Genomic DNA, 72,089 nt, shown 5'->3' with positions numbered 1-72,089 from the left:
ACCCTTCCTATAGCATGAGATGTGATATCCAACTCCTTCCCATTCCAATCCTGAGACCCTTCCTATAGCATGAGATATGATATCTCAATGCTTCTAATATCAAACTTGAGACCCTCCCTATAGCATGAGATGTGCTATCCAAGTCCTTCCCATTCCAATCCTGAGACCCTTCCGATAGTAGAGATGTGATATCTCAATGCTTATACCAAACCTGATATCCTTCCTATAACATGAGATGTGATATCCAACTCCTTCCCATTCCAATCCTGAGACACTTCCTATAGCATGAGATGTGATATCTCACTGCTTATACCAAACCTGAGACCCTTCCTATAGCATGAGATGTGATATCCAACTCCTTCCCATTCCAATCCTGAGACCCTTCCTATAGCATGAGATATGATATCTCAATGCTTCTAATATCAAACTTGAGACCCTCCCTATAGCATGAGATGTGATATCCAAGTCCTTCCCATTCCAATCCTGAGACCCTTCCGATAGCATGAGATGTGATGTCTCAATGCTTCTAATACCAAACCTGAGATCCTTCCTATAACATGAGATGTGATATCCAACTCCTTCTCATTCCAATCCTGAGACCCTTCCTATAGCATGAGATGTGATATCTAAATGCTTCTAATACCAAACTTGAGACTCTTCCTATAACATGAGATGGGATATCCAACTCCTTCCCATTCCAATCCTTAGACCCTTCCTACAGCATGCAATATGATATCTCAATGATTCTAATAACAAACCTGAGACCCGTCCTATAACATGAGATGGGATATCCAACTCCTTCCCGTTCAAAACCTGAGACCCTTCCTATAGCATATGTGATATCCAACACATTCCCATTCCAAACATGAGACCCTTCCTATAGCAGGAATGTAATATCCAACTCCTTCCCATTCCAATCCTGAGACCATTCCTATAGCATGAGATGTGATATCTCAATGCTTCTAATACCAAACCTGAGATCCTTCCTATGACATGAGATGTGATATCCAATTCCTCCCCATTCCAAACCTGAGAACCTTCCTACAGCATGCGATGTGATATCTCAATGCTTCTAATACCAAACCTGAGACCAGTCCTATAACATGAGATTGGATATACAATTCTTTCCCCTTGCAAACCTGAGACCCTTCCAATAGCATGAGATGTGATATCCAACTTCTTCCCATTCCAATCCTGAGACCCTTCCTATAACATGAGATGTGATGTCTCAATGCTTCTAATCCCAAACCTGAGATCTTTCCTATAACATGAGATGTGATATCCAACTCCTTCCCATTCCAATCCTGAGACCCTTCCTATAGCATGAGATGTGCTATCTCAATGCTTATACCAAACCTGAGACCCACCTAAAGCTTGAGATGTGATATCCAACTCCTTCCCATTCCAATCCTGAGACCCTTCCTATAACATGAAATGTGATATCCAACTCCTTCCCATTCCAACCTGAGACCCTTCCTATAGCATGAGATGTGATATCTCAAGGCCTCTAATACCAAACCTGAGATCCTTCCTCTAACATGAAATGTGATATCCAACTCCTTCTCCTTCCAAACCTGAGAGCCTTCCTATAGCATGAGATATGATATCCAAGTCCTTCCCATTCCAATCCTGAGACCCTTCCTATAACATGAAATGTGATATCCAACTCCTTCCCATTCCAACCTGAGACCCTTCCTATAGCATGAGATGGGATATCCAACTCCTTCCAAATCCAATACTGATACCCTTCCAATAGCATGAGATGTGATATCCCAATGCTTCTATCAAACCTGAGAACCATACTATGGCATGAGATGTGATATCAAACTCCTTCCCATTCCAATCCTGAGACTCTTCCTATAGCTTGAGATGTGATATCCAACTCCTTCCCATTCCAATTCTGAGACCCTTCCTATACCATGAGACTTGATATCTCAATGCTTCTAATACCAAACCTGAGACCCGTCCTATAACATGAGATGTGATATCCAAATCTTTCCCCTTCCAAACCTTAGACCCTTCCTTTATCATGAGATGTGATATCCAACTCCTTCCCATTCCAATCCTGAGACCCTTCCGATATCATGAGATTTGTTATCTCAATGCTTCTAATATCAAAATTGAGACCCTCCCTATAGCATGAGATGGGATATCCAACTCCTTCCCATTCCAATCCTGAGACCCTTCCGATAGCAGAGATGTGATATCTCAATGCTTATACCAAATCTGAGACCCTTCCTATAGCATGAGATGTGATATCCAACTCCTTCCCATTCCAATCCTGAGACCCTCCCTATAGCATGAGATGTGATGTCTCAATGCTTCTAATACCAAACCTGAGATCCTTCCTATAACATGAGATGTGATATCCAACTCCTTCCCATTCCAATCCTGAGACCCTTCCTATAGCATGAGATGTGCTATCTCAATGCTTATACCAAACCTGAGACCCTTCCTAAAGCTTGAGATGTGATATCCAACTCCTTCCCATTCCAATCCTGAGACCCTTCCTATAGCATGAGATGTGATATCTCAAGGCCTCTAATACCAAACCTGAGATCCTTCCTCTAACATGAAATGTGATATCCAACTCCTTCCCCTTCCAAACCTGAGAGCCTTCCTATAGCATGAGATATGATATCCAAGTCCTTCCCATTCCAATCCTGAGACCCTTCGTATAACATGAAATGTGATATCCAACTCCTTCCCATTCCAACCTGAGACCCTTCCTATAGCATGAGATGGGATATCCAACTCCTTCGAAATCCAATACTGATACCCTTCCAATAGCATGAATTGTGATATCCCAATGCTTCTACCAAACCTGAGACCCATACTATGGCATGAGATGTGATATCAAACTCATTCCCATTCCAATCCTGAGACTCTTCCTATAGCTTGAGATGTGATATCCAACTCCTTCCCATTCCAATTCTGAGACCCTTCCTATGCCATGAGACTTGATATCTCAATGCTTCTAATACCAAACCTGAGACCCGTCCTATAACATGAGATGTGATATCCAAATCTTTCCCCTTCCAAACCTTAGACCCTTCCTTTATCATGAGATGTGATATCCAACTCCTTCCCATTCCAATCCTGAGACCCTTCCGATATCATGAGATTTGTTATCTCAATGCTTCTAATATCAAACTTGAGACCCTCCCTATAGCATGAGATGTGACATCCAAGTCCTCCCCATTCCAATCCTGAGACCCTTCCTATAGCATGAGATGTGATATCTCAATGCTTCTAATACCAAACCTGCGATCCTTCCAATAACATGAGATGTGATATCCAACTCCTTCCCATTCCAATCCTGAGACCCTTATGATAGCATGAGATGTGATATCTCAATGCCTCTAATACCAAACCTGAGATACTTCCGATAGCATGAGATGTGATATCTCAATGCTTCTAATACCAAACCTGAGATCCTTCCTATAACATGAGATGTGATTTCCAAATCCTTCCCCTTCCAAACCTGAGACCCTCCATTTAGCATGAGATGTGATATACAACTCCTTCCCATTCCAATCCTGAGACCCTTCTGATAGCATGAGATGTGATATCTCAATGCCTCTAATACCAAACCTGAGATCCTATCTCTAACATGAAATGTGATATCCATCTCCTTCCCTTTCCAAACCTGAGGCCCTGCCTATAGCATGAGATGTGATATCCAAGTCCTTCCCATTCCAATCCTGAGACCCTTCCTATAGCATGTGATGTGATATCTCAATGCTTATACCAAACCTGAGACCCTTCCTATGGCATGAGATGTCATATACAACTCCTTCCCATTCCAATCCTGAGACCCTTCCTATAGCATGAGATGTGATATCTCAATGCTTATACCAAACCTGAGACCCTTCCTATAGCATGAGATGTGATATCCAACTTCTTCCCATTCCAATCCTGAGACCCTTCCTATAACATGAGATGTGATGTCTCAATGCTTCTAATACCAAACCTGAGATATTTCCTATAACATGAGATGTGATATCCAACTCCTTCCCATTCCAATCCTGAGACCCTTCCTATAGCATGAGATGTGATATCTCAATGCTTATACCAAACCTGAGATCCTTCCTCTAACATGAAATGTGATATCCAACTCCTTCCCCTTCCAAACCTGAGAGCCTTCCTATAGCATGAGATATGATATCCAAGTCCTTCCCATTCCAATCCTGAGACCCTTCCTATAACATGAAATGTGATATCCAACTCCTTCCCATTCCAACCTGAGACCCTTCCTATAGCATGAGATGGGATATCCAACTTCTTCCAAATCCAATACTGATACCCTTCCGATAGCATGAGATGTGATATCCCAATGCTTCTACCAAACCTGAGACCCATACTATGGCATGAGATGTGATATCAAACTCCTTCCCATTCCAATCCTGAGACCCTTCCTATAGCTTGAGGTGTGATATCCAACTCCTTCCCATTCCAATTCTGAGACCCTTCTTATACCATGAGACTTGATATCTCAATGCTTCTAATACCAAACCTGAGACCCGTCCTATAACATGAGATGTGATATCCAAATCCTTCCCCTTCCAAACCTTAGACCCTTCCTTTATCATGAGATGTGATATCCAACTCCTTCCCATTCCAATCCTGAGACCCTTCCGATATCATGAGATTTGTTATCTCAATGCTTCTAATATCAAACTTGAGACCCTCCCTACAGCATGAGATGTGACATCCAAGTCCTTCCCATTCCAATCCTGAGACCCTTCCTATAGCATGAGATGTGATATCTCTATGCTTCTAATACCAAACCTGAGACCATTCCTATAACATGAGATGGGATATCCAACTCCTTCCCATTCCAATCCTGAGACCCTTCCGATAGCAGAGATGTGATATCTCAATGCTTATACCAAACCTGAGACCCTTCCTATGGCCTGAGATGTCATATACAACTCCTTCCCATTCCAATCCTGAGACCCTTCCTTTAGCATGAGATGTGATATCTCAATGCTTATACCAAATCTGAGACCCTTCCTACAGCATGAGATGTGATATCCAATTCCTTCCCATTCCAATCCTGAGACCCTTCCTATAGCATGAGATGTGATATCTCAATGCTTATACCAAACCTGAGAGCCTACCTATAGCATGAGATGTGATATCCAAGTCCATCCCATTCCAATCCTTAGACCCTTCCTACAGCATGCAATGTGATATCTCAATGATTCTAATACCAAACCAGAGACTCTTCCTATAACATGAGATGGGATATCCAACTCCTTCCCATTCCAATCCTGAGCCGCTTCCGATAGCAGAGATGTGATATCTCAATGCTTATACCAAACCTGAGACCCTTCCTATAACATGAGATGTGATATCCAACTGCTTCCCATTCCAAACATGAGACCCTTCCTATAGCAAGAAAGTAATATCCACCTCCTACCCATTCCAATCCTGAGACCCTTCCTATAGCAAGAGATGTGATATCCAAATCCTTCCCATTCCAATCCTGAGACCCTTCCTATAACATGAGATGTGATATCGAACTCCTTCCCATTCAAATCCTGAGACCCTTCCTATAGCATGAGAAGGGATATCCAACGCCTTCCCAATCCAATCCTGAGGCCCTTCCGATAGCAGAGACGTGATATCTCAATGCTTCTACCATACCTGAGACCCTTCCTTTAGCATGAGATGTGATATCCAAATCCTTCACATTCCAATCCTGAGACCCTTCCTATAGCATGAGATGTGATATCTCAATGCTTCTCATACCAAACCTGAGATCCTTCCTATAACATGAGATGTGATATCCAATTCCTTCCCATTCCAAACCTGAGACCCTTCCTATTGGATGAGATGTGATATCCAACTTCTTCCCATTCCAACCCTGAGACCCTTCCTATAGCATGAGATGTGATGTCTCAATGCTTCTAATACCAAACCTGAGATCCTTCCTCTCAGGATTGGAATGGGAAGGACTTGGATATCACATCTCATGCTATAGGCAGGGCCTCCGGTTTGGAAAGGGAAGGAGATGGATTTCACATTTCATGTTAGAGATAGGATCTCAGGTTTGGTATTAGAGGCATTGAGATATCACATCTCATGCTATCAGAAGGGTCTCAGGATTGGAATGGGAAGGAGTTGTATATCACATCTCATGCTAAATGGAGGGTCTCAGGTTTGGAAGGGGAAGGATTTGGAAATCACATCTCATGTTATAGGAAGGATCTCAGGTTTGGTATTAGAAGCATTGAGATATCACATCTCATGCTATCGGAAGTATCTCAGGTTTGGTATTAGAGGCATTGAGATATCACATCTCATGCTATCATAAGGGTCTCAGGATTGGAATGGGAAGGAGTTGGATATCACATCTCATGTTATTGGAAGGATCGCAGGTTTGGTATTAGAAGCATTGAGACATCACATCTCATGCTATAGGAAGGGTCTCAGGATTGGAATGGGAAGGAGTTGGATATCACATCTCATGCTATAGGAAGGGTCTCAGATTTGGTATAAGCATTGAGATATCACATCTCATGCTATAGGAAGGGTCTCAGGATTGGATTGGGAAGGAGTTGTATATGACATCTCATGTTATAGGAAGGGTCTCAGGTTTGGTATTAGAAGCATTGAGATATCACATCTCATGCTATAGGAAGGGTCTCAGGATTGGAATGGGGAGGACTTGGATGTCACATCTCATGCTATAGGGAGGGTCTCAAGTTTGATATTAGAAGCATTGAGATAACAAATCTCATGATATCGGAAGGGTCTCAGGATTGGAATGGGAAGGAGTTGGATATCACATCTCATGATAAAGGAAGGGTCTAAGGTTTGGAAGGGGAAAGATTTGGATATCACATCTCATGTTATAGGACGGGTCTCAGGTTTGGTATTAGAAGCATTGAGATATCAAGTCTCATGGCATAGGAAGGGTCTCAGAATTGGAATGGGAAGGAGTTGGATATCACATCTCAAGCTATAGGAAGAGTCTCAGGATTGGAATGGGAATGAGTTTGATATCACATCTCATGCCATAGTATGGGTCTCAGGTTTGGTAGAAGCATTGGGATATCACAATTCATGCTATTGGAAGGGTATCAGTATTGGATTTCGAAGGAGTTGGATATCCCATCTCATGCTATAGGAAGGCTCTCAGGTTGGAATGGGAAGGAGTTGGATATCACATTTCATGTTATAGGAAGGGTCTCAGGATTGGAATGGGAAGGACTTGGATATCATATCTCATGCTATAGGAAGGCTCTCAGGTTTGGAAGGGGAAGGAGTTGGATATCACATTTCATGTTAGAGGAAGGATCTCAGGTTTGGTATTAGAGGCCTTGAGATATCACATCTCATGCTATAGGAAGGGTGTCAGGATTGGAATGGGAAGGAGTTGGATATCACATCTCAAGCTTTAGGAAGGGTCTCAGGTTTGGTATAAGCATTGCGATAGCACATCTCATGCTATAGGAAGGGTCTCAGGATTCGAATGGGAAGGAGTTGGATATCACATCTCATGTTATAGGAAAGATCTCAGGTTTGGTATTAGAAGCATTGAGACATCACATCTCATGTTATAGGAAGGGTCTCAGGATTGGAATGGGAAGAAGTTGGATATCACATCTCATGCTATAGGAAGGGTCTCAGGTTTGGAAGGGGAAGGAGTTGGATATCCAATCTCATGTTATAGGACTGGTCTCAGGTTTGGTATTAGAAGCATTGAGATATCACATCGCATGCTGTAGGAAGGTTCTCAGGTTTGGTATTAGAAGCATTGAGACATCACATCTCATGCTATAGGAAGGGTCTCAGGATTGGAATGGGAAGGAGTTGGATATCACATCTCATGTTATAGGAAGGATCTCAGGTTTGGTATTAGAAGCATTGAGACATCACATCTCATGCTATAGGAAGGGTCTCAGGATTGGAATGGGAAGGAGTTGGATATCACATCTCATGCTATAGGAAGGGTCTCACATTTGGTATAAGCATTGAGATATCACATCTCATGCTATAGGAAGGGTCTCAGGATTGGATTGGGAAGGAGTTGTATATGACATCTCAGGCCATAGGAAGGGTCTCAGGATTGGTATAAGCATTGAGATATCACATCTCTGCTATCGGAAGGGTCTCAGGATTGGAATGGGAAGGAGTTGGATATCCCATCTCATGTTGTAGGAAGGGTCTCAGGTTTGGTATTAGAAGCATTGAGATATCACATCTCATGCTATAGGAAGGGTCTCAGGATTGGAATGGTGAGGACTTGGATGTCACATCTCATGCTATAGGGAGTGTCTCAAGTTTGATATTAGAAGCATTGAGATAACAAATCTCATGATATCGGAAGGGTCTCAGGATTGGAATGGGAAGGAGTTGGATATCACATCTCATGATAAAGGAAGGGTCTAAGGTTTGGAAGGGGAAAGATTTGGATATCACATCTCATGTTATAGGACGGGTCTCAGGTTTGGTATTAGAAGCATTGAGATATCAAGTCTCATGGCATAGGAAGGGTCTCAGAATTGGAATGTGAAGGAGTTGGATATCACATCTCAAGCTATAGGAAGAGTCTCAGGATTGGAATGGGAAGGAGTTTGATATCACATCTCATGCCATAGTATGGGTCTCAGGTTTGGTAGAAGCATTGGGATATCACATCTCATGCTATTGGAAGGGTATCAGTATTGGATTTGGAAGGAGTTGGATATCACATTTCATGTTATAGGAAGGGTCTCAGGTTGGAATGGGAAGGAGTTGGATATCACATTTCATGTTATAGGAAGGGTCTCAGGATTGGAATGGGAAGGACTTGGATATCATATCTCATGCTATAGGAAGGCTCTCAGGTTTGGAAGGGGAAGGAGTTGGATATCACATTTCATGTTAGAGGAAGGATCTCAGGTTTGGTATTAGAGGCCTTGAGATATCACATCTCATGCTATAGGAAGGGTCTCAGGATTGGAATGGGAAGGAGTTGGATATCACATCTCAAGCTTTAGGAAGGGTCTCAGGTTTGGTATAAGCATTGAGATAGCACATCTCATGCTATAGGAAGGGTCTCAGGATTGGAATGGGAAGGAGTTGGATATCACATCTCATGTTATAGGAAGGATCTCAGGTTTGGTATTAGAAGCATTGAGACATCACATCTCATGCTATAGGAAGGGTCTCAGGATTGGAATGGGAAGGAGTTGGATATCACATCTCATGCTATAGGAAGGGTCTCAGATTTGGTATAAGCATTGAGATATCACATCTCTGCTATCGGAAGGGTCTCAGGATTGGAATGGGAAGGAGTTGGATATCCCATCTCATGCTATAGGGAGGGTCTCAATTTTGATATTAGAAGCATTGAGATAACAAATCTCATGATATCGGAAGGGTCTCAGGATTGGAATGGGAAGGAGTTGGATATCACATCTCATGATAAAGGAAGGGTCTAAGGTTTGGAAGGGGAAAGATTTGGATATCACATCTCATGTTATAGGACGGGTCTCAGGTTTGGTATTAGAAGCATTGAGATATCAAGTCTCATGGCATAGGAAGGGTCTCAGAATTGGAATGTGAAGGAGTTGGATATCACATCTCAAGCTATAGGAAGAGTCTCAGGATTGGAATGGGAAGGAGTTTGATATCACATCTCATGCCATAGTATGGGTCTCAGGTTTGGTAGAAGCATTGGGATATCACATCTCATGCTATTGGAAGGGTATCAGTATTGGATTTGGAAGGAGTTGGATATCACATTTCATGTTATAGGAAGGGTCTCAGGTTGGAATGGGAAGGAGTTGGATATCACATTTCATGTTATAGGAAGGGTCTCAGGATTGGAATGGGAAGGACTTGGATATCATATCTCATGCTATAGGAAGGCTCTCAGGTTTGGAAGGGGAAGGAGTTGGATATCACATCTCATGTTATAGGAAGGATCTCAGGTTTGGTATTAGAAGCATTGAGACATCACATCTCATGCTATAGGAAGGGTCTCAGGATTGGAATGGGAAGGAGTTGGATATCACATCTCATGCTATAGGAAGGGTCTCAGATTTGGTATAAGCATTGAGATATCACATCTCTGCTATCGGAAGGGTCTCAGGATTGGAATGGGAAGGAGTTGGATATCACATCTCAAGCTTTAGGAAGGGTCTCAGGTTTGGTATAAGCATTGAGATAGCACATCTCATGCTATAGGAAGGGTCTCAGGATTGGAATGGGAAGGAGTTGGATATCACATCTCATGTTATAGGAAGGATCTCAGGATTGGAATGGGAAGGAGTTGGATATCACATCTCAAGCTTTAGGAAGGGTCTCAGGTTTGGTATAAGCATTGAGATAGCACATCTCGTGCTATAGGAAGGGTCTCAGGATTGGAATGGGAAGGAGTTGGATATCACATCTCATGTTATAGGAAGGATCTCAGGTTTGGTATTAGAAGCATTGAGACATCACATCTCATGCTATAGGAAGGGTCTCAGGATTGGAATGGGAAGGAGTTGGATATCACATCTCATGCTATAGGAAGGGTCTCAGATTTGGTATAAGCATTGAGATATCACATCTCTGCTATCGGAAGGGTCTCAGGATTGGAATGGGAAGGAGTTGGATATCCCATCTCATGCTATAGGGAGGGTCTCAATTTTGATATTAGAAGCATTGAGATAACAAATCTCATGATATCGGAAGGGTCTCAGGATTGGAATGGGAGGGAGTTGGATATCACATCTCATGATAAAGGAAGGGTCTAAGATTCGGAAGGGGAAAGATTTGGATATCACATCTCATGTTATAGGACGGGTCTCAGGTTTGGTATTAGAAGCATTGAGATATCAAGTCTCATGGTATAGGAAGGGTCTCAGAATTGGAATGGGAAGGAGTTGGATATCACATCTCAAGCTATAGGAAGAGTCTCAGGATTGGAATGGGAAGGAGTTTGATATCACATCTCATGCCATAGTATGGTTCTCAGGTTTGATAGAAGCATTGGGATATCACATCTCATGCTATTGGAAGGGTATCAGTATTGGATTTGGAAGGAGTTGGATATCACATTTCATGTTATAGGAAGGGTCTCAGGATTGGAATGGGAAGGACTTGGATATCATATCTCATGCTATAGGAAGGCTCTCAGGTTTGGATGGAGAAGGAGTTGGATATCACATTTCATGTTAGAGGAAGGATCTCAGGTTTGGTATTAGAGGCCTTGAGATATCACATCTCATGCTATAGGAAGGGTCTCAGGTTGGAATGGGAAGGAGTTGGATATCACATTTCATGTTATAGGAAGGGTCTCAGGATTGGAATGGGAAGGAGTTGGATATCACATCTCAAGCTTTAGGAAGGGTCTCAGGTTTGGTATAAGCATTGAGATAGCACATCTCATGCTATAGGAAGGGTCTCAGGATTGGAATGGGAAGGAGTTGGATATCACATCTCATGTTATAGGAAAGATCTTAGGTTTGGTATTAGAAGCATTGAGACATCACATCTCATGTTATAGGAAGGGTCTCAGGATTGGAATGGGAAGAAGTTGGATATCACATCTCATGCTATAGGAAGGGTCTCAGGTTTGGAAGGGGAAGGAGTTGGATATCCAATCTCATGTTATAGGACTGGTCTCAGGTTTGGTATTAGAAGCATTGAGATATCACATCGCATGCTGTAGGAAGGTTCTCAGGTTTGGAATGGGGAGGAATTGGATATCACATCTCATGTCATAGGAAGGATCTCAGGTTTGGTATTAGAAGCATTGAGATATCACATCTCATGCTATAGGAATGGTCTCAGGATTGGAATGGGAAGGAGTTGGATATTACATTCCTGCTATAGGAAGGGTCTCATGTTTGGAATGGGAATGTGTTGGATATCACATATGCTATAGGAAGGGTCTCAGGTTTGGAACGGGAAGGAGTTGGATATCACATCTCATGTTATAGGAAGGGTCTCAGGTTTGGTATAAGCATTGAGATATCACATCTCTGCTATCGGAAGTGTCTCAGGATTGGAATGGGAAGGTGTTGGATATCCCATCTCATGTTATAGGACGGGTCTCAGGTTTGTTATTAGAATCATTGAGATATCATATTGCATGCTGTAGGAAGGGTCTAAGGATTGGAATGGGAAGGAGTTGGATATCCCATCTCATGTTATAGGAAGAGTCTCAAGTTTGGTATTAGAAGCATTTAGATATCACATCTCATGCTATAGGAAGTGTCTCAGGATTGGAATGGGAAGGAGTTGGATATCACATTTCATGTTAGAGGAAGGATCTCAGGTTTGGTATTAGAGGCATTGAGATATCACATCTCATGCTATAGGAAGGGTTTCAGGATTGGAATGGGAAGGAGTTGGATATCACATCTCATGCTATAGGAAGGGTCTCAGGTTTGGTATAAGCATTGAGATATCACATCGCATGCTGTAGGAAGGTTCTCAGGTTTGGAATGGGGAGGAATTGGATATCACATCTCATGTCATAGGAAGGATCTCAGGTTTGGTATTAGAAGCATTGAGATATCACATCTCATGCTATAGGAATGGTCTCAGGATTGGAATGGGAAGGAGTTGGATATTACATTCCTGCTATAGGAAGGGTCTCATGTTTGGAATGGGAATGTGTTGGATATCACATATGCTATAGGAAGGGTCTCAGGTTTGGAACGGGAAGGAGTTGGATATCACATCTCATGTTATAGGAAGGGTCTCAGGTTTGGTATAAGCATTGAGATATCACATCTCTGCTATCGGAAGTGTCTCAGGATTGGAATGGGAAGGTGTTGGATATCCCATCTCATGTTATAGGACGGGTCTCAGGTTTGTTATTAGAATCATTGAGATATCATATTGCATGCTGTAGGAAGGGTCTAAGGATTGGAATGGGAAGGAGTTGGATATCCCATCTCATGTTATAGGAAGAGTCTCAAGTTTGGTATTAGAAGCATTTAGATATCACATCTCATGCTATAGGAAGTGTCTCAGGATTGGAATGGGAAGGAGTTGGATATCACATTTCATGTTAGAGGAAGGATCTCAGGTTTGGTATTAGAGGCATTGAGATATCACATCTCATGCTATAGGAAGGGTCTCAGGATTGGAATGGGAAGGAGTTGGATATCACATCTCATGCTATAGGAAGGGTCTCAGGTTTGGTATAAGCATTGAGATATCACATCTCATGCTATAGGAAGGGTCTCAGGATTGGAATGGGAAGGAGTTGGATATCACATCTCATGTTATAGGAAGGATCTCAGGTTTGGTATTAGAAGCATTGAGACATCACATCTCATGCTATCGGAAGGGTCTCAGGATTGGAATGGGAAGGACTTGGATATCACATCTCATGCTATAGGGAGGGTCTCAAGTTTGATATTAGAAGCATTGAGATATCATATCTCATGCTATAGGAAGGGTCTCAGGATTGGAATGGGAAGGAGTTGGATATCACATCTCATGCTATAGGAAGGGTCTCAGGTTTGGTATAAGCAGTGAGATATCACATCTCATGCTATAGGAAGTGTCTCAGGATTGGAATGGGAAGGAGTTGGATATCACATCTCATGTTATAGGAAGGATCTCAGGTTTGGTATAAGCATTGAGATATCACATCTCTACTATCGGAAGGGTCTCAGGATTGGAATGGGAAGGAGTTGGATATTCCCATCTCATGTTATAGGAAGGGTCTCAGGTTTGGTATTAGAAGCATTGAGATATCACATCTCATGCTATAGGAAGGGTCTCAGGATTGGAATGGGAAGGACTTGGATATCACATCTCATGCTATAAGGAGGGTCTCAAGTTTGATATTAGAAGCATTGAGATATCACATCTCATGATATCGGAAGGGTCTCATGGATGGAATGGGAAGGAGTTGGATATCACATCTCATGATAAAGGAAGTGTCTAAGGTTTGGAAGGGGAAGGAGTTTGATATCACATCTCATGCCATAGTATTGGTCTCAGGTTTGGTAGAAGCATTGGGATATCACATCTCATGCTATCGGAAGGGTATCAGGATTGGATTTGGAAGGAGTTGGATATCCCATCTCATGCTATAGGAAGGGTCTCAGGTTGGAATGGGAAGGAGTTGGATATCACATCTCATGTTATAGGAAGGGTCTCAGGATTGGAATTAGAAGGACTTGGATATCACATCTCATGCTATAGGAAGGCTCTCAGGTTTGGAAGGGGAAAGAGTTGGATATCACATTTCATGTTAGAGGTAGGATCTCAGGTTTGGTATTAGAGGCATTGAGATATCACATCTCATGCTATCAGAAGAGTCTCAGGATTGGAATGGGAAGGAGTTGGATATCACATCTCATGCTAAAGGGAGGGTCTCAGGTTTGGAAGGGGAAGGATTTGGATATCACATCTCATGTTATAGGAAGGATCTCAGGTTTGGTATTAGAAGCATTGAGATATCACATCTCATGCTATCGGAAGGATCTCAGGTTTGGTATAGAAGCATTGAGATATCACATCTCATGCTATCAGAAGGTTCTCAGGATTGGAATGGGAAGGAGTTGGATATCACATCTCATGCTAAAGGGAGGGTCTCAGGTTTGGAATGGGAAGGATTTGGATATCATATCTCATGTTATCAGAAGGATCTCAGGTTTGGTATTAGAAGTATTGAGATATCACATCTCATGCTATAGGAAGGGTCTCAGGATTGGAATGGGAAGGAGTTGGTTATCACATCTCATGCTAAAGGAAGGGTCTCAGGTTTGGTAGAAGCATTGAGATATCACATCTCATGCTATAGGAAGGGTCTCAGGATTGGAATGGGAAGGACTTAGATATCACATATCATGCTATAGGGAGGGTCTCAGTTTTGCTATTAGAAGCATTGAGATATCACATCTCATGCTATCAGAAGGGTCTCAGGATTGGAATGGGAAGGAGCTGGATATCACATCTCATGCTAAAGGAAGGATCTCAGGTTTGGAACGGGAAGGAGTTGGATATCACATCTCATGTTATAGGAAGGGTCTCAGGTTTGGTATAAGCATTGAGATATCACATCTCTGCTATCGGAAGTGTCTCAGGATTGGAATGGGAAGGACTTGGATATCACATCTCATGCTATAGATAGGCTCTCAGGTTTGGAAAGGGAAGGAGTTGGATATCACATTTCATGTTAGAGGAAGGATCTCAGGTTTGGTATTAGAGGCATTGAGATATCAGATCTCAGGCTATAGGAAGGGTCTCAGGATTGGAATGGGAAGGAGTTGGATATCACATCTCATGCTAGAGGAAGGGTCTCAGGTTTGGTATAAGCATTGAGATATCACATCTCGTGCTATAGGAAGGGTCTCAGGATTGGAATGGGAAGGAGTTGTATATGACATCTCATGCCGTAGGAAGGGTCTCAGGTTTGGTATAAGCATTGAGATATCACATTACTGCTATCGAAAGGGTCTTAGGATTGGAATGGGAAGGAGTTGGATATCCCATCTCATGTTATAGGAAGAGTCTCAGGTTTGGTATTAGAAGCATTGAGATATCCCATCTCATGATATAGGAAGGGTCTCAGTTTGGAATGGGAAGGAGTTGGATATCACATTTCATGTTATAGGAAGGGTCTCAGGATTGGAATGGGAAGGACTTGGATATCATATCCCATGCTATAGGAAGGCTCTCAGGTTTGGAAGGGGAAGGAGTTGGATATCACATTTCATGTTAGAGGAAGGATCTCAGGTTTGGTATTAGAGGCCTTGAGATATCACATCTCATGCTATAGGAAGGGTCTCAGGATTGGAATGGGAAGGAGTTGGATATCACATCTCAAGCTATAGGAACGGTCTCAGGTTTGGTATAAGCATTGTGATATCACATCTCATGCTATAGGAAGGGTCTCAGGATTGGAATGGGAAGGAGTTGGATATCACATCTCATGTTATAGGAAAGATCTCAGGTTTGGTATTAGAAGCATTGAGACATCACATCTCATGTTATAGGAAGGGTCTCAGGATTGGAATGGGAAGAAGTTGGATATCACATCTCATGCTATAGGAAGGGTCTCAGGTTTGGTATAAGCATTGAGATATTACATCTCATGCTATAGGAAGGGTCTCAGGATTGGAATGGGAAGGAGTTGTATATGACATCTCATGCCATAGGAAGGGTCTCAGGTTTGGTATAAACATTGAGATATCACATCACATGCTATAGGAAGGGTCTCAGGATTGGAATGGGAAGGACTTGGATATCACATCTCATGCTATAGGCAGGGTCTCAGGTTTGGAAAGGGAATGAGATGGATATCACATTTCATGTTAGAGGTAGGATCTCAGGTTTGGTATTAGAGGCATTGAGATATCACATCTCATGCTATCAGAAGGGTCTCAGGATTGGAATGGGAAGGAGTTGGATATCACATCTCATGCTAAAGGGAGGGTCTCAGGTTTGGAAGGGGAAGGATTTGGAAATCACATCTCATGTTATAGGAAGGATCTCAGGTTTGATATTAGAAGCATTGAGATATCACATCTCATGCTTTCATAAGGGTCTCAGGATTGGAATGGGAAGGAGTTGGATATCACATCTGATGTTATAGGAAGGATCTCAGGTTTGGTATTAGAAGCATTGAGACATCACATCTCATGCTATAGGAAGGGTCTCAGGATTGGAATGGGAAGGAGTTGGATATCACATCTCATGCTATATGAAGGGTCTCAGATTTGGTATAAGCATTGAGATATCACATCTCATGCTATAGGAAGGGTCTCAGGATTGGAATGGGAAGGAGTTGTATATGACATCTCAGGCCATAGGAAGGGTCTCAGGTTTGGTATAAGCATTGAGATATCACATCTCTGCTATCGGAAGGGTCTCAGGATTGGAATGGGAAGGAATTGGATATCACATCTCATGTTATAGGAAGGATCTCAGGTTTGGTATTAGAAGCATTGAGATATCCCTTCTCATGCTATAGGAAGGGTCTCAGGATTGGAATGTGAAGGACTTGGATATCACATCTCATGCTATAGGTAGGCTCTCAGGTTTGGTATAAGCATTGAGATATCACATCTCATGCTATAGGAAGGGTCTCAGGATTGGAATGGGAAGGAATTGGATATCACATCTCATGCTATAGGAAGGGTCTCAGATTTGGTATAAGCATTGAGATATCACATCTCATGCTAAAGAAAGGGTCTCAGGATTGGAATGGGAAGGAGTTGTATATGACATCTCAGGCCATAGGAAGGGTCTCAGGTTTGGTATAAGCATTGAGATATCACATCTCTGCTATCGGAAGGGTCTCAGGATTGGAATTGGAAGGACTTGGCTATCATATTATAGGATGTCCCGGGAGGATAGCACAGCGGCAGCGTGCGGGTCTTGGAAGCAAGACGACACAAAGCAACAACAGGTTCGATCCCCGGGTCCGCACTTAGAAACCTCCGAGTGTTTAAGCGCGTTATAAATACGTAACTAAGACAAAAAAAATCTGTGTTTCCTCTGTAACAGCGCCTCGATGCCTCATGGGCTGCAAGTGCGCTTAACAAATGCAAATAAAATAAATAAATAAAATATCTCATGCTATAGGAAGGCTCTCAGGTTTGGAAGGGGAAAGAGTTGGATATCACATTTCATGTTAGAGGAAGGATCTCAGGTTTGGTATTAGAGGCCTTGAGATATCACATCTCATGCTATAGGAAGGGTCTCAGGATTGGAATGGGAAGGAGTTGGATATCACATCTCATGCTATAGGAAGGATCTCAGGTTTGGTATAAGCATTGAGATATCACATCTCTGCTATCGGAAGGGTCTCAGGATTGGAATGGGAAGGAGTTGGATATTCCCATCTCATGTTATAGGAAGGGTCTCAGGTTTGGTATTAGAAGCATTGAGATATCCCATCTCATGATATGGGAAGGGTCCCAGGATGGAATGGGAAGGCTAGGATTTCACATTTCATGTTATAGGAAGGGTCTCAGGATTGGAATGGGAAGGATTTGGATATCATATCTCATGCTATAGGAAGGCTCTCAGGTTTGGAAGGGGAAAGAGTTGGATAGAGGAAGGATCTCAGGTTTGGTATTAGAGGCCTTGAGATATCACATCTCATGCTATAGGAAGGGTCTCAGGATTGGAATGGGAAGGAGTTGGATATCACATCTCATGTTATAGGAAAGATCTCAGGTTTGGTATTAGAAGCATTGAGACATCACATCTCATGTTATAGGAAGGGTCTCAGGATTGGAATGGGAAGAAGTTGGATATCACATCTCATGCTATAGGAAGGGTCTCAGGTTTGGTATAAGCATTGAGATATCACATCTCATGCTATAGGAAGGGTCTCAGGATTGGAATGGGACGGAGTTGTATATGACATCTCATGCCATAGGAAGGGTCTCAGGTTTGGTATAAGCATTGAGATATCACATCACATGCTATAGGAAGGGTCTCAGGATTGGAATGGGAAGGACTTGGATATCACATCTCATGCTATAGGCAGGGTATCAGGTTTGGAAAGGGAAGGAGATGGATATCACATTTCATGTTAGAGGTAGGATCTCAGGTTTGGAATTAGAGGCATTGAGATATCACATCTCATGCTATCAGAAGGGTCTCAGGATTGGAATGGGAAGGAGTTGGATATCACATCTCATGCTAAAGGGAGGGTCTCAGGTTTGGAAGGGGGAGGATTTGGAAATCACATCTCATGTTATAGGAAGGATCTCAGGTTTGGTATTAGAAGCATTGAGATATCACATCTCATGCTATCGGAAGTATCTCAGGTTTGGTATTAGAGGCATTGAGATATCACATCTCATGCTATCATAAGGGTCTCAGGATTGGAATGGGAAGGAGTTGGATATCACATCTCATGTTATAGGAAGGATCTCAGGTTTGGTATTAGAAGCATTGAGACATCACATCTCATGCTATAGGAAGGGTCTCAGGATTGGAATGGGAAGGAGTTGGATATCACATCTCATGCTATAGGAAGGGTCTCAGATTTGGTATAAGCATTGAGATATCACATCTCATGCTATAGGAAGGGTCTCAGGATTGGAATGGGAAGGAGTTGTATATGACATCTCAGGCCATAGGAAGGGTCTCAGGTTTGGTATAAGCATTGAGATATCACATCTCTGCTATCGGAAGGGTCTCAGGATTGGAATGGGAATGAGTTGGATATCCCATCTCATGTTATAGGAAGAGTCTCAGGTTTGGTATTAGAAGCATTGAGATATCCCATCTCATGCTATAGGAAGGGTCTCAGGTTGGAATGGGAAGGAGTTGGATATCACATTTCATGTTATAGGAAGGGTCTCAGGTTTGGAATTGGAAGGACTTGGCTATCATATCTCATGCTATAGGAAGGCTCTCAGGTTTGGAAGGGGAAGGAGTTGGATATCACATTTCATGTTAGAGGAACGATCTCAGGTTTGGTATTAGAGGCCTTGAGATATCACATCTCATGCTATAGGAAGGGTCTCAGGATTGGAATGGGAAGGAGTTGGATATCACATCTCATGTTATAGGAAAGATCTCAGGTTTGGTATTAGAAGCATTGCGACATCACATCTCATGTTATAGGAAGGGTCTCAGGATTGGAATGGGAAGAAGTTGGATATCACATCTCATGCTATAAGAAGGGTCTCAGGTTTGGTATAAGCATTGAGATATCACATCTCATGCTATAGGAAGGGTCTCAGGTTTGGAATGGGAAGGACTTAGATATCACATATCATGCTATAGGGAGGGTCTCAGTTTTGATATTAGAAGCATTGAGATATCACATCTCATGCTATCGGAAGTGTCTCAGGATTGGAATGGGAAGGAGCTGGATATCACATCTCATGCTAAAGGAAGGGTCTCAGGTTTGGAACGGGAAGGAGTTGGATATCACATCTCATGTTATAGGAAGGGTCTCAGGTTTGGTATAAGCATTGAGATATCACATCTCTGCTATCGGAAGTGTCTCAGGATTGGAATGGGAAGGACTTGGATATCACATCTCATGCTATAGATAGGCTCTCAGGTTTGGAAAGGGAAGGAGTTGGATATCACATTTCATGTTAGAGGAAGGATCTCAGGTTTGGTATTAGAGGCATTGAGATATCACATCTCAGGCTATAGGAAGGGTCTCAGGATTGGAATGGGAAGGAGTTGGATATCACATCTCATGCTAAAGGAAGGGTCTCAGGATTGGAATGGGAAGGAGTTGGATATCACATCTCATGCTATAGGAAGGGTCTCAGGTTTGGTATAAGCATTGAGATATCACATCTCATGTTATAGGAAGGGTCTCAGGTTTGGTATAAGCATTGAGATATCACATCTCTGCTATCGGAAGTGTCTCAGGATTGGAATGGGAAGGACTTGGATATCACATCTCATGCTATAGATAGGCTCTCAGGTTTGGAAAGGGAAGGAGTTGGATATCACATCTCATGTTAGAGGAAGGATCTCAGGTTTGGTATTAGAGGCATTGAGATATCACATCTCAGGCTATAGGAAGGGTCTCAGGATTGGAATGGGAAGGAGTTGGATATCACATCTCATGCTAAAGGAAGGGTCTCAGGATTGGAATGGGAAGGAGTTGGATATCACATCTCATGCTATAGGAAGGGTCTCAGGTTTGGTATAAGCATTGAGATATCACATCTCGTGCTATAGGAAGGGTCTCAGGATTGGAATGGGAAGGAGTTGTATATGACATCTCATGCTATAGACAGGGTCTCAGGTTTGGAAAGGGAAGGAGATGGATATCACATTTCATGTTAGAGGTAGGATCTCAGGTTTGGAATTAGAGGCATTGAGATATCACATCTCATGCTATCAGAAGGGTCTCAGGATTGGAATGGGAAGGAGTTGGATATCACATCTCATGCTAAAGGGAGGGTCTCAGGTTTGGAAGGGGAAGGATTTGGAAATCACATCTCATGTTATCGGAAGGATCTCACGTTTGGTATTAGAAGTATTGAGATATCACATCTCATGCTATCATAAGGGTCTCAGGATTGGAATCGGAAGGAGTTGGATATCACATCTCATGTTATAGGAAGGATCTCAGGTTTGGTATTAGAAGCATTGAGACATCACATCTCATGCTATAGGAAGGGTCTCAGGATTGGAATGGGAAGGAGTTGGATATCACATCTCATGCTATAGGAAGGGTCTCAGATTTGGTATAAGCATTGAGATATCACATCTCATGCTATAGGAAGGGTCTCAGGATTGGAATGGGAAGCAGTTGGATATCCCATCTCATGTTATAGGAAGAGTCTCAGGTTTGGTATTAGAAGCATTGAGATATCCCATCTCATGCTATAGGAAGGGTCTCAGGTTGGAATGGGAAGGAGTTGGATATCACATTTCATGTTATAGGAAGGGTCTCAGGATTGGAATTGGAAGGACTTGGCTATCATAGCTCATGCTATAGGAAGGCTCTCAGGTTTGGAAGGGGAAGGAGTTGGATATCACATTTCATATTAGAGGAACGATCTCAGGTTTGGTATTAGAGGCCTTGAGATATCACATCTCATGCTATAGGAAGGGTCTCAGGATTGGAATGGGAAGAAGTTGGATATCACATCTCATGCTATAGGAAGGGTCTCAGGTTTGGTATCAGCATTGAGATATCACATCTCATGCTATAGGAAGGGTCTCAGGATTGGAATGGGAAGGAGTTGTATATGACATCTCATGCCATAGGAAGGGTCTCAGGTTTGGTATAAGCATTGAGATATCACATCACATGCTATAGGAAGGGTCTCAGGATTGTAATGGGAAGGACTTGGATATCACATCTCATGCTATAGGCAGGGTCTCAGGTTTGGAAAGGGAAGGAGATGGATATCACATTTCATGTTAGAGGTAGGATCTCAGGTTTGGTATTAGAGGCATTGAAATATCACATCTCATGCTATCAGAAGGGTCTCAGGATTGGAATGGGAAGGAGTTGGATATCACATCTCATGCTAAAGGGAGGGTCTCAGGTTTGGAAGGGGAAGGATTTGGAAATCACATCTCATGTTATAGGAAGGATCTCAGGTTTGGTATTAGAATCATTGAGATATCACATCTCATGCTATCATAAGGGTCTCAGGATTGGAATCGGAAGGAGTTGGATATCACATCTCATGTTATAGGAAGGATCTCAGGTTTGGTATTAGAAGCATTGAGACATCACATCTCATGCTATAGGAAGGGTCTCAGGATTGGAATGGGAAGGAGTTGGATATCACATCTCATGCTATAGGAAGGGTCTCAGATTTAGTATAAGCATTGAGATATCACATCTCATGCTATAGGAAGGGTCTCAGGATTGGAATGGGAAGCAGTTGGATATCCCATCTCATGTTATAGGAAGAGTCTCAGGTTTGGTATTAGAAGCATTGAGATATCCCATCTCATGCTATAGGAAGGGTCTCAGGTTGGAATGGGAAGGAGTTGGATATCACATTTCATGTTATAGGAAGGGTCTCAGGATTGGAATTGGAAGGACTTGGCTATCATAGCTCATGCTATAGGAAGGCTCTCAGGTTTGGAAGGGGAAGGAGTTGGATATCACATTTCATGTTAGAGGAACGATCTCAGGTTTGGTATTAGAGGCCTTGAGATATCACATCTCATGCTATAGGAAGGGTCTCAGGATTGGAATGGGAAGGAGTTGGATATCACATCTCATGTTATAGGAAAGATCTCAGGTTTGGTATTAGAAGCATTGAGACATCACATCTCATGTTATAGCAATGGTCTCAGGATTGGAATGGGAAGAAGTTGGATATCACATCTCATGCTATAGGAAGGGTCTCAGGTTTGGTATAAGCATTGAGATATCACATCTCATGCTATAGGAAGGGTCTCAGGATTGGAATGGGAAGGAGTTGTATATGACATCTCATGCCATAGGAAGGGTCTCAGGTTTGGTATAAGCATTGAGATATCACATCACATGCTATAGGAAGGGTCTCAGGATTGTAATGGGAAGGACTTGGATATCACATCTCATGCTATAGGCAGGGTCTCAGGTTTGGAAAGGGAAGGAGATGGATATCACATTTCATGTTAGAGGTAGGATCTCAGGTTTGGTATTAGAGGCATTGAAATATCACATCTCATGCTATCAGAAGGGTCTCAGGATTGGAATGGGAAGGAGTTGGATATCACATCTCATGCTAAAGGGAGGGTCTCAGGTTTGGAAGGGGAAGGATTTGGAAATCACATCTCATGTTATAGGAAGGATCTCAGGTTTGGTATTAGAAGCATTGAGATATCACATCTCATGCTATCGGAAGTATCTCAGGTTTGTTATTAGAGGCATTGAGATATCACATCTCATGCTATCATAAGGGTCTCAGGATTGGAATGGGAAGGAGTTGGATATCACATCTCATGTTATAGGAAGGATCTCAGGTTTGGTATTAGAAGCATTGAGACATCACATCTCATGCTATAGGAAGGGTCTCAGGATTGGAATGGGAAGGAGTTGGATATCACATCTCATGCTATAGGAAGGGTCTCAGATTTGGTATAAGCATTGAGATATCACATCTCATGCTATAGGAACGGTCTCAGGATTGGAATGGGAAGGAGTTGTATATGACATCTCAGGCCATAGGAAGGGTCTCAGGTTTGGTATAAGCATTGAGATATCACATCTCTGCTATCGGAAGGGTCACAGGATTGGAATGGGAAGGAGTTGGATATCCCATCTCATGTTATAGGAAGGGTCTCAGGTTTGGTATTAGAAGCATTGAGACATCACATCTCATGTTATAGGAAGGGTCTCAGGATTGGAATGGGAAGAAGTTGGATATCACATCTCATGCTATAGGAAGGGTCTCAGGTTTGGTATAAGCATTGAGATATCACATCTCATGCTATAGGAAGGGTCTCAGGATTGGAATGGGAAGGAGTTGTATATGACATCTCATGCCATAGGAAGGGTCTCAGGTTTGGTATAAGCATTGAGATATCACATCACATGCTATAGGAAGGGTCTCAGGATTGGAATGGGAAGGACTTTTGATATCACATCTCATGCTATAGGCAGGGTCTCAGGTTTGGAAAGGGAAGGAGATGGATATCACATTTCATGTTAGAGGTAGGATCTCAGGTTTGGTATTAGAGGCATTGAAATATCACATCTCATGCTATCAGAAGGGTCTCAGGATTGGAATGGGAAGGAGTTGGATATCACATCTCATGCTAAAGGGAGTGTCTCAGGTTTGGAAGTGGAAGGATTTGGAAATCACATCTCATGTTATAGGAAGGATCTCAGGTTTGGTACTAGAAGCATTGAGATATCACATCTCATGCTATCAGAAGGATCTCAGGTTTGGTATTAGAAGCATTGAGACATCACATCTCATGCTATAGGAAGGGTCTCAGGATTGGAATGGGAAGGAGTTGGATATCACATCTCATGCTATAGGAAGGGTCTCGGATTTGGTATAAGCATTGAGATATCACATCTCATGCTATAGGAAGGGTCTCAGGATTGGAATGGGAAGGAGTTGTATATGACAAATCAGGCCATAGGAAGGGTCTCAGGTTTGGTATAAGCATTGAGATATCACATCTCTGCTATCGGAAGGGTCTCAGGATTGGAATGGGAAGGAGTTGGATATCCCATCTCATGTTATAGGAAGGGTCTCAGGTTTGGTATTAGAAGCATTGAGATATCACATCTCATGCTATAGGAAGAGTCTCAGGATTGGAATGGGGAGGACTTGGATGTCACATCTCATGCTATAGGGAGGGTCTCAAGTTTGATATTAGAAGCATTGAGATAACAAATCTCATGATATCGGAAGGGTCTCAGGATTGGAATGGGAAGGAGTTGGATATCACATCTCATGCTAAAGGGAGGGTCTCAGGTTTGGAAGGGGAAGGATTTGGATATCACATCTCATGTTATAGGAAGGATCTCAGGTTTGGTATTAGAAGCATTCAGATATCACATCTCATGCTATCGGAAGGATCTCAGGTTTGGTATAGAAGCATTGAGATATCACATCTCATGCTATCAGAAGGGTCTCAGGATTGGAATGGGAAGGAGTTGGATATCACATCTCATGCTAAAGGGAGGGTCTCAGGTTTGGAAGGGGAAGGATTTGGATATCACATCTCATGTTATCGGAAGGATCTCAGGTTTGGTATTAGAAGTATTGAGATATCACATCTCATGCTATAGGAAGGGTCTCAGGATTGGAATGGGAAGGAGTTGGTTATCACATCTCATGCTAAAGGAAGGGTCTCAGGTTTGGTAGAAGCATTGAGATATCACATCTCATGCTATAGGAAGGGTCTCAGGATTGGAATGGGAAGGACTTAGATATCACATATCATGCTATAGGGAGGGTCTCAGTTTTGATATTAGAAGCATTGAGATATCACATCTCATGCTATCGGAAGTGTCTCAGGATTGGAATGGGAAGGAGCTGGATATCACATCTCATGCTAAAGGAAGGGTCTCAGGTTTGGAACGGGAAGGAGTTGGATATCACATCTCATGTTATAGGAAGGGTCTAAGGTTTGGTATAAGCATTGAGATATCACATCTCTGCTATCGGAAGTGTCTCAGGATTGGAATGGGAAGGACTTGGATATCACATCTCATGCTATAGATAGGCTCTCAGGTTTGGAAAGGGAAGGAGTTGGATATCACATTTCATGTTAGAGGAAGGATCTCAGGTTTGGTATTAGAGGCATTGAGACATCACATCTCAGGCTATAGGAAGGGTCTCAGGATTGGAATGGGAAGGAGTTGGATATCACATCTCATGCTAAAGGAAGGGTCTCAGGAATGGAATGGGAAGGAGTTGGATATCACATCTCATGCTATAGGAAGGGTCTCAGGTTTGGTATAAGCATTGAGATATCACATCTCGTGCTATAGGAAGGGTCTCAGGATTGGAATGGGAAGGAGTTGTATATGACATCTCATGCTATAGACAGGGTCTCAGGTTTGGAAAGGGAAGGAGATGGATATCACATTTCATGTTAGAGGTAGGATCTCAGGTTTGGAATTAGAGGCATTGAGATATCACATCTCATGCTATCAGAAGGGTCTCAGGATTGGAATGGGAAGGAGTTGGATATCACATCTCATGCTAAAGGGAGGGTCTCAGGTTTGGAAGGGGAAGGATTTGGAAATCACATCTCATGTTATAGGAAGGATCTCAGGTTTGGTATTAGAAGCATTGAGATATCACATCTCATGCTATCATAAGGGTCTCAGGATTGGAATCGGAAGGAGTTGGATATCACATCTCATGTTATAGGAAGGATCTCAGGTTTGGTATTAGAAGCATTGAGACATCACATCTCATGCTATAGGAAGGGTCTCAGGATTGGAATGGGAAGGAGTTGGATATCACATCTCATGCTATAGGAAGGGTCTCAGATTTGGTATAAGCATTGAGATATCACATCTCATGCTATAGGAAGGGTCTCAGGATTGGAATGGGAAGCAGTTGGATATCACATCTCAGGCCATAGGAAGGGTCTCAGGTTTGGTATAAGCATTGAGATATCACATCTCTGCTATCGGAAGGGTCTCAGGATTGGAATGGGAAGGAGTTGGATATCCCATCTCATGTTATAGGAAGAGTCTCAGGTTTGGTATTAGAAGCATTGAGATATCCCATCTCATGCTATAGGAAGGGTCTCAGGTTGGAATGGGAAGGAGTTGGATATCACATTTCATGTTATAGGAAGGGTCTCAGGATTGGAATTGGAAGGACTTGGCTATCATATCTCATGCTATAGGAAGGCTCTCAGGTTTGGAAGGGGAAGGAGTTGGATATCACATTTCATGTTAGAGGAACGATCTCAGGTTTGGTATTAGAGGCCTTGAGATATCACATCTCATGCTATAGGAAGGGTCTCAGGATTGGAATGGGAAGGAGTTGGATATCACATCTCATGTTATAGGAAAGATCTCAGGTTTGGTATTAGAAGCATTGAGACATCACATCTCATGTTATAGGAAGGGTCTCAGGATTGGAATGGGAAGAAGTTGGATATCACATCTCATGTTATAGGAAGGGTCTCAGGTTTGGTATAAGCATTGAGATATCACATCTCTGCTATCGGAAGTGGCTCAGGATTGGAATGGGAAGGAGTTGGATATCCCATCTCATGTTATAGGACGAGTCTCTGGTTTGGTATTAGAATCATTGAGATATCACATCGCATGCTGTAGGAAGGGTCTAAGGATTGGAATGGGATGGACTTGGATATCACATCTCATGCTATAGATAGGCTCTTAGGTTTGGAAAGGGAAGGAGTTGGATATCACATTTCATGTTAGAGGAAGGATCTCAGGTTTGGTATTAGAAGCATTGAGATATCACATCTCATGCTATAGGAAGGGTCTCAGGATTGGAATGGGAAGGAGCTGGATATCACATCTCATGCTAAAGGAAGGGTCTCAGGTTTGGAACGGGAAGGATTTGGATATCACATCTCATGTTATAGGAAGGTTCTCAGATTTGGTATAAGCATTGAGATATCACATCTCTGCTATCGGAAGTGTCTCAGGATTGGAATGGGAAGGAGTTGGATATCCCATCTCATGTTATAGGACGGGTCTCAGGTTTGTTATTAGAATCATTGAGATATCATATTGCATGCTGTAGGAAGGGTCTAAGGGTTGGAATGGGAAGGACTTGGATATCACATCTCATGCTATAGGAAGGGTCTCAGGTTTGGTATAAGCATTGAGATATCACATCTCATGCTATAGGACGGGTCTCAGGATTGGAATGGAAGGAGTTGGATATCACATCTCATGTTATAGGAAGGATCTCAGGTTTGGTATTAGAAGCATTGAGACATCACATCTCATGCTGTAGGAAGGGTCTCAGGGTTGGAATGGGAAGGAGTTGGATATCACATCTCATCCAATAGGAAGGGTCTCAGGTTTGGAATGGGAAGGAATTGGATATCACATCTCATGTTATAGGAAGGATCTCAGGTTTGGTATTAGAAGCATTGAGATATCACATCTCATGCTATAGGAAGGGTCTCAGGATTGGAATGTGAAGGATTTGGATATCACATCTCATGCTAAAGGAAGGGTCTCAGGTTTGGTAGAAGCAATGAGATATCACGTCTCTGCTATCGGAAGGGTCTCAGGATTGGATTGGGAAGGAGGTGGATATCCCTTCTCATGCTATAGGAAGGGTCTCAGGATTTGAATGGCAAGGAGTTGGATATCACATCTCATGCCATAGGAAGGGTCTCAGGTTTGGTATAAGCATTGAGATATCACATCTCTGCTATCGGAAGGGTCTCAGGATTGGATTGGGAAGGAGTTGGATATCCCTTCTCATGCTATAGGAAGTGTCTCAGGTTGGAATGGTAAGGAGTTGGATATCACATCTCATGTTATAGGAAGGGTCTCAGGATTGGAATGGGAAGGATTTGGATATCACATCTCTTGCTATAGGAAGGGTCTCAGGATTGGAATGGGTAGGAGTTGGATATTACTTTCTTGCTATAGGAAGGGTCTCATGTTTGGAATGGGAAGGAGTTGGATATCACATATGCTATAGTTAGTGTCTCAGGTTTGGAACGGGAAGGAGTTGGATATCACATCTCATGTTATAGGAAGGGTCTCAGGTTTGGTATAAGCATTGAGATATCACATCTCTGCTATCGGAAGCGGCTCAGGATTGGAATGGGAAGGAGTTGGATATCCCATCTCATGTTATAGGAAGAGTCTCTGGTTTGGTATTAGAATCATTGAGATATCACATTGCATGCTGTTGGAAGGGTCTAAGGATTGGAATGGGATGGACTTGGATATCACATCTCATGCTATAGGTAGGCTCTCAGGTTTGGTATAAGCATTGAGGTATCACATCTCATGCTATAGGAAGGGTCTCAGGATTGGAATGGGAAGGATTTGGATATCACATCTCATGCTATAGGAAGGGTCTCAGATTTGGTATAAGCATTGAGATATCACATCTCATGCTAAAGGAAGGGTCTCAGGTTTGGAAAGGGAAGGAGTTGGATATCACATTTCATGTTAGAGGAAGGATCTCAGGTTTGGTATTAGAAGCATTGAGATATCACATCTCATGCTATAGGACGGGTCTCAGGATTGGAATGGAAGGAGTTGGATATCACATCTCATGCTATAGGAAGGGTCTCAGGTTTGGTATAAGCATTGAGATATCACATCTCATGCTATAGGACGGGTCTCAGGATTGGAATGGAAGGAGTTGGATATCACATCTCATGTTATAGGAAGGATCTCAGGTTTGGTATTAGATGCATTGAGACATCACATCTCATGCTATAGGAAGGGTCTCAGGGTTGGAATGGGAAGGAGTTGGATATCACATCTCATCCAATAGGAAGGGTCTCAGGTTTGGAATGGGAAGGAATTGGATATCACATCTCATGTTATAGGAAGAATCTCAGGTTTGGTATTAGAAGCATTGAGATATCACATCTCATGCTATAGGAAGGGTCTCAGGATTGGAATGTGAAGGATTTGGATATCACATCTCATGCTAAAGGAAGGGTCTCAGGTTTGGTAGAAGCATTGAGATATCACGTTTCTGCTATCGGAAGGGTCTCAGGATTTGAATGGGAAGGAGTTGGATATCACATTTCATGTTATAGGAAGGGTCTCAGGATTGGAATGGGAAGGATTTGGATATCACATCTCTTGCTATAGGAAGGGTCTCAGGATTGGAATGGGTAGGAGTTGGATATTACTTTCTTGCTATAGGAAGGGTCTCATGTTTGGAATGGGAAGCAGTTGGATATCACATATGCTATAGTTAGTGTCTCAGGTTTGGAACGGGAAGGAGTTGGATATCCCATCTCATGTTATAGGAAGAGTCTCTGGTTTGGTATTAGAATCATTGAGATATCACATCGCATGCTGTAGGAAGGGTCTAAGGATTGGAATGGGATGGACTTGGATATCACATCTCATGCTATAGGTAGGCTCTCAGGTTTGGTATAAGCATTGAGATATCACATCTCATGCTATAGGAAGGGTCTCAGGATTGGAATGGGAAGGAATTGGATATCACATCTCATGCTATAGGAAGGGTCTCAGATTTGGTATAAGCATTGAGATATCACATCTCATGCTAAAGAAAGGGTCTCAGGATTGGAATGGGAAGGAGTTGTATATGACATCTCAGGCCATAGGAAGGGTCTCAGGTTTGGTATAAGCATTGAGATATCACATCTCTGCTATCGGAAGGGTCTCAGGATTGGAATTGGAAGAACTTGGCTATCATATTATAGGATGTCCCGGGAGGATAGCACAGCGGCAGCGTGCGCGTCTTGGAAGCAAGACGACACAAAGCAACAACAGGTTCGATCCCCGGGTCCGCGCTTAGAAACCTCCGAGTGTTTAAGCGCGTTATAAATACGTAACTAAGACAAAAAAAATCTGTGTTTCCTCTGTAACAGCGCCTCGATGCCTCATGGGCTGCAAGTGCGCTTAACAAATGCAAATAAAATAAATAAATAAAATATCTCATGCTATAGGAAGGCTCTCAGGTTTGGAAGGGGAAAGAGTTGGATATCACATTTCATGTTAGAGGAAGGATCTCAGGTTTGGTATTAGAGGCCTTGAGATATCACATCTCATGCTATAGGAAGTGTCTCAGGATTGGAATGGGAAGGAGTTGGATATCACATCTCATGTTATAGGAAGGATCTCAGGTTTGGTATAAGCATTGAGATATCACATCTCTGCTATCGGAAGGGTCTCAGGATTGGAATGGGAAGGAGTTGGATATTCCCATCTCATGTTATAGGAAGGGTCTCAGGTTTGGTATTAGAAGCATTGAGATATCCCATCTCATGATATGGGAAGGGTCCCAGGATGGAATGGGAAGGAGTAGGATATCACATTTCATGTTATAGGAAGGGTCTCAGGATTGGAATGGGAAGGATTTGGATATCATATCTCATGCTATAGGAAGGCTCTCAGGTTTGGAAGGGGAAAGAGTTGGATATCACATTTCATGTTAGAGGAAGGATCTCAGGTTTGGTATTAGAGGCCTTGAGATATCACATCTCATGCTATAGGAAGGGTCTCAGGATTGGAATGGGAAGGAGTTGGATATCACATCTCATGTTATAGGAAAGATCTCAGGTTTGGTATTAGAAGCATTGAGACATCACATCTCATGTTATAGGAAGGGTCTCAGGATTGGAATGGGAAGAAGTTGGATATCACATCTCATGCTATAGGAAGGGTCTCAGGTTTGGTATAAGCATTGAGATATCACATCTCATGCTATAGGAAGGGTCTCAGGATTGGAATGGGAAGGAGTTGTATATGACATCTCATGCCATAGGAAGGGTCTCAGGTTTGGTATAAGCATTGAGATATCACATCACATGCTATAGGAAGGGTCTCAGGATTGGAATGGGAAGGACTTGGATATCACATCTCATGCTATAGGCAGGGTCTCAGGTTTGGAAAGGGAAGGAGATGGATATCACATTTCATGTTAGAGGTAGGATCTCAGGTTTGGAATTAGAGGCATTGAGATATCACATCTCATGCTATCAGAAGGGTCTCAGGATTGGAATGGGAAGGAGTTGGATATCACATCTCATGCTAAAGGGAGGGTCTCAGGTTTGGAAGGGGGAGGATTTGGAAATCACATCTCATGTTATAGGAAGGATCTCAGGTTTGGTATTAGAAGCATTGAGATATCACATCTCATGCTATCGGAAGTATCTCAGGTTTGGTATTAGAGGCATTGGGATATCACATCTCATGCTATCATAAGGGTCTCAGGATTGGAATGGGAAGGAGTTGGATATCACATCTCATGTTATAGGAAGGATCTCAGGTTTGGTATTAGAAGCATTGAGACATCACATCTCATGCTATAGGAAGGGTCTCAGGATTGGAATGGGAAGGAGTTGGATATCACATCTCATGCTATAGGAAGGGTCTCAGATTTGGTATAAGCATTGAGATATCACATCTCATGCTATAGGAAGGGTCTCAGGATTGGAATGGGAAGGAGTTGTATATGACATCTCAGGCCATAGGAAGGGTCTCAGGTTTGGTATAAGCATTGAGATATCACATCTCTGCTATCGGAAGGGTCTCAGGATTGGAATGGGAATGAGTTGGATATCCCATCTCATGTTATAGGAAGAGTCTCAGGTTTGGTATTAGAAGCATTGAGATATCCCATCTCATGCTATAGGAAGGGTCTCAGGTTGGAATGGGAAGGAGTTGGATATCACATTTCATGTTATAGGAAGGGTCTCAGGATTGGAATTGGAAGGACTTGGCTATCATATCTCATGCTATAGGAAGGCTCTAAGGTTTGGAAGGGGAAGGAGTTGGATATGACATTTCATGTTAGAGGAACGATCTCAGGTTTGGTATTAGAGGCCTTGAGATATCACATCTCATGCTATAGGAAGGGTCTCAGGATTGGAATGGGAAGGAGTTGGATATCACATCTCAAGCTAAAGGGACGGTCTCAGGTTTGGTATAAGCATTGTGATATCACATCTCATGCTATAGGAAGGGTCTCAGGATTGGAATGGGAAGGAGTTGGATATCATATCTCATGTTATAGGAAAGATCTCAGGTCTGGTATTAGAAGCATTGCGACATCACATCTCATGTTATAGGAAGGGTCTCAGGATTGGAATGGGAAGAAGTTGGATATCACATCTCATGCTATAAGAAGGGTCTCAGGTTTGGTATAAGCATTGAGATATCACATCTCATGCTATAGGAAGGGTCTCAGGTTTGGAATGGGAAGGACTTAGATATCACATATCATGCTATAGGGAGGGTCTCAGTTTTGATATTAGAAGCATTGAGATATCACATCTCATGCTATCGGAAGTGTCTCAGGATTGGAATGGGAAGGAGCTGGTTATCACATCTCATGCTAAAGGAAGGGTCTCAGGTTTGGAACGGGAAGGAGTTGGATATCACATCTCATGTTATAGGAAGGGTCTCAGGTTTGGTATAAGCATTGAGATATCACATCTCTGCTATCGGAAGTGTCTCAGGATTGGAATGGGAAGGACTTGGATATCACATCTCATGCTATAGATAGGCTCTCAGGTTTGGAAAGGGAAGGAGTTGGATATCACATTTCATGTTAGAGGAAGGATCTCAGGTTTGGTATTAGAGGCATTGAGATATCACATCTCAGGCTATAGGAAGGGTCTCAGGATTGGAATGGGAAGGAGTTGGATATCACATCTCATGCTAAAGGAAGGGTCTCAGGATTGGAATGGGAAGGAGTTGGATATCACATCTCATGCTATAGGAAGGGTCTCAGGTTTGGTATAAGCATTGAGATATCACATCTCGTGCTATAGGAAGGGTCTCAGGATTGGAATGGGAAGGAGTTGTATATGACATCTCATGCTATAGACAGGGTCTCAGGTTTGGAAAGGGAAGGAGATGGATATCACATTTCATGTTAGAGGTAGGATCTCAGGTTTGGAATTAGAGGCATTGAGATATCACATCTCATGCTATCAGAAGGGTCTCAGGATTGGAATGGGAAGGAGTTGGATATCACATCTCATGCTAAAGGGAGGGTCTCAGGTTTGGAAGGGGAAGGATTTGGAAATCACATCTCATGTTATAGGAAGGATCTCAGGTTTGGTATTAGAATCATTGAGATATCACATCTCATGCTATCATAAGGGTCTCAGGATTGGAATCGGAAGGAGTTGGATATCACATCTCATGTTATAGGAAGGATCTCAGGTTTGGTATTAGAAGCATTGAGACATCACATCTCATGCTATAGGTGGGTCTCAGGATTGGAATGGGAAGGAGTTGGATATCACATCTCATGCTATAGGAAGGGTCTCAGATTTGGTATAAGCATTGAGATATCACATCTCATGCTATAGGAAGGGTCTCAGGATTGGAATGGGAAGCAGTTGGATATCACATCTCAGGCCATAGGAAGGGTCTCAGGTTTGGTATAAGCATTGAGATATCACATCTCTGCTATCGGAAGGGTCTCAGGATTGGAATGGGAAGGAGTTGGATATCCCATCTCATGTTATAGGAAGAGTCTCAGGTTTGGTATTAGAAGCATTGAGATATCCCATCTCATGCTATAGGAAGGGTCTCAGGTTGGAATGGGAAGGAGTTGGATATCACATTTCATGTTATAGGAAGGGTCTCAGGATTGGAATTGGAAGGACTTGGCTATCATAGCTCATGCTATAGGAAGGCTCTCAGGTTTGGAAGGGGAAGGAGTTGGATATCACATTTCATGTTAGAGGAACGATCTCAGGTTTGGTATTAGAGGCCTTGAGATATCACATCTCATGCTATAGGAAGGGTCTCAGGATTGGAATGGGAAGGAGTTGGATATCACATCTCATGTTATAGGAAAGATCTCAGGTTTGGTATTAGAAGCATTGAGACATCACATCTCATGTTATAGCAATGGTCTCAGGATTGGAATGGGAAGAAGTTGGATATCACATCTCATGCTATAGGAAGGGTCTCAGGTTTGGTATAAGCATTGAGATATCACATCACATGCTATAGGAAGGGTCTCAGGATTGTAATGGGAAGGACTTGGATATCACATCTCATGCTATAGGCAGGGTCTCAGGTTTGGAAAGGGAAGGAGATGGATATCACATTTCATGTTAGAGGTAGGATCTCAGGTTTGGTATTAGAGGCATTGAAATATCACATCTCATGCTATCAGAAGGGTCTCAGGATTGGAATGGGAAGGAGTTGGATATCACATCTCATGCTAAAGGGAGGGTCTCAGGTTTGGAAGGGGAAGGATTTGGAAATCACATCTCATGTTATAGGAAGGATCTCAGGTTTGGTATTAGAAGCATTGAGATATCACATCTCATGCTATCGGAAGTATCTCAGGTTTGTTATTAGAGGCATTGAGATATCACATCTCATGCTATCATAAGGGTCTCAGGATTGGAATGGGAAGGAGTTGGATATCACATCTCATGTTATAGGAAGGATCTCAGGTTTGGTATTAGAAGCATTGAGACATCACATCTCATGCTATAGGAAGGGTCTCAGGATTGGAATGGGAAGGAGTTGGATATCACATCTCATGCTATAGGAAGGGTCTCAGATTTGGTATAAGCATTGAGATATCACATCTCATGCTATAGGAACGGTCTCAGGATTGGAATGGGAAGGAGTTGTATATGACATCTCAGGCCATAGGAAGGGTCTCAGGTTTGGTATAAGCATTGAGATATCACATCTCTGCTATCGGAAGGGTCACAGGATTGGAATGGGAAGGAGTTGGATATCCCATCTCATGTTATAGGAAGGGTCTCAGGTTTGGTATTAGAAGCATTGAGAAATCACATCTCATGTTATAGGAAGGGTCTCAGGATTGGAATGGGAAGAAGTTGGATATCACATCTCATGCTATAGGAAGGGTCTCAGGTTTGGTATAAGCATTGAGATATCACATCTCATGCTATAGGAAGGGTCTCAGGATTGGAATGGGAAGGAGTTGTATATGACATCTCATGCCATAGGAAGGGTCTCAGGTTTGGTATAAGCATTGAGATATCACATCACATGCTATAGGAAGGGTCTCAGGATTGGAATGGGAAGGACTTTTGATATCACATCTCATGCTATAGGCAGGGTCTCAGGTTTGGAAAGGGAAGGAGATGGATATCACATTTCATGTTAGAGGTAGGATCTCAGGTTTGGTATTAGAGGCATTGAAATATCACATCTCATGCTATCAGAAGGGTCTCAGGATTGGAATGGGAAGGAGTTGGATATCACATCTCATGCTAAAGGGAGTGTCTCAAGTTTGGAAGTGGAAGGATTTGGAAATCACATCTCATGTTATAGGAAGGATCTCAGGTTTGGTACTAGAAGCATTGAGATATCACATCTCATGCTATCAGAAGGATCTCAGGTTTGGTATTAGAAGCATTGAGACATCACATCTCATGCTATAGGAAGGGTCTCAGGATTGGAATGGGAAGGAGTTGGATATCACATCTCATGCTATAGGAAGGGTCTCGGATTTGGTATAAGCATTGAGATATCACATCTCATGCTATAGGAAGGGTCTCAGGATTGGAATGGGAAGGAGTTGTATATGACAAATCAGGCCATAGGAAGGGTCTCAGGTTTGGTATAAGCATTGAGATATCACATCTCTGCTATCGGAAGGGTCTCAGGATTGGAATGGGAAGGAGTTGGATATCCCATCTCATGTTATAGGAAGGGTCTCAGGTTTGGTATTAGAAGCATTGAGATATCACATCTCATGCTATAGGAAGAGTCTCAGGATTGGAATGGGGAGGACTTGGATGTCACATCTCATGCTATAGGGAGGGTCTCAAGTTTGATATTAGAAGCATTGAGATAACAAATCTCATGATATCGGAAGGGTCTCAGGATTGGAATGGGAAGGAGTTGGATATCACATCTCATGCTAAAGGGAGGGTCTCAGGTTTGGAAGGGGAAGGATTTGGATATCACATCTCATGTTATAGGAAGGATCTCAGGTTTGGTATTAGAAGCATTCAGATATCACATCTCATGCTATCGGAAGGATCTCAGGTTTGGTATAGAAGCATTGAGATATCACATCTCATGCTATCAGAAGGGTCTCAGGATTGGAATGGGAAGGAGTTGGATATCACATCTCATGCTAAAGGGAGGGTCTCAGGTTTGGAAGGGGAAGGATTTGGATATCACATCTCATGTTATCGGAAGGATCTCAGGTTTGGTATTAGAAGTATTGAGATATCACATCTCATGCTATAGGAAGGGTCTCAGGATTGGAATGGGAAGGAGTTGGTTATCACATCTCATGCTAAAGGAAGGGTCTCAGGTTTGGTAGAAGCATTGAGATATCACATCTCATGCTATAGGAAGGGTCTCAGGATTGGAATGGGAAGGACTTAGATATCACATATCATGCTATAGGGAGGGTCTCAGTTTTGATATTAGAAGCATTGAGATATCACATCTCATGCTATCGGAAGTGTCTCAGGTTTGGAACGGGAAGGAGTTGGATATCACATCTCATGTTATAGGAAGGGTCTCAGGTTTGGTATAAGCATTGAGATATCACATCTCTGCTATCGGAAGTGTCTCAGGATTGGAATGGGAAGGAGCTGGATATCACATCTCATGCTAAAGGAAGGGTCTCAGGTTTGGAACGGGAAGGAGTTGGATATCACATCTCATGTTATAGGAAGGGTCTCAGGTTTGGTATAAGCATTGAGATATCACATCTCTGCTATCGGAAGTGTCTCAGGATTGGAATGGGAAGGACATGGATATCACATCTCATGCTATAGATAGGCTCTCAGGTTTGGAAAGGGAAGGAGTTGGATATCACATTTCATGTTAGAGGAAGGATCTCAGGTTTGGTATTAGAGGCATTGAGACATCACATCTCAGGCTATAGGAAGGGTCTCAGGATTGGAATGGGAAGGAGTTGGATATCACATCTCATGCTAAAGGAAGGGTCTCAGGAATGGAATGGGAAGGAGTTGGATATCACATCTCATGCTATAGGAAGGGTCTCAGGTTTGGTATAAGCATTGAGATATCACATCTCGTGCTATAGGAAGGGTCTCAGGATTGGAATGGGAAGGAGTTGTATATGACATCTCATGCTATAGACAGGGTCTCAGGTTTGGAAAGGGAAGGAGATGGATATCACATTTCATGTTAGAGGTAGGATCTCAGGTTTGGAATTAGAGGCATTGAGATATCACATCTCATGCTATCAGAAGGGTCTCAGGATTGGAATGGGAAGGAGTTGGATATCACATCTCATGCTAAAGGGAGGGTCTCAGGTTTGGAAGGGGAAGGATTTGGAAATCACATCTCATGTTATAGGAAGGATCTCAGGTTTGGTATTAGAAGCATTGAGATATCACATCTCATGCTATCATAAGGGTCTCAGGATTGGAATCGGAAGGAGTTGGATATCACATCTCATGTTATAGGAAGGATCTCAGGTTTGGTATTAGAAGCATTGAGACATCACATCTCATGCTATAGGAAGGGTCTCAGGATTGGAATGGGAAGGAGTTGGATATCACATCTCATGCTATAGGAAGGGTCTCAGATTTGGTATAAGCATTGAAATATCACATCTCATGCTATAGGAAGGGTCTCAGGATTGGAATGGGAAGCAGTTGGATATCACATCTCAGGCCATAGGAAGGGTCTCAGGTTTGGTATAAGCATTGAGATATCACATCTCTGCTATCGGAAGGGTCTCAGGATTGGAATGGGAAGGAGTTGGATATCCCATCTCATGTTATAGGAAGAGTCTCAGGTTTGGTATTAGAAGCATTGAGATATCCCATCTCATGCTATAGGAAGGGTCTCAGGTTGGAATGGGAAGGAGTTGGATATCACATTTCATGTTATAGGAAGGGTCTCAGGATTGGAATTGGAAGGACTTGGCTATCATATCTCATGCTATAGGAAGGCTCTCAGGTTTGGAAGGGGAAGGAGTTGGATATCACATTTCATGTTAGAGGAACGATCTCAGGTTTGGTATTAGAGGCCTTGAGATATCACATCTCATGCTATAGGAAGGGTCTCAGGATTGGAATGGGAAGGAGTTGGATATCACATCTCATGTTATAGGAAAGATCTCAGGTTTGGTATTAGAAGCATTGAGACATCACATCTCATGTTATAGGAAGGGTCTCAGGATTGGAATGGGAAGAAGTTGGATATCACATCTCATGCTATAGGAAGGGTCTCAGGTTTGGTATAAGCATTGAGATATCACATCACATGCTATAGGAAGGGTCTCAGGATTGGAATGGGAAGGACTTTTGATATCACATCTCATGCTATAGGCAGGGTCTCAGGTTTGGAAAGGGAAGGAGATGGATATCACATTTCATGTTAGAGGTAGGATCTCAGGTTTGGTATTAGAGGCATTGAAATATCACATCTCATGCTATCAGAAGGGTCTCAGGATTGGAATGGGAAGGAGTTGGATATCACATCTCATGCTAAAGGGAGTGTCTCAAGTTTGGAAGTGGAAGGATTTGGAAATCACATCTCATGTTATAGGAAGGATCTCAGGTTTGGTACTAGAAGCATTGAGATATCACATCTCATGCTATCAGAAGGATCTCAGGTTTGGTATTAGAAGCATTGAGACATCACATCTCATGCTATAGGAAGGGTCTCAGGATTGGAATGGGAAGGAGTTGGATATCACATCTCATGCTATAGGAAGGGTCTCGGATTTGGTATAAGCATTGAGATATCACATCTCATGCTATAGGAAGGGTCTCAGGATTGGAATGGGAAGGAGTTGTATATGACAAATCAGGCCATAGGAAGGGTCTCAGGTTTGGTATAAGCATTGAGATATCACATCTCTGCTATCGGAAGGGTCTCAGGATTGGAATGGGAAGGAGTTGGATATCCCATCTCATGTTATAGGAAGGGTCTCAGGTTTGGTATTAGAAGCATTGAGATATCACATCTCATGCTATAGGAAGAGTCTCAGGATTGGAATGGGGAGGACTTGGATGTCACATCTCATGCTATAGGGAGGGTCTCAAGTTTGATATTAGAAGCATTGAGATAACAAATCTCATGATATCGGAAGGGTCTCAGGATTGGAATGGGAAGGAGTTGGATATCACATCTCATGCTAAAGGGAGGGTCTCAGGTTTGGAAGGGGAAGGATTTGGATATCACATCTCATGTTATAGGAAGGATCTCAGGTTTGGTATTAGAAGCATTCAGATATCACATCTCATGCTATCGGAAGGATCTCAGGTTTGGTATAGAAGCATTGAGATATCACATCTCATGCTATCAGAAGGGTCTCAGGATTGGAATGGGAAGGAGTTGGATATCACATCTCATGCTAAAGGGAGGGTCTCAGGTTTGGAAGGGGAAGGATTTGGATATCACATCTCATGTTATCGGAAGGATCTCAGGTTTGGTATTAGAAGTATTGAGATATCACATCTCATGCTATAGGAAGGGTCTCAGGATTGGAATGGGAAGGAGTTGGTTATCACATCTCATGCTAAAGGAAGGGTCTCAGGTTTGGTAGAAGCATTGAGATATCACATCTCATGCTATAGGAAGGGTCTCAGGATTGGAATGGGAAGGACTTAGATATCACATATCATGCTATAGGGAGGGTCTCAGTTTTGATATTAGAAGCATTGAGATATCACATCTCATGCTATCGGAAGTGTCTCAGGTTTGGAACGGGAAGGAGTTGGATATCACATCTCATGTTATAGGAAGGGTCTCAGGTTTGGTATAAGCATTGAGATATCACATCTCTGCTATCGGAAGTGTCTCAGGATTGGAATGGGAAGGAGCTGGATATCACATCTCATGCTAAAGGAAGGGTCTCAGGTTTGGAACGGGAAGGAGTTGGATATCACATTTCATGTTAGAGGAAGGATCTCAGGTTTGGTATTAGAGGCATTGAGACATCACATCTCAGGCTATAGGAAGGGTCTCAGGATTGGAATGGGAAGGAGTTGGATATCACATCTCATGCTAAAGGAAGGGTCTCAGGAATGGAATGGGAAGGAGTTGGATATCACATCTCATGCTATAGGAAGGGTCTCAGGTTTGGTATAAGCATTGAGATATCACATCTCGTGCTATAGGAAGGGTCTCAGGATTGGAATGGGAAGGAGTTGTATATGACATCTCATGCTATAGACAGGGTCTCAGGTTTGGAAAGGGAAGGAGATGGATATCACATTTCATGTTAGAGGTAGGATCTCAGGTTTGGAATTAGAGGCATTGAGATATCACATCTCATGCTATCAGAAGGGTCTCAGGATTGGAATGGGAAGGAGTTGGATATCACATCTCATGCTAAAGGGAGGGTCTCAGGTTTGGAAGGGGAAGGATTTGGAAATCACATCTCATGTTATAGGAAGGATCTCAGGTTTGGTATTAGAAGCATTGAGATATCACATCTCATGCTATCATAAGGGTCTCAGGATTGGAATCGGAAGGAGTTGGATATCACATCTCATGTTATAGGAAGGATCTCAGGTTTGGTATTAGAAGCATTGAGACATCACATCTCATGCTATAGGAAGGGTCTCAGGATTGGAATGGGAAGGAGTTGGATATCACATCTCATGCTATAGGAAGGGTCTCAGATTTGGTATAAGCATTGAAATATCACATCTCATGCTATAGGAAGGGTCTCAGGATTGGAATGGGAAGCAGTTGGATATCACATCTCAGGCCATAGGAAGGGTCTCAGGTTTGGTATAAGCATTGAGATATCACATCTCTGCTATCGGAAGGGTCTCAGGATTGGAATGGGAAGGAGTTGGATATCCCATCTCATGTTATAGGAAGAGTCTCAGGTTTGGTATTAGAAGCATTGAGATATCCCATCTCATGCTATAGGAAGGGTCTCAGGTTGGAATGGGAAGGAGTTGGATATCACATTTCATGTTATAGGAAGGGTCTCAGGATTGGAATTGGAAGGACTTGGCTATCATATCTCATGCTATAGGAAGGCTCTCAGGTTTGGAAGGGGAAGGAGTTGGATATCACATTTCATGTTAGAGGAACGATCTCAGGTTTGGTATTAGAGGCCTTGAGATATCACATCTCATGCTATAGGAAGGGTCTCAGGATTGGAATGGGAAGGAGTTGGATATCACATCTCATGTTATAGGAAAGATCTCAGGTTTGGTATTAGAAGCATTGAGACATCACATCTCATGTTATAGGAAGGGTCTCAGGATTGGAATGGGAAGAAGTTGGATATCACATCTCATGCTATAGGAAGGGTCTCAGGTTTGGTATAAGCATTGAGATATCACATCTCATGCTATAGGAAGGGTCTCAGGATTGGAATGGGAAGGAGTTGTATATGACATCTCATGCCATAGGAAGGGTCTCAGGTTTGGTATAAGCATTGAGATATCACATCACATGCTATAGGAAGGGTCTCAGGATTGTAATGGGAAGGACTTGGATATCACATCTCATGCTATAGGCAGGGTCTCAGGTTTGGAAAGGGAAGGAGATGGATATCACATTTCATGTTAGAGGTAGGATCTCAGGTTTGGTATTAGAGGCATTGAAATATCACATCTCATGCTATCAGAAGGGTCTCAGGATTGGAATGGGAAAGAGTTGGATATCACATCTCATGCTAAAGGGAGGGTCTCAGGTTTGGAAGGGGAAGGATTTGGAAATCACATCTCATGTTATAGGAAGGATCTCAGGTTTGGTATTAGAAGCATTGAGATATCACATCTCATGCTATCGGAAGTATCTCAGGTTTGGTATTAGAGGCATTGAGATATCACATCTCATGCTATCTTAAGGGTCTCAGGATTGGAATGGGAAGGAGTTGGATATCACATCTCATGTTATAGGAAGGATCTCAGGTTTGGTATTAGAAGCATTGAGACATCACATCTCATGCTATAGGAAGGGTCTCAGGATTGGAATGGGAAGGAGTTGGATATCACATCTCATGCTATAGGAAGGGTCTCAGATTTGGTATAAGCATTGAGATATCACATCTCATGCTATAGGAACGGTCTCAGGATTGGAATGGGAAGGAGTTGTATATGACATCTCAGGCCATAGGAAGGGTCTCAGGTTTGGTATAAGCATTGAGATATCACATCTCTGCTATCGGAAGGGTCTCAGGATTGGAATGGGAAGGAGTTGGATATCCCATCTCATGTTATAGGAAGGGTCTCATGTTTGGTATTAGAAGCATTGAGACATCACATCTCATGTTATAGGAAGGGTCTCAGGATTGGAATGGGAAGAAGTTGGATATCACATCTCATGCTATAGGAAGGGTCTCAGGTTTGGTATAAGCATTGAGATATCACATCTCATGCTATAGGAAGGGTCTCAGGATTGGAATGGGAAGGAGTTGTATATGACATCTCATGCCATAGGAAGGGTCTCAGGTTTGGTATAAGCATTGAGATATCACATCACATGCTATAGGAAGGGTCTCAGGATTGGAATGGGAAGGACTTTTGATATCACATCTCATGCTATAGGCAGGGTCTCAGGTTTGGAAAGGGAAGGAGATGGATATCACATTTCATGTTAGAGGTAGGATCTCAGGTTTGGTATTAGAGGCATTGAAATATCACATCTCATGCTATCAGAAGGGTCTCAGGATTGGAATGGGAAGGAGTTGGATATCACATCTCATGCTAAAGGGAGTGTCTCAGGTTTGGAAGTGGAAGGATTTGGAAATCACATCTCATGTTATAGGAAGGATCTCAGGTTTGGTACTAGAAGCATTGAGATATCACATCTCATGCTATCAGAAGGATCTCAGGTTTGGTATTAGAAGCATTGAGACATCACATCTCATGCTATAGGAAGGGTCTCAGGATTGGAATGGGAAGGAGTTGTATATCACATCTCATGCTATAGGAAGGGTCTCGGATTTGGTATAAGCATTGAGATATCACATCTCATGCTATAGGAAGGGTCTCAGGATTGGAATGGGAAGGAGTTGTATATGACAAATCAGGCCATAGGAAGGGTCTCAGGTTTGGTATAAGCATTGAGATATCACATCTCTGCTATCGGAAGGGTCTCAGGATTGGAATGGGAAGGAGTTGGATATCCCATCTCATGTTATAGGAAGGGTCTCAGGTTTGGTATTAGAAGCATTGAGATATCACATCTCATGCTATAGGAAGAGTCTCAGGATTGGAATGGGGAGGACTTGGATGTCACATCTCATGCTATAGGGAGGGTCTCAAGTTTGATATTAGAAGCATTGAGATAACAAATCTCATGATATCGGAAGTGTCTCAGGATTGGAATGGGAAGGAATTGGATATCACATCTCATGATAAAGGAAGGGTCTAAGGTTTGGAAGGGGAAGGATTTGGATATCACATCTCATGTTATAGGACGGGTCTCAGGTTTTGTATTAGAAGCATTGAGATATCAAGACTCATGGTATAGGAAGGGTCTCAGAATTGGAATGGGAAGGAGTTGGATATCACATCTCAAGCTATAGGTAGGGTCTCAGGATTGGAATGGGAAGGAGTTTGATATCACATCTCATGCCATAGTATGGGTCTCAGGTTTGGTAGAAGCATTGGGATATCACATCTCATGCTATCGGAAGGGTATCAGTATTGGATTTGGAAGGAATTGGATATCCCATCTCATGCTATAGGAAGGGTCTCAGGTTGGAATGGGAAGGAGTTGGATATCACATTTCATGTTATAGGAAGGGTCTCAGGATTGGATGGGAAGGACTTGGATATCATATCTCATACTATAGGAAGGCTCTCAGGTTTGGAAGGGGAAGGAGTTGGATATCACATTTCATGTTAGAGGAAAAATCTCAGGTTTGGTATTAGAGGCCTTGAGATATCACATCTCATGCTATAGGAAGGGTCTCAGGATTGGAATGGGAAGGAGTTGGATATCACATCTCAAGCTATAGGAAGGGTCTCAGGTTTGGTATAAGCATTGAGATATCACATCTCATGCTATAGGAAGGGTCTCAGGATTGGAATGGGAAGGAGTTGGATATCACATCTCATGTTATAGGAAAGATCTCAGGTTTGGTATTAGAAGCATTGCGACATCACATCTCATGTTATAGGAAGGGTCTCAGGAGTGGAATGGGAAGAAGTTGGATATCACATCTCATGCTATAGGAAGGGTCTCAGGTTTGGAAGGGGAAGGAGTTGGATATCCAATCTCATGTTATAGGACTGGTCTCGGGTTTGGTATTAGAAGCATTGAGATATCACATTGCATGCTATAGGAATGGTCTCAGGATTGGAATGGGAAGGAGTTGGATATTACATTCTTGCTATAGGAAGGGTCTCATGTTTGGAATGGGAAGGAGTTGGATATCACATATGCTATAGGAAGGGTCTCAGGTTTGGACCGGGAAGGAGTTGGATATCACATCTCATGTTATAGGAAGGGTCTCAGGTTTGGTATAAGCATTGAGATATCACATCTCTGCTATCGGAAGTGTCTCAGGATTGGAATAGGAAGGAGTTGGATATCCCATCTCATGTTATAGGATGGGTCTCAGGTTTGTTATTAGAATCATTGAGATATCACATTGCATGCTGTAGGAAGGGTCTAAGGATTGGAATGGGAAGGACTTGGATATCACATCTCATGCTATAGGTAGGCTCTCAGGTTTGGAAAGGGAAGGAGTTGGATATCACATTTCATGTTAGAGGAAGGATCTCAGGTTTGGTATTAGAGGCATTGAGATATCACATCTCATGCTATAGGAAGGGTCTCAGGATTGGAATGGGAAGGAGTTGGATATCACATCTCATGCTATAGGAAGGGTCTCAGGTTTGGTATAAGCATCGAGATATCACATCTCATGCTATAGGAAGGGTTTCGGGATTAGAATGGGAAGGAGTTGGATATCACATCTCATGTTATAGGAAGGATCTCAGGTTTGGTATTAGAAGCATTGAGACATCACATCTCATGCTATAGGAAGGGTCTCAGGATTGGAATGGGAAGGAGTTGGATATCACATCTCATGCTATAGGAAGGGTCTCAAGTTTGATATTAGAAGCATTGAGATATCACATCTCATGCTATAGGAAGGGTCTCAGGATTGGAATGGGAAGGAGTTGGATATCACATCTCAAGCTTTAGGAAGGGTCTCAGGTTTGGTATAAGCATTGAGATAGCACATCTCATGCTATAGGAAGGGTCTCAGGATTGGAATGGGAAGGAGTTGGATATTACATCTCATGTTATAGGAAAGATCTCAGGTTTGGTATTAGAAGCATTGAGACATCACATCTCATGTTATAGGAAGGGTCTCAGGATTGGAATGGGAAGAAGTTGGATATCACATCTCATGCTATAGGAAGGGTCTCAGGTTTGGAAGGGGAAGGAGTTGGATATCCAATCTCATGTTATAGGACTGCTCTCAGGTTTGGTATTAGAAGCATTGAGATAACACATCGCATGCTGTAGGAAGGTTCTCAGGTTTGGTATTAGAAGCATTGAGACATCACATCTCATGCTATAGGAAGGGTCTCAGGATTGGAATGGGAAGGAGTTGGATATCACATCTCATGTTATAGGAAGGATCTCAGGTTTGGTATTAGAAGCATTGAGACATCACATCTCATGCTATAGGAAGGGTCTCAGGATTGGAATGGGAAGGAGTTGGATATCACATCTCATGCTATAGGAAGGGTCTCAGATTTGGTATAAGCATTGAGATATCACATCTCATGCTATAGGAAGGGTCTCAGGATTGGATTGGGAAGGAGTTGTATATGACATCTCAGGCCATAGGAAGGGTCTCAGGATTGGTATAAGCATTGAGATATCACATCTCTGCTATCGGAAGGGTCTCAGGATTGGAATGGGAAGGAGTTGGATATCCCATCTCATGATAAAGGAAGGGTCTAAGGTTTGGAAGGGGAAAGATTTGGATATCACATCTCATGTTATAGGCGGGTCTCAATTTTGATATTAGAAGCATTGAGATAACAAATCTCATGATATCGGAAGGGTCTCAGGATTGGAATGGGAAGGAGTTGGATATCACATCTCATGATAAAGGAAGGGTCTCAGGTTTGGTATTAGAAGCATTGAGATATCAAGTCTCATGGTATAGGAAGGGTCTCAGAATTGGAATGGGAAGGATTTCGGATATCACATCTCAAGCTATAGGAAGAGTCTCAGGATTGGAATGGGAAGGAGTTTGATATCACATCTCATGTTATAGGACGGGTCTCAGGTTTGGTATTAGAAGCATTGAGATATCAAGTCTCATGGTATAGGAAGGGTCTCAGAATTGGAATGGGAAGGATTTCGGATATCACATCTCAAGCTATAGGAAGAGTCTCAGGATTGGAATGGGAAGGAGTTTGATATCACATCTCATGCCATAGTATGGTTCTCAGGTTTGGTAGAAGCATTGGGATATCACATCTCATGCTATTGGAAGGGTATCAGTATTGGATTTGGAAGGAGTTGGATATCCCATCTCATGCTATGGGAAGGGTCTCAGGTTGGAATGGGAAGGAGTTGGATATCACATTTCATGTTATAGGAAGGGTCTCAGGATTGGAATGGGAAGGAGTTGGATATCACATCTCAAGCTTTAGGAAGGGTCTCAGGTTTGGTATAAGCATTGAGATAGCACATCTCATGCTATAGGAAGGGTCTCAGGATTGGAATGGGAAGGAGTTGGATATCACATCTCATGTTATAGGAAAGATCTCAGGTTTGGTATTAGAAGCATTGAGACATCACATCTCATGTTATAGGAAGGGTCTCAGGATTGGAATGGGAAGAAGTTGGATATCACATCTCATGCTATAGGAAGGGTCTCATGTTTGGAAGGGGAAGGAGTTGGATATCCAATCTCATGTTATAGGACTGGTCTCAGGTTTGGTATTAGAAGCATTGAGATATCACATCGCATGCTGTAGGAAGGTTCTCAGGTTTGGAATGGGGAGGAATTGGATATCACATCTCATGTCATAGGAAGGATCTCAGGTTTGGTATTAGAAGCATTGAGATATCACATCTCATGCTATAGGAATGGTCTCAGGATTGGAATGGGAAGGAGTTGGATATTACATTCTTGCTATAGGAAGGGTCTCATGTTTGGAATGGGAAGGAGTTGGATATCACATATGCTATAGGAAGGGTCTCAGGTTTGAAACGGGAAGGAGTTGGATATCACATCTCATGTTATAGGAAGGGTCTCAGGTTTGAAACGGGAAGGAGTTGGATATCACATCTCATGTTATAGGACGGGTCTCAGGTTTGTTATTAGAATCATTGAGATATCATATTGCATGCTGTAGGAAGGGTCTAAGGATTGGAATGGGAAGGACTTGGATATCACATCTCATGCTATAGGTAGGCTCTCAGGTTTGGAAAGGGAAGGAGTTCGATATCACATTTCATGTTAGAGGAAGGATCTCAGGTTTGGTATTAGAGGCATTGAGATATCACATATCATGCTATAGGAAGGGTCTCAGGATTGGAATAGGAAGGAGTTGGATATCACATCTCAAGCTTTAGGAAGGGTCTCAGGTTTGGTATAAACATTGAGATAGCACATCTCATGCTATAGGAAGGGTCTCAGGATTGGAATGGGAAGGAGTTGGATATTACATCTCATGTTATAGGAAAGATCTCAGGTTTGGTATTAGAAGCATTGAGACATCACATCTCATGTTATAGGAAGGGTCTCAGGATTGGAATGGGAAGAAGTTGGATATCACATCTCATGCTATAGGAAGGGTCTCAGGTTTGGAAGGGGAAGGAGTTGGATATCCAATCTCATGTTATAGGACTGGTCTCAGGTTTGGTATTAGAAGCATTGAGATATCACATCGCATGCTGTAGGAAGGTTCTCAGGTTTGGTATTAGAAGCATTGAGACATCACATCTCATGCTATAGGAAGGGTCTCAGGATTGGAATGGGAAGGAGTTGGATATCACATCTCATGTTATAGGAAGGATCTCAGGTTTGGTATTAGAAGCATTGAGACATCACATCTCATGCTATAGGAAGGGCCTTAGGATTGGAATGGGAAGGAGTTGGATATCACATCTCATGCTACAGGAAGGGTCTCAGATTTGGTATAAGCATCGAGATATCACATCTCTGCTATTGGAAGGGTCTCAGGATTGGAATGGGAAGGAGTTGGATATCCCATCTCATGTTATAGGAAGAGTCTCAGGTTTGGTATTAGAAGCATTGAGATATCACATCTCATGCTATAGGAAGTGTCTCAGGATTGGAATGGGAAGGACTTGGGTATCACATCTCATGCTATAGGGAGGGTCTCAAGTTTGATATTAGAAGCATTGAGATATCACATCTCATGCTATAGGAATGGTCTCAGGATTGGAATGGGAAGGAGTTGGATATCACATCTCATTCTATAGGAAGGGTCTCAGGTTTGGTATAAGCAGTGAGATATCACATCTCATGCTATAGGAAGTGTCTCAGGATTGGAATGGGAAGGAGTTGGATATCACATCTCATGTTATAGGAAGGATCTCAGGTTTGGTATAAGCATTGAGATATCACATCTCTGCTATCGGAAGGGTCTCAGGATTGGAATGGGAAGGAGTTGGATATTCCCATCTCATGTTATAGGAAGGGTCTCAGGTTTGGTATTAGAAGCATTGAGATATCCCATCTCATGATATAGGAAGGGTCCCAGGATGGAATGGGAAGGAGCAGGATATCACATTTCATGTTATAGGAAGGGTCTCAGGATTGGAATGGGAAGGATTTGGATATCATATCTCATGCTATAGGAAGGCTCTCAGGTTTGGAAGGGGAAAGAGTTGGATATCACATTTCATGTTAGAGGAAGGATCTCAGGTTTGGTATTAGAGGCCTTGAGATATCACATCTCATGCTATAGGAAGGGTCTCAGGATTGGAATGGGAAGGAGTTGGATATCACATCTCATGTTATAGGAAAGATCTCAGGTTTGGTATTAGAAGCATTGAGACATCACATCTCATGTTATAGGAAGGGTCTCAGGATTGGAATGGGAAGAAGTTGGATATCACATCTCAAGCTTTAGGAAGGGTCTCAGGTTTGGTATAAGCATTGAGATAGCACATCTCATGCTATAGGAAGGGTCTCAGGATTGGAATGGGAAGGAGTTGGATATCACATCTCATGTTATAGGAAAGATCTCAGGTTTGGTATTAGAAGCATTGAGACATCACATCTCATGTTATAGGAAGGGTCTCAGGATTGGAATGGGAAGAAGTTGGATATCACATCTCATGCTATAGGAAGGGTCTCATGTTTGGAAGGGGAAGGAGTTGGATATCCAATCTCATGTTATAGGACTGGTCTCAGGTTTGGTATTAGAAGCATTGAGATATCACATCGCATGCTGTAGGAAGGTTCTCAGGTTTGGAATGGGGAGGAATTGGATATCACATCTCATGTCATAGGAAGGATCTCAGGTTTGGTATTAGAAGCATTGAGATATCACATCTCATGCTATAGGAATGGTCTCAGGATTGGAATGGGAAGGAGTTGGATATTACATTCTTGCTATAGGAAGGGTCTCATGTTTGGAATGGGAAGGAGTTGGATATCACATATGCTATTGGAAGGGTCTCAGGTTTGAAACGGGAAGGAGTTGGATATCACATCTCATGTTATAGGAAGGGTCTCAGGTTTGAAACGGGAAGGAGTTGGATATCACATCTCATGTTATAGGACGGGTCTCAGGTTTGTTATTAGAATCATTGAGATATCATATTGCATGCTGTAGGAAGGGTCTAAGGATTGGAATGGGAAGGACTTGGATATCACATCTCATGCTATAGGTAGGCTCTCAGGTTTGGAAAGGGAAGGAGTTCGATATCACATTTCATGTTAGAGGAAGGATCTCAGGTTTGGTATTAGAGGCATTGAGATATCACATATCATGCTATAGGAAGGGTCTCAGGATTGGAATGGGAAGGAGTTGGATATCACATCTCAAGCTTTAGGAAGGGTCTCAGGTTTGGTATAAGCATTGAGATAGCACATCTCATGCTATCGGAAGTATCTCAGGTTTGGTATTAGAGGCATTGAGATATCACATCTCATGCTATCATAAGGGTCTCAGGATTGGAATGGGAAGGAGTTGGATATCACATCTCATGTTATAGGAAGGATCTCAGGTTTGGTATTAGAAGCATTGAGACATCACATCTCATGCTATAGGAAGGGTCTCAGGATTGGAATGGGAAGGAGTTGGATATCACATCTCATGCTATAGGAAGGGTCTCAGATTTGGTATAAGCATTGAGATATCACATCTCATGCTATAGGAAGGGTCTCAGGATTGGAATGGGAAGGAGTTGTATATGACATCTCAGGCCATAGGAAGGGTCTCAGGTTTGGTATAAGCATTGAGATATCACATCTCTGCTATCGGAAGGGTCTCAGGATTGGAATGGGAATGAGTTGGATATCCCATCTCATGTTATAGGAAGAGTCTCAGGTTTGGTATTAGAAGCATTGAGATATCCCATCTCATGCTATAGGAAGGGTCTCAGGTTGGAATGGGAAGGAGTTGGATATCACATTTCATGTTATAGGAAGGGTCTCAGGATTGGAATTGGAAGGACTTGGCTATCATATCTCATGCTATAGGAAGGCTCTCAGGTTTGGAAGGGGAAAGAGTTGGATATCACATTTCATGTTAGAGGAAGGATCTCAGGTTTGGTATTAGAGGCCTTGAGATATCAAATCTCATGCTATAGGAAGGGTCTCAGGATTGGAATGGGAAGGAGTTGGATATCACATCTCATGCTATAGGAAGGGTCTCAGATTTGGTATAAGCATTGAGATATCACATCTCATGCTATAGGAAGGGTCTCAGGATTGGAATGGGAAGGAGTTGGATATCACATCTCATGTTATAGGAAAGATCTCAGGTTTGGTATTAGAAGCATTGAGACATCACATCTCATGTTATAGGAAGGGTCTCAGGATTGGAATGGGAAGAAGTTGGATATCACATCTCATGCTATAGGAAGGGTCTCAGGTTTGGTATAAGCATTGAGATATCACATCTCATGCTATGGGAAGGGTCTCAGGATTGGAATGGGAAGGAGTTGTATATGACATCTCATGCCATAGGAAGGGTCTCAGGTTTGGTATAAGCATTGAGATATCACATCACATGCTATAGGAAGGGTCTCAGGATTGGAATGGGAAGGACTTGGATATCACATCTCATGCTATAGGCAGGGTCTCAGGTTTGGAAAGGGAAGGAGATGGATATCACATTTCATGTTAGAGGTAGGATCTCAGGTTTGGAATTAGAGGCATTGAGATATCACATCTCATGCTATCAGAAGGGTTTCAGGATTGGAATGGGAAGGAGTTGGATATCACATCTCATGCTAAAGGGAGGGTCTCAGGTTTGGAAGGGGGAGGATTTGGAAATCACATCTCATGTTATAGGAAGGATCTCAGGTTTGGTATTAGAAGCATTGAGATATCACATCTCATGCTATCGGAAGTATCTCAGGTTTGGTATTAGAGGCATTGAGATATCACATCTCATGCTATCATAAGGGTCTCAGGATTGGAATGGGAAGGAGTTGGATATCACATCTCATGTTATAGGAAGGATCTCAGGTTTGGTATTAGAAGCATTGAGACATCACATCTCATGCTATAGGAAGGGTCTCAGGATTGGAATGGGAAGGAGTTGGATATCACATCTCATGCTATAGGAAGGGTCTCAGATTTGGTATAAGCATTGAGATATCACATCTCATGCTATAGGAAGGGTCTCAGGATTGGAATGGGAAGGAGTTGTATATGACATCTCAGGCCATAGGAAGGGTCTCAGGTTTGGTATAAGCATTGAGATATCACATCTCTGCTATCGGAAGGGTCTCAGGATTGGAATGGGAATGAGTTGGATATCCCATCTCATGTTATAGGAAGAGTCTCAGGTTTGGTATTAGAAGCATTGAGATATCCCATCTCATGCTATAGGAAGGGTCTCAGGTTGGAATGGGAAGGAGTTGGATATCACATTTCATGTTATAGGAAGGGTCTCAGGATTGGAATTGGAAGGACTTGGCTATCATATCTCATGCTATAGGAAGGCTCTCAGGTTTGGAAGGGGAAGGAGTTGGATATCACATTTCATGTTAGAGGAACGATCTCAGGTTTGGTATTAGAGGCCTTGAGATATCACATCTCATGCTATAGGAAGGGTCTCAGGATTGGAATGGGAAGGAGTTGGATATCACATCTCAAGCTAAAGGGACGGTCTCAGGTTTGGTATAAGCATTGTGATATCACATCTCATGCTATAGGAAGGGTCTCAGGATTGGAATGGGAAGGAGTTGGATATCACATCTCATGTTATAGGAAAGATCTCAGGTTTGGTATTAGAAGCATTGCGACATCACATCTCATGTTATAGGAAGGGTCTCAGGATTGGAATGGGAAGAAGTTGGATATCACATCTCATGCTATAAGAAGGGTCTCAGGTTTGGTATAAGCATTGAGATATCACATCTCATGCTATAGGAAGGGTCTCAGGTTTGGAATGGGAAGGAGTTGTATATGACATCTCATGCCATAGGAAGGGTCTCAGGTTTGGTATAAGCATTGAGATATCACATCACATGCTATAGGAAGGGTCTCAGGATTGGAATGGAAAGGACTTGGATATCACATCTCATGCTATAGGCAGGGTCTCAGGTTTGGAAAGGGAAGGAGATGGATATCACATTTCATGTTCGAGGTAGGATCTCAGGTTTGGTATTAGAGGCATTGAAATATCACATCTCATGCTATCAGAAGGGTCTCAGGATTGGAATGGGAAGGAGTTGGATATCACATCTCATGCTAAAGGGAGGGTCTCAGGTTTGGAAGGGGAAGGATTTGGAAATCACATTTCATGTTATAGGAAGGATCTCAGGTTTGGTATTAGAAGCATTGAGATATCACATCTCATGCTATCGTAAGTATCTCAGGTTTGGTATTAGAGGTATTGAGATATCACATCTCATACTATCATAAGGGTCTCAGGATTGGAATGGGAAGGAGTTGGATATCACATCTCATGTTATAGGAAGGCTCTCTGGTTTGCAAGGGGAAGGAGTTGGATATCACATTTCATGTTAGAGGAACGATCTCAGGTTTGGTATTAGAGGCCTTGAGATATCACATCTCATGCTATAGGAAGGGTCTCAGGATTGGAATGGGAAGGAGTTGGATATCACATCTCAAGCTATAGGAACGGTCTCAGGTTTGGTATAAGCATTGTGATATCACATCTCATGCTATAGGAAGGGTCTCAGGATTGGAATGGGAAGGAGTTGGATATCACATCTCATGTTATAGGAAAGATCTCAGGTTTGGTATTAGAAGCATTGCGACATCACATCTCATGTTATAGGAAGGGTCTCAGGATTGGAATGGGAAGAAGTTGGATATCACATCTCATGCTATAGGAAGGGTCTCAGGTTTGGTATAAGCATTGAGATATCACATCTCATGCTATAGGAAGTGTCTCAGGATTGGAATGGGAAGGAGTTGTATATGACATCTCATGCCATAGGAAGGGTCTCAGGTTTGGTATAAGCATTGAGATATCACATCACATGCTATAGGAAGGGTCTCAGGATTGGAATGGAAAGGACTTGGATATCAAATCTCATGCTATAGGCAGGGTCCCAGGTTTGGAAAGGGAAGGAGATGGATATCACATTTCATGTTAGAGGTAGGATCTCAGGTTTGGTATTAGAGGCATTGAAATATCACATCTCATGCTATCAGATGGGTCTCAGGATTGGAATGGGAAGGAGTTGGATATCACATCTCATGCTAAAGGGAGGGTCTCAGGTTTGGAAGGGGAAGGATTTGGAAATCACATCTCATGTTATAGGAAGGATCTCAGGTTTGGTATTAGAAGCATTGAGATATCACATCTCATGCTATCGGAAGTATCTCAGGTTTGGTATTAGAGGCATTGAGATATCACATCTCATGCTATCATAAGGGTCTCAGGATTGGAATGGGAAGGAGTTGGATATCACATCTCATGTTATAGGAAGGATCTCAGGTTTGGTATTAGAAGCATTGAGACATCACATCTCATGCTATAGGAAGGGTCTCAGGATTGGAATGGGAAGGAGTTGGATATCACATCTCATGCTATAGGAAGGGTCTCAGATTTGGTATAAGCATTGAGATATCACATCTCATGCTATAGGAAGGGTCTCAGGATTGGAATGGGAAGGAGTTGTATATGACATCTCAGGCCATAGGAAGGGTCTCAGGTTTGGTAAAAGCATTGAGATATCACATCTCTGCTATCGGAAGGGTCTCAGGATTGGAATGGGAAGGAGTTGGATATCCCATCTTATGTTATAGGAAGGGTCTCAGGTTTGGTATTAGAAGCATTGAGACATCACATCTCATGTTATAGGAAGGGTCTCAGGATTGGAATGGGAAGAAGTTGGATATCACATCTCATGCTATAGGAAGGGCCTCAGGTTTGGTATAAGCATTGAGATATCACATCTCATGCTATAGGAAGGGTCTCAGGATTGGAATGGGAAGGAGTTGTATATGACATCTCATGCCATAGGAAGGGTCTCAGGTTTGGACTAAGCATTGAGATATCACATCACATGCTATAGGAAGGGTCTCAGGATTGGAATGGGAAGGACTTGGATATCACATCTCATGCTATAGGCAGGGTCTCAGGTTTGGAAAGGGAAGGAGATGGATATCACATTTCATGTTAGAGGTAGGATCTCAGGTTTGGTATTAGAGGCATTGAAATATCACATCTCATGCTATCAGAAGGGTCTCAGGATTGGAATGGGAAGGAGTTGGATATCACATCTCATGCTAAAGGTAGGGTCTCAGGTTTGGAAGTGGAAGGATTTGGAAATCACATCTCATGTTATAGGAAGGATCTCAGGTTTGGTATTAGAAGCATTGAGATATCACATCTCATGCTATCAGAGGTATCTCAGGTTTGGTATTAGAGGCATTGAGATATCACATCTCATGCTATCATAAGGGTCTCAGGATTGGAATGGGAAGGAGTTGGATATCACATCTCATGTTATAGGAAGGATCTCAGGTTTGGTATTAGAAGAATTGAGACATCACATCTCATGCTATAGGAAGGGTCTCAGGATTGGAATGGGAAGAAGTTGGATATCACATCTCATGCTATAGGAAGGGTCTCAGATTTGGTATAAGCATTGAGATATCACATCTAATGCTATAGGAAGGGTCTCAGGATTGGAATGGGAAGGAGTTGCATATGACATCTCAGGCCATAGGAAGGCTCTCAGGTTTGGTATAAGCATTGAGATATCACATCTCTGCTATCGGAAGGGTCTCAGGATTGGAATGGGAAGGAGTTGGATATCCCAAATCATGTTATAGGAAGGGTCTCAGGTTTGGTATTAGAAGCATTGAGATATCACATCTCATGCTATAGGAAGGGTCTCAGGATTGGAATGGGGAGGACTTGGATGTCACATCTCATGTTATAGGAAGGCTCTCAGGTTTGGAAGGGGAAGGAGTTGGATATCACATTTCATGTTAGAGGAACGATCTCAGGTTTGGTATTAGAGGCCTTGAGATATCACATCTCATGCTATAGGAAGGGTCTCAGGATTGGAATGGGAAGGAGTTGGATATCACATCTCAAGCTATAGGAACGGTCTCAGGTTTGGTATAAGCATTGTGATATCACATCTCATGCTATAGGAAGGGTCTCAGGATTGGAATGGGAAGGAGTTGGATATCGCATCTCATGTTATAGGAAAGATCTCAGGTTTGGTATTAGAAGCATTGCGACATCACATCTCATGTTATAGGAAGGGTCTCAGGATTGGAATGGGAAGAAGTTGGATATCACATCTCATGCTATAGGAAGGGTCTCAGGTTTGGTATAAGCATTGAGATATCACATCTCATGCTATAGGAAGGGTCTCAGGATTGGAATGGGAAGGAGTTGTATATGACATCTCATGCCATAGGAAGGGTCTCAGGTTTGGTATAAGCATTGAGATATCACATCACATGCTATAGGAAGGGTCTCAGGATTGGAATGGAAAGGACTTGGATATCACATCTCATGCTATAGGCAGGGTCTCAGGTTTGGAAAGGGAAGGAGATGGATATCACATTTCATGTTAGAGGTAGGATCTCAGGTTTGGTATTAGAGGCATTGAAATATCACATCTCATGCTATCAGATGGGTCTCAGGATTGGAATGGGAAGGAGTTGGATATCACATCTCATGCTAAAGGGAGGGTCTCAGGTTTGGAAGGGGAAGGATTTGGAAATCACATCTCATGTTATAGGAAGGATCTCAGGTTTGGTATTAGAAGCATTGAGATATCACATCTCATGCTATCGGAAGTATCTCAGGTTTGGTATTAGAGGCATTGAGATATCACATCTCATGCTATCATAAGGGTCTCAGGATTGGAATGGGAAGGAGTTGGATATCACATCTCATGTTATAGGAAGGATCTCAGGTTTGGTATTAGAAGAATTGAGACATCACATCTCATGCTATAGGAAGGGTCTCAGGATTGGAATGGGAAGAAGTTGGATATCACATCTCATGCTATAGGAAGGGTCTCAGATTTGGTATAAGCATTGAGATATCACATCTAATGCTATAGGAAGGGTCTCAGGATTGGAATGGGAAGGAGTTGCATATGACATCTCAGGCCATAGGAAGGGTCTCAGGTTTGGTATAAGCATTGAGATATCACATCTCTGCTATCGGAAGGGTCTCAGGATTGGAATGGGAAGGAGTTGGATATCCCAAATCATGTTATAGGAAGGGTCTCAGGTTTGGTATTAGAAGCATTGAGATATCACATCTCATGCTATAGGAAGGGTCTCAGGATTGGAATGGGGAGGACTTGGATGTCACATCTCATGTTATAGGGAGGGTCTCAAGTTTGATATTAGAAGCATTGAGATAACAAATCTCATGATATCGGTAGGGTCTCAGGATTGGAATGGGAAGGAATTGGATATCACATCTCATGATAAAGGAAGGGTCTAAGGTTTGGAAGGGGAAGGATTTGGATATCACATCTCATGTTATAGGACGGGTCTCAGGTTTGGTATTAGAAGCATTGAGATATCAAGTCTCATGGTATAGGAAGGGTCTCAGAATTGGAATGGGAAGGAGTTGGATATCACATCTCAAGCTATAGGTAGGGTCTCAGGATTGGAATAGTAAGGAGTTTGATATCACATCTCATGCCATAGTATGGGTCTCAGGTTTGGTAGAAGCATTGGGATATCACATCTCATGCTATCGGAAGGGTATCAGTATTGGATTTGGAAGGAGTTGGATATCCCATCTCATGCTATAGGAAGGGTCTCAGGTTGGAATGGGAAGGAATTGGATATCACATTTCATGTTATAGGAAGGCTCTCAGGTTTGGAAGGGGAAGGAGTTGGATATCACATTTCATGTTAGAGGAAGGATCTCAGGTTTGGTATTAGAGGCCTTGAGATATCACATCTCATGCTATAGGAAGGGTCTCAGGATTGGAATGGGAAGGAGTTGGATATCACATCTCAAGCTATAGGAAGGGTCTCAGGTTTGGTATAAGCATTGAGATATCACATCTCATGCTATAGGAAGGGTCTCAGGATTGGAATGGGAAGGAGTTGGATATCACATCTCATGTTATAGGAAAGATCTCAGGTTTGGTATTAGAAGCATTGAGACATCACATCTCATGTTATAGGAAGGGTCTCAGGATTGGAATGGGAAGAAGTTGGATATCACATCTCATGCTATAGGAAGAGTCTCAGGTTTGGTATTAGAAGCATTGAGATATCCCATCTCATGCTATAGGAAGGGTCTCAGGTTGGAATGGGAAGGAGTTGGATATCACATTTCATGTTATAGGAAGGGTCTCAGGATTGGAATTGGAAGGACTTGGCTATCATATCTCATGCTATAGGAAGGCTCTCAGGTTTGGAAGGGGAAGGAGTTGGATATCACATTTCATGTTAGAGGTAGGATCTCAGGTTTGGTATTAGAGGCATTGAAATATCACATCTCATGCTATCAGAAGGGTCTCAGGATTGGAATGGGAAGGAGTTGGATATCACATCTCATGCTAAAGGGAGGGTATCAGGTTTGGAAGTGGAAGGATTTGGAAATCACATCTCATGTTATAGGAAGGATCTCAGGTTTGGTAATAGAAGCATTGAGATATCACATCTCATGCTATCATAAGGGTCTCAGGATTGGAATGGGAAGGAGTTGGATATCACATCTCATGTTATAGGAAGGATCTCAGGTTTGGTATTAGAAGAATTGAGACATCACATCTCATGCTATAGGAAGGGTCTCAGGATTGGAATGGGAAGAAGTTGGATATCACATCTCATGCTATAGGAAGGGTCTCAGATTTGGTATAAGCATTGAGATATCACATCTAATGCTATAGGAAGGGTCTCAGGATTGGAATGGGAAGGAGTTGCATATGACATCTCAGGCCATAGGAAGGGTCTCAGGTTTGGTATAAGCATTGAGATATCACATCTCTGCTATCGGAAGGGTCTCAGGATTGGAATGGGAAGGAGTTGGATATCCCAAATCATGTTATAGGAAGGGTCTCAGGTTTGGTATTAGAAGCATTGAGATATCACATCTCATGCTATAGGAAGGGTCTCAGGATTGGAATGGGGAGGACTTGGATGTCACATCTCATGTTATAGGGAGGGTCTCAAGTTTGATATTAGAAGCATTGAGATAACAAATCTCATGATATCGGTAGGGTCTCAGGATTGGAATGGGAAGGAATTGGATATCACATCTCATGATAAAGGAAGGGTCTAAGGTTTGGAAGGGGAAGGATTTGGATATCACATCTCATGTTATAGGACGGGTCTCAGGTTTGGTATTAGAAGCATTGAGATATCAAGTCTCATGGTATAGGAAGGGTCTCAGAATTGGAATGGGAAGGAGTTGGATATCACATCTCAAGCTATAGGTAGGGTCTCAGGATTGGAATAGTAAGGAGTTTGATATCACATCTCATGCCATAGTATGGGTCTCAGGTTTGGTAGAAGCATTGGGATATCACATCTCATGCTATCGGAAGGGTATCAGTATTGGATTTGGAAGGAGTTGGATATCCCATCTCATGCTATAGGAAGGGTCTCAGGTTGGAATGGGAAGGAATTGGATATCACATTTCATGTTATAGGAAGGCTCTCAGGTTTGGAAGGGGAAGGAGTTGGATATCACATTTCATGTTAGAGGAAGGATCTCAGGTTTGGTATTAGAGGCCTTGAGATATCACATCTCATGCTATAGGAAGGGTCTCAGGATTGGAATGGGAAGGAGTTGGATATCACATCTCAAGCTATAGGAAGGGTCTCAGGTTTGGTATAAGCATTGAGATATCACATCTCATGCTATAGGAAGGGTCTCAGGATTGGAATGGGAAGGAGTTGGATATCACATCTCATGTTATAGGAAAGATCTCAGGTTTGGTATTAGAAGCATTGAGACATCACATCTCATGTTATAGGAAGGGTCTCAGGATTGGAATGGGAAGAAGTTGGATATCACATCTCATGCTATAGGAAGAGTCTCAGGTTTGGTATTAGAAGCATTGAGATATCCCATCTCATGCTATAGGAAGGGTCTCAGGTTGGAATGGGAAGGAGTTGGATATCACATTTCATGTTATAGGAAGGGTCTCAGGATTGGAATTGGAAGGACTTGGCTATCATATCTCATGCTATAGGAAGGCTCTCAGGTTTGGAAGGGGAAGGAGTTGGATATCACATTTCATGTTAGAGGAACGATCTCAGGTTTGGTATTAGAGGCCTTGAGATATCACATCTCATGCTATAGGAAGGGTCTCAGGATTGGAATGGGAAGGAGTTGGATATCACATCTCAAGCTAAAGGGACGGTCTCAGGTTTGGTATAAGCATTGTGATATCACATCTCATGCTATAGGAAGGGTCTCAGGATTGGAATGGGAAGGAGTTGGATATCACATCTCATGTTATAGGAAAGATCTCAGGTTTGGTATTAGAAGCATTGCGACATCACATCTCATGTTATATGAAGGGTCTCAGGATTGGAATGGGAAGAAGTTGGATATCACATCTCATGCTATAAGAAGGGTCTCAGGTTTGGTATAAGCATTGAGATATCACATCTCATGCTATAGGAAGGGTCTCAGGTTTGGAATGGGAAGGAGTTGTATATGACATCTCATGCCATAGGAAGGGTCTCAGGTTTGGTATAAGCATTGAGATATCACATCACATGCTATAGGAAGGGTCTCAGGATTGGAATGGAAAGGACTTGGATATCACATCTCATGCTATAGGCAGGGTCTCAGGTTTGGAAAGGGAAGGAGATGGATATCACATTTCATGTTCGAGGTAGGATCTCAGGTTTGGTATTAGAGGCATTGAAATATCACATCTCATGCTATCAGAAGGGTCTCAGGATTGGAATGGGAAGGAGTTGGATATCACATCTCATGCTAAAGGGAGGGTCTCAGGTTTGGAAGGGGAAGGATTTGGAAATCACATCTCATGTTATAGGAAGGATCTCAGGTTTGGTATTAGAAGCATTGAGATATCACATCTCATGCTATCGTAAGTATCTCAGGTTTGGTATTAGAGGTATTGAGATATCACATCTCATGCTATCATAAGGGTCTCAGGATTGGAATGGGAAGGAGTTGGATATCACATCTCATGTTATAGGAAGGCTCTCTGGTTTGCAAGGGGAAGGAGTTGGATATCACATTTCATGTTAGAGGAACGATCTCAGGTTTGGTATTAGAGGCCTTGAGATATCACATCTCATGCTATCAGAAGGGTCTCAGGATTGGAATGGGAAGGAGTTGGATATCACATCTCATGCTAAAGGTAGGGTCTCAGGTTTGGAAGTGGAAGGATTTGGAAATCACATCTCATGTTATAGGAAGGATCTCAGGTTTGGTACTAGAAGCATTGAGATATCACATCTCATGCTATCAGAAGTATCTCAGGTTTGGTATTAGAGGCATTGAGATATCACATCTCATGCTATCATAAGGGTCTCAGGATTGGAATGGGAAGGAGTTGGATATCACATCTCATGTTATAGGAAGGATCTCAGGTTTGGTATTAGAAGAATTGAGACATCACATCTCATGCTATAGGAAGGGTCTCAGGATTGGAATGGGAAGAAGTTGGATATCACATCTCATGCTATAGGAAGGGTCTCAGATTTGGTATAAGCATTGAGATATCACATCTAATGCTATAGGAAGGGTCTCAGGATTGGAATGGGAAGGAGTTGCATATGACATCTCAGGCCATAGGAAGGCTCTCAGGTTTGGTATAAGCATTGAGATATCACATCTCTGCTATCGGAAGGGTCTCAGGATTGGAATGGGAAGGAGTTGGATATCCCAAATCATGTTATAGGAAGGGTCTCAGGTTTGGTATTAGAAGCATTGAGATATCACATCTCATGCTATAGGAAGGGTCTCAGGATTGGAATGGGGAGGACTTGGATGTCACATCTCATGTTATAGGAAGGCTCTCAGGTTTGGAAGGGGAAGGAGTTGGATATCACATTTCATGTTAGAGGAACGGTCTCAGGTTTGGTATAAGCATTGTGATATCACATCTCATGCTATAGGAAGGGTCTCAGGATTGGAATGGGAAGGAGTTGGATATCACATCTCATGTTATAGGAAAGATCTCAGGTTTGGTATTAGAAGCATTGCGACATCACATCTCATGTTATAGGAAGGGTCTCAGGATTGGAATGGGAAGAAGTTGGATATCACATCTCATGCTATAGGAAGGGTCTCAGGTTTGGTATAAGCATTGAGATATCACATCTCATGCTATAGGAAGGGTCTCAGGATTGGAATGGGAAGGAGTTGTATATGACATCTCATGCCATAGGAAGGGTCTCAGGTTTGGTATAAGCATTGAGATATCGCATCACAAGCTATAGGAAGGGTCTCAGGATTGGAATGGAAAGGACTTGGATATCACATCTCATGCTATAGGCAGGGTCTCAGGATTGGAATGGGAAGGAGTTGTATATGACATCTCATGCCATAGGAAGGGTCTCAGGTTTGGTATAAGCATTGAGATATCACATCACATGCTATAGGAAGGGTCTCAGGATTGGAATGGGAAGGAGTTGGATATCACATCTCATGCTAAAGGGAGGGTCTCAGGTTTGGAAGGGGAAGGATTTGGAAATCACATCTCATGTTATAGGAAGGATCTCAGGTTTGGTATTAGAAGCATTGAGATATCACATCTCATGCTATCGGAAGTATCTCAGGTTTGGTATTAGAGGCATTGAGATATCACATCTCATGCTATCATAAGGGTCTCAGGATTGGAATGGGAAGGAGTTGGATATCACATCTCATGTTATAGGAAGGATCTCAGGTTTGGTATTAGAAGCATTGAGACATCACATCTCATGCTATAGGAAGGGTCTCAGGATTGGAATGGGAAGGAGTTGGATATCACATCTCATGCTATAGGAAGGGTCTCAGATTTGGTATAAGCATTGAGATATCACATCTCATGCTATAGGAAGGGTCTCAGGATTGGAATGGGAAGGAGTTGTATATGACATCTCAGGCCATAGGAAGGGTCTCAGGTTTGGTAAAAGCATTGAGATATCACATCTCTGCTATCGGAAGGGTCTCAGGATTGGAATGGGAAGGAGTTGGATATCCCATCTTATGTTATAGGAAGGGTCTCAGGTTTGGTATTAGAAGCATTGAGACATCACATCTCATGTTATAGGAAGGGTCTCAGGATTGGAATGGGAAGAAGTTGGATATCACATCTCATGCTATAGGAAGGGCCTCAGGTTTGGTATAAGCATTGAGATATCACATCTCATGCTATAGGAAGGGTCTCAGGATTGGAATGGGAAGGAGTTGTATATGACATCTCATGCCATAGGAAGGGTCTCAGGTTTGGACTAAGCATTGAGATATCACATCACATGCTATAGGAAGGGTCTCAGGATTGGAATGGGAAGGACTTGGATATCACATCTCATGCTATAGGCAGGGTCTCAGGTTTGGAAAGGGAAGGAGATGGATATCACATTTCATGTTAGAGGTAGGATCTCAGGTTTGGTATTAGAGGCATTGAAATATCACATCTCATGCTATCAGAAGGGTCTCAGGATTGGAATGGGAAGGAGTTGGATATCACATCTCATGCTAAAGGTAGGGTCTCAGGTTTGGAAGTGGAAGGATTTGGAAATCACATCTCATGTTATAGGAAGGATCTCAGGTTTGGTATTAGAAGCATTGAGATATCACATCTCATGCTATCAGAGGTATCTCAGGTTTGGTATTAGAGGCATTGAGATATCACATCTCATGCTATCATAAGGGTCTCAGGATTGGAATGGGAAGGAGTTGGATATCACATCTCATGTTATAGGAAGGATCTCAGGTTTGGTATTAGAAGAATTGAGACATCACATCTCATGCTATAGGAAGGGTCTCAGGATTGGAATGGGAAGAAGTTGGATATCACATCTCATGCTATAGGAAGGGTCTCAGATTTGGTATAAGCATTGAGATATCACATCTAATGCTATAGGAAGGGTCTCAGGATTGGAATGGGAAGGAGTTGCATATGACATCTCAGGCCATAGGAAGGCTCTCAGGTTTGGTATAAGCATTGAGATATCACATCTCTGCTATCGGAAGGGTCTCAGGATTGGAATGGGAAGGAGTTGGATATCCCAAATCATGTTATAGGAAGGGTCTCAGGTTTGGTATTAGAAGCATTGAGATATCACATCTCATGCTATAGGAAGGGTCTCAGGATTGGAATGGGGAGGACTTGGATGTCACATCTCATGTTATAGGAAGGCTCTCAGGTTTGGAAGGGGAAGGAGTTGGATATCACATTTCATGTTAGAGGAACGATCTCAGGTTTGGTATTAGAGGCCTTGAGATATCACATCTCATGCTATAGGAAGGGTCTCAGGATTGGAATGGGAAGGAGTTGGATATCACATCTCAAGCTATAGGAACGGTCTCAGGTTTGGTATAAGCATTGTGATATCACATCTCATGCTATAGGAAGGGTCTCAGGATTGGAATGGGAAGGAGTTGGATATCGCATCTCATGTTATAGGAAAGATCTCAGGTTTGGTATTAGAAGCATTGCGACATCACATCTCATGTTATAGGAAGGGTCTCAGGATTGGAATGGGAAGAAGTTGGATATCACATCTCATGCTATAGGAAGGGTCTCAGGTTTGGTATAAGCATTGAGATATCACATCTCATGCTATAGGAAGGGTCTCAGGATTGGAATGGGAAGGAGTTGTATATGACATCTCATGCCATAGGAAGGGTCTCAGGTTTGGTATAAGCATTGAGATATCACATCACATGCTATAGGAAGGGTCTCAGGATTGGAATGGAAAGGACTTGGATATCACATCTCATGCTATAGGCAGGGTCTCAGGTTTGGAAAGGGAAGGAGATGGATATCACATTTCATGTTAGAGGTAGGATCTCAGGTTTGGTATTAGAGGCATTGAAATATCACATCTCATGCTATCAGATGGGTCTCAGGATTGGAATGGGAAGGAGTTGGATATCACATCTCATGCTAAAGGGAGGGTCTCAGGTTTGGAAGGGGAAGGATTTGGAAATCACATCTCATGTTATAGGAAGGATCTCAGGTTTGGTATTAGAAGCATTGAGATATCACATCTCATGCTATCGGAAGTATCTCAGGTTTGGTATTAGAGGCATTGAGATATCACATCTCATGCTATCATAAGGGTCTCAGGATTGGAATGGGAAGGAGTTGGATATCACATCTCATGTTATAGGAAGGATCTCAGGTTTGGTATTAGAAGAATTGAGACATCACATCTCATGCTATAGGAAGGGTCTCAGGATTGGAATGGGAAGAAGTTGGATATCACATCTCATGCTATAGGAAGGGTCTCAGATTTGGTATAAGCATTGAGATATCACATCTAATGCTATAGGAAGGGTCTCAGGATTGGAATGGGAAGGAGTTGCATATGACATCTCAGGCCATAGGAAGGGTCTCAGGTTTGGTATAAGCATTGAGATATCACATCTCTGCTATCGGAAGGGTCTCAGGATTGGAATGGGAAGGAGTTGGATATCCCAAATCATGTTATAGGAAGGGTCTCAGGTTTGGTATTAGAAGCATTGAGATATCACATCTCATGCTATAGGAAGGGTCTCAGGATTGGAATGGGGAGGACTTGGATGTCACATCTCATGTTATAGGGAGGGTCTCAAGTTTGATATTAGAAGCATTGAGATAACAAATCTCATGATATCGGTAGGGTCTCAGGATTGGAATGGGAAGGAATTGGATATCACATCTCATGATAAAGGAAGGGTCTAAGGTTTGGAAGGGGAAGGATTTGGATATCACATCTCATGTTATAGGACGGGTCTCAGGTTTGGTATTAGAAGCATTGAGATATCAAGTCTCATGGTATAGGAAGGGTCTCAGAATTGGAATGGGAAGGAGTTGGATATCACATCTCAAGCTATAGGTAGGGTCTCAGGATTGGAATAGTAAGGAGTTTGATATCACATCTCATGCCATAGTATGGGTCTCAGGTTTGGTAGAAGCATTGGGATATCACATCTCATGCTATCGGAAGGGTATCAGTATTGGATTTGGAAGGAGTTGGATATCCCATCTCATGCTATAGGAAGGGTCTCAGGTTGGAATGGGAAGGAATTGGATATCACATTTCATGTTATAGGAAGGCTCTCAGGTTTGGAAGGGGAAGGAGTTGGATATCACATTTCATGTTAGAGGAAGGATCTCAGGTTTGGTATTAGAGGCCTTGAGATATCACATCTCATGCTATAGGAAGGGTCTCAGGATTGGAATGGGAAGGAGTTGGATATCACATCTCAAGCTATAGGAAGGGTCTCAGGTTTGGTATAAGCATTGAGATATCACATCTCATGCTATAGGAAGGGTCTCAGGATTGGAATGGGAAGAAGTTGGATATCACATCTCATGCTATAGGAAGAGTATCAGGTTTGGTATTAGAAGCATTGAGATATCCCATCTCATGCTATAGGAAGGGTCTCAGGTTGGAATGGGAAGGAGTTGGATATCACATTTCATGTTATAGGAAGGGTCTCAGGATTGGAATTGGAAGGACTTGGCTATCATATCTCATGCTATAGGAAGGCTCTCAGGTTTGGAAGGGGAAGGAGTTGGATATCACATTTCATGTTAGAGGTAGGATCTCAGGTTTGGTATTAGAGGCATTGAAATATCACATCTCATGCTATCAGAAGGGTCTCAGGATTGGAATGGGAAGGAGTTGGATATCACATCTCATGCTAAAGGGAGGGTCTCAGGTTTGGAAGTGGAAGGATTTGGAAATCACATCTCATGTTATAGGAAGGATCTCAGGTTTGGTAATAGAAGCATTGAGATATCACATCTCATGCTATCATAAGGGTCTCAGGATTGGAATGGGAAGGAGTTGGATATCACATCTCATGTTATAGGAAGGATCTCAGGTTTGGTATTAGAAGAATTGAGACATCACATCTCATGCTATAGGAAGGGTCTCAGGATTGGAATGGGAAGAAGTTGGATATCACATCTCATGCTATAGGAAGGGTCTCAGATTTGGTATAAGCATTGAGATATCACATCTAATGCTATAGGAAGGGTCTCAGGATTGGAATGGGAAGGAGTTGCATATGACATCTCAGGCCATAGGAAGGGTCTCAGGTTTGGTATAAGCATTGAGATATCACATCTCTGCTATCGGAAGGGTCTCAGGATTGGAATGGGAAGGAGTTGGATATCCCAAATCATGTTATAGGAAGGGTCTCAGGTTTGGTATTAGAAGCATTGAGATATCACATCTCATGCTATAGGAAGGGTCTCAGGATTGGAATGGGGAGGACTTGGATGTCACATCTCATGTTATAGGGAGGGTCTCAAGTTTGATATTAGAAGCATTGAGATAACAAATCTCATGATATCGGTAGGGTCTCAGGATTGGAATGGGAAGGAATTGGATATCACATCTCATGATAAAGGAAGGGTCTAAGGTTTGGAAGGGGAAGGATTTGGATATCACATCTCATGTTATAGGACGGGTCTCAGGTTTGGTATTAGAAGCATTGAGATATCAAGTCTCATGGTATAGGAAGGGTCTCAGAATTGGAATGGGAAGGAGTTGGATATCACATCTCAAGCTATAGGTAGGGTCTCAGGATTGGAATAGTAAGGAGTTTGATATCACATCTCATGCCATAGTATGGGTCTCAGGTTTGGTAGAAGCATTGGGATATCACATCTCATGCTATCGGAAGGGTATCAGTATTGGATTTGGAAGGAGTTGGATATCCCATCTCATGCTATAGGAAGGGTCTCAGGGTGGAATGGGAAGGAATTGGATATCACATTTCATGTTATAGGAAGGCTCTCAGGTTTGGAAGGGGAAGGAGTTGGATATCACATTTCATGTTAGAGGAAGGATCTCAGGTTTGGTATTAGAGGCCTTGAGATATCACATCTCATGCTATAGGAAGGGTCTCAGGATTGGAATGGGAAGGAGTTGGATATCACATCTCAAGCTATAGGAAGGGTCTCAGGTTTGGTATAAGCATTGAGATATCACATCTCATGCTATAGGAAGGGTCTCAGGATTGGAATGGGAAGGAGTTGGATATCACATCTCATGTTATAGGAAAGATCTCAGGTTTGGTATTAGAAGCATTGAGACATCACATCTCATGTTATAGGAAGGGTCTCAGGATTGGAATGGGAAGAAGTTGGATATCACATCTCATGCTATAGGAAGAGTCTCAGGTTTGGTATTAGAAGCATTGAGATATCCCATCTCATGCTATAGGAAGGGTCTCAGGTTGGAATGGGAAGGAGTTGGATATCACATTTCATGTTATAGGAAGGGTCTCAGGATTGGAATTGGAAGGACTTGGCTATCATATCTCATGCTATAGGAAGGCTCTCAGGTTTGGAAGGGGAAGGAGTTGGATATCACATTTCATGTTAGAGGAACGATCTCAGGTTTGGTATTAGAGGCCTTGAGATATCACATCTCATGCTATAGGAAGGGTCTCAGGATTGGAATGGGAAGGAGTTGGATATCACATCTCAAGCTAAAGGGACGGTCTCAGGTTTGGTATAAGCATTGTGATATCACATCTCATGCTATAGGAAGGGTCTCAGGATTGGAATGGGAAGGAGTTGGATATCACATCTCATGTTATAGGAAAGATCTCAGGTTTGGTATTAGAAGCATTGCGACATCACATCTCATGTTATATGAAGGGTCTCAGGATTGGAATGGGAAGAAGTTGGATATCACATCTCATGCTATAAGAAGGGTCTCAGGTTTGGTATAAGCATTGAGATATCACATCTCATGCTATAGGAAGGGTCTCAGGTTTGGAATGGGAAGGAGTTGTATATGACATCTCATGCCATAGGAAGGGTCTCAGGTTTGGTATAAGCATTGAGATATCACATCACATGCTATAGGAAGGGTCTCAGGATTGGAATGGAAAGGACTTGGATATCACATCTCATGCTATAGGCAGGGTCTCAGGTTTGGAAAGGGAAGGAGATGGATATCACATTTCATGTTCGAGGTAGGATCTCAGGTTTGGTATTAGAGGCATTGAAATATCACATCTCATGCTATCAGAAGGGTCTCAGGATTGGAATGGGAAGGAGTTGGATATCACATCTCATGCTAAAGGGAGGGTCTCAGGTTTGGAAGGGGAAGGATTTGGAAATCACATCTCATGTTATAGGAAGGATCTCAGGTTTGGTATTAGAAGCATTGAGATATCACATCTCATGCTATCGTAAGTATCTCAGGTTTGGTATTAGAGGTATTGAGATATCACATCTCATGCTATCATAAGGGTCTCAGGATTGGAATGGGAAGGAGTTGGATATCACATCTCATGTTATAGGAAGGCTCTCTGGTTTGCAAGGGGAAGGAGTTGGATATCACATTTCATGTTAGAGGAACGATCTCAGGTTTGGTATTAGAGGCCTTGAGATATCACATCTCATGCTATCAGAAGGGTCTCAGGATTGGAATGGGAAGGAGTTGGATATCACATCTCATGCTAAAGGTAGGGTCTCAGGTTTGGAAGTGGAAGGATTTGGAAATCACATCTCATGTTATAGGAAGGATCTCAGGTTTGGTACTAGAAGCATTGAGATATCACATCTCATGCTATCAGAAGTATCTCAGGTTTGGTATTAGAGGCATTGAGATATCACATCTCATGCTATCATAAGGGTCTCAGGATTGGAATGGGAAGGAGTTGGATATCACATCTCATGTTATAGGAAGGATCTCAGGTTTGGTATTAGAAGAATTGAGACATCACATCTCATGCTATAGGAAGGGTCTCAGGATTGGAATGGGAAGAAGTTGGATATCACATCTCATGCTATAGGAAGGGTCTCAGATTTGGTATAAGCATTGAGATATCACATCTAATGCTATAGGAAGGGTCTCAGGATTGGAATGGGAAGGAGTTGCATATGACATCTCAGGCCATAGGAAGGCTCTCAGGTTTGGTATAAGCATTGAGATATCACATCTCTGCTATCGGAAGGGTCTCAGGATTGGAATGGGAAGGAGTTGGATATCCCAAATCATGTTATAGGAAGGGTCTCAGGTTTGGTATTAGAAGCATTGAGATATCACATCTCATGCTATAGGAAGGGTCTCAGGATTGGAATGGGGAGGACTTGGATGTCACATCTCATGTTATAGGAAGGCTCTCAGGTTTGGAAGGGGAAGGAGTTGGATATCACATTTCATGTTAGAGGAACGGTCTCAGGTTTGGTATAAGCATTGTGATATCACATCTCATGCTATAGGAAGGGTCTCAGGATTGGAATGGGAAGGAGTTGGATATCACATCTCATGTTATAGGAAAGATCTCAGGTTTGGTATTAGAAGCATTGCGACATCACATCTCATGTTATAGGAAGGGTCTCAGGATTGGAATGGGAAGAAGTTGGATATCACATCTCATGCTATAGGAAGGGTCTCAGGTTTGGTATAAGCATTGAGATATCACATCTCATGCTATAGGAAGGGTCTCAGGATTGGAATGGGAAGGAGTTGTATATGACATCTCATGCCATAGGAAGGGTCTCAGGTTTGGTATAAGCATTGAGATATCGCATCACATGCTATAGGAAGGGTCTCAGGATTGGAATGGAAAGGACTTGGATATCACATCTCATGCTATAGGCAGGGTCTCAGGTTTGGAAAGGGAAGGAGATGGATATCACATTTCATGTTAGAGGTAGGATCTCAGGTTTGGTATTAGAGGCATTGAAATATCACATCTCATGCTATCAGATGGGTCTCAGGATTGGAATGGGAAGGAGTTGGATATCACATCTCATGCTAAAGGGAGGGTCTCAGGTTTGGAAGGGGAAGGATTTGGAAATCACATCTCATGTTATAGGAAGGATCTCAGGTTTGGTATTAGAAGCATTGAGATATCACATCTCATGCTATCGGAAGTATCTCAGGTTTGGTATTAGAGGCATTGAGATATCACATCTCATGCTATCATAAGGGTCTCAGGATTGGAATGGGAAGGAGTTGGATATCACATCTCATGTTATAGGAAGGATCTCAGGTTTGGTATTAGAAGCATTGAGACATCACATCTCATGCTATAGGAAGGGTCTCAGGATTGGAATGGGAAGGAGTTGGATATCACATCTCATGCTATAGGAAGGGTCTCAGATTTGGTATAAGCATTGAGATATCACATCACATGCTATAGGAAGGGTCTCAGGATTGGAATGGGAAGGACTTGGATATCACATCTCATGCTATAGGCAGGGTCTCAGGTTTGGAAAGGGAAGGAGATGGATATCACATTTCATGTTAGAGGTAGGATCTCAGGTTTGGTATTAGAGGCATTGAAATATCACATCTCATGCTATCAGAAGGGTCTCAGGATTGGAATGGGAAGGAGTTGGATATCACATCTCATGCTAAAGGGAGGGTCTCAGGTTTGGAAGTGGAAGGATTTGGAAATCACATCTCATGTTATAGGAAGGATCTCAGGTTTGGTAATAGAAGCATTGAGATATCACATCTCATGCTATCATAAGGGTCTCAGGATTGGAATGGGAAGGAGTTGGATATCACATCTCATGTTATAGGAAGGATCTCAGGTTTGGTATTAGAAGAATTGAGACATCACATCTCATGCTATAGGAAGGGTCTCAGGATTGGAATGGGAAGAAGTTGGATATCACATCTCATGCTATAGGAAGGGTCTCAGATTTGGTATAAGCATTGAAATATCACATCTAATGCTATAGGAAGGGTCTCAGGATTGGAATGGGAAGGAGTTGCATATGACATCTCAGGCCATAGGAAGGGTCTCAGGTTTGGTATAAGCATTGAGATATCACATCTCTGCTATCGGAAGGGTCTCAGGATTGGAATGGGAAGGAGTTGGATATCCCAAATCATGTTTTAGGAAGGGTCTCA

Source organism: Ambystoma mexicanum, unplaced genomic scaffold (genome assembly GCF_040938575.1).
Source record: "Ambystoma mexicanum isolate Mex_15411 unplaced genomic scaffold, UKY_AmexF1_1 Mex_scaf5, whole genome shotgun sequence".
Taxonomy (NCBI): Eukaryota; Metazoa; Chordata; class Amphibia; order Caudata; family Ambystomatidae; genus Ambystoma; species Ambystoma mexicanum.
Note: the sequence above shows the minus strand (reverse complement) of the source record.